Source organism: Amaranthus tricolor, chromosome 6, assembly GCF_026212465.1.
Source record: "Amaranthus tricolor cultivar Red isolate AtriRed21 chromosome 6, ASM2621246v1, whole genome shotgun sequence".
Classification (NCBI taxonomy): domain Eukaryota; kingdom Viridiplantae; phylum Streptophyta; class Magnoliopsida; order Caryophyllales; family Amaranthaceae; genus Amaranthus; species Amaranthus tricolor.
The window spans coordinates 12,298,282-12,359,620 of NC_080052.1; the positions used below are offsets into that span (position 1 = coordinate 12,298,282).

The following is a 61,339-nucleotide window of genomic DNA, read 5'->3' on the forward strand; positions in this document are numbered from 1 at the left end:
CATTCTTTTAGCATATAGACTTGGACCATAACCAATGCTATCAACAATCTTCCTCGGGATTGGCCTCATCAATATTTGGTACCTACATAAAATATATTGTTCAAGTGGATGAATCAATAAAAAGTATAAACATTTACATTTAGTTGATAAAATTTCTTAATCTATAACCTGCAACTTTAACCAATCTGGAAATTCCTCTAACTTCCATTTAATCACCAAATCATTAGTAACAGTAATTCTGTGATTCCCTTTGCTTCCGAGATAAGAATTCTCTGTGATTAAATAATACCTAAGTTAAGCACTTACCTTTCAAATGGTTGAAGTAACTCTTGAAATTGTGTTAGCACATAACGATGTATTTGCATCTTGCTCTTATGATTCAAATTAATCACTTTCACCTCCCCAACTGGTCGACCACAAGCATTGAACAAATAACTAGATCCATTTTCATTATCATCATCGTTGCGACGTGGTCGACGCCTTCTAAATATCTAGAGCAAAAGGTAATTGTTACCTCAAGAATATAACCCTCGGCAATAGAACCTTCTGGTTGAGCTCTATTTCTCAAAAATGTTTTGAGATGGGCTACGTGCCCATAAAAAAGAAAACATTGTTATTAATAAAAGTAATAAGTTCTAAAAAGAGGCAGGAGTGCAATGTCAAATTATGTATACCTTTCAATTCGATACATCCATCAATAATGAACAGGTCCTCCGAGCTTTACCTCCTTGACAAGGTGAATTAACAAATGATCCATGATAGTGAAAAAAGAAGGAAGGAATTCAATCTTTATTCGGCACAAGACATCTATTATCTTGGACTATAAAGCATCAAGATAATTAGGATCGATTTCCTTTTCACAAAGAGACTTAAAAAATGATGATAGATCATCAACAAGATCAATAACGATGGAGGCTTGAGATGATTTTAATGCTATTGGAAGGATATCTTGCATTAATATGTGGTTGTCATGACTCTTAAGATTCATAAGCTTCTTGTTTTTCAAGTTCACACATCTTGAAAGGTTTGAGCCATATCCATCAGGAAATTTAATACTTGCCAAAACATGTAGGAATGACTCTTTACCTACCCCAGTCATACAATATGGGGCGAGTGGCATAATGAATTCATTGTCACTATGACACTGTAGCCAAAAATGTGGCTTCACGTTTGTATTTTCAAAAAACATGCGATTAAATTCATCATCTTTACTTTTTCCATCCATGTTCATCAAAGTTCCAAGTAGATTAATGATTTATCCGGCCACTTGAACAAGCACTTAAGGTGAAAAAGGTGCAAGATGAGTGATAGCTTTGAAAAGGAAGTCCAACCTTCATAAAGAGGTTCATTGGAAGCTTTATAAAGCTTGCTAAATTTGACTTCTTCAAAAGAAGAGTTCACATCAGATTGTTGAGTAGGAAATTCATCAAATTCACATTGAAATTTAGGTTTCTCTATTGTCTCATTAGCTAACCCCTCATCATTATGTTCACTACCAAACTCATGGTCACCTAAAATATTTGACCCAAAAGCATCTTGAAGTAACCCCGATATATCATCTTAACCTAAGTTTTCTGATTCATTGGAAGCTATAAATGAAATCCCTTTTTGATTACACACATTCTCCACAACAGTCATAGGTCCATGAAATATCCAATTCTTGTATTCTTTATAAAACCCTTTAAACAAACTGTGTCTTTCAACCTCCTCTAGTGGTAAGATTTTTTTTCTATCAATTTGACACTTGCAACAAGGGTATCTAATGAAACCATTTTGTGTCCCTTTCTTTGCAAATTCCATAAAGTCACTAACCCCCTTCACATAAGCTTCTGTATTTCTTGGTTTATTTATCCAACTCTTATCAATATATTGAGACATCCTATGCATATTATATAATAGTAAGATTAAAAACTTCCATATGCATACAACTAACATATACTCCCTCCGTTCTTTTTTGATCTTCCACTTTGGGGTTTTCACACATATTAAGGAAGATAGAATCTTTGGGTTGTAGTGGGTATTATTTTAGTTAAATAGTAGTGTGAAGTAATGATTGTATTGGAAGTATGAGGTTGTAGTGGATATTATTTTAATTAAATAGTAGTGTGAAGTAATGATTGTATTGAAAGTATGAGAGAAAAAATAATTATAAATAAAAGAAAAGGGGTACATTAAAAGAAAAGGGGGGTTTTAAGGGATAAAAGTGGGATAAAAACTTTCTAAAAATAGCAAGTATTCTAAAGTGAAAGAACTTTTGAAACTACCCATTATAGTAATGTCGAAGATCAAAAAAACGAAGGGAGTAGATGATTAATCACTCTAACAAATCAATATCAATTAAATCATTGCATAATTGAGTGCAACCCATAAAGATATAGATTTTGAAGCACATAAACATGTAAAACCCCAAATACAATTATCATGAATAATTAAACTATAAATGCAAGCATAGACTACCACAATTTAACACATCACATGAATTTGAAGAAAGAACCTCAAAACCTATTATCATGAAGAATCAAACTATAAACATGTAGCTTTGGTGCAGGCCATATTCGGGCTGGTTTGGGTAATTTTTTCAACCATGAAAACTCCACAATTTAACCCATCACAATATCCAAACAAACTCCACTTAAAATTAAAAGCCCTAATACAAAAAAAAATCAATAATTTACAATAAATTTACGAGAAAAAAGAAAAAAAAATATACCAGTACAACAATTTACAAGAAAAATATACCAGTACAACAAATTACAAGAAAAAAACGAAAAAAAAATTAAGAACGTACCTGCAGCTACAGGACCGCTGGTTTCAATGGAGGGGATCGGAACTGCTACAGGAAATTTATAGTCAAAAATTTACAAGAAATATACCAGAAAAAAGTAAAGAAAAAACGCCCAAACACAACTTAACACATATAAAGGGCTGGTATAGAAATTTACAAGAAAAAAAGAAAAAAAAATCAGAAAACGTACCTGCTATGGCGCGCTGCTGCGGGTACGGAGGAGACTGCTACAGGCCGCCGGTTTTAATGGAATGGAACTGCTACAGGACCGCCGGTACAAGGGGGATAGATCTGCTCTGGGACGCCGGAGAAGGGAGTTGCTGTTAGGGATTAGACCAAGTTACTGTGTGCGTGAGAGGGAAAAGGAGAGGGAGAAGGGAGTTAGCTCTTAGGGTTAGAACATAGAAGCGGGTTTTTGAAATTTTTAGGAACTTGAAGAGGCGGTTTTTTTTTTTTTTTTTTTAATAATTTTTTGGACGCTTTTAATAATTTATGTCAACGTATTTAAATGTCGAAAATAAAGCGTCTAAAATCTCCGTTTTTGTTTAAACAGTTACTCAACTGTCTAAAATAATGTCTATAAATACTCCATCTTTTTAGTAGTGTATAAAAATATGTTAGAAATGTTGAAAATTTGTTCCTCAATTTGAGGAATTCAACATTATATTCTTTATTTATATTAATACTTACTTGCTAGTTGCAACAATCGATTTTTTCATAAAGATTAAAAAAATTTAATTACTCAAAGTACTAAAATTTGGTTGTTGCAATGTATTAGCATAAGTAAAGTTTACAATACTGGATTTTCTCATATTTGAGAAACATATATTCAACATTTCTTCTTTTTTATAATGCATAGTAAAGTATAAATAAGGGAAAAACTACTACTAATAAGTACTTATAATTATCACACAAAAAATGGTCGGACTGAAAAACTCATTAAATGTTTTTTAATAATTTATCGTTCATTTATCGATTGGTTTTCAGTCGGAAATTCAAAATTCAAAATTCAAAATGCCAATTGTGGTCAAAAAGCACTGTTAGTGAGTCAAAAGTAGTCAAAAAGCACTGTCAATTAGTACAATGCATACCGACTGTTTTGCGACTAAATTTCAGTCGCTAGTTATAGACAGCACGTCTGAATATCTTGTGTATAGTGATGCCTCGAAAAATGGGTTAGGGTGTGTGTTGATGCAAGATCGAAAGGTTATTGCTTATGCATCAAGACAACTTAAATCGCATGAAGTCAATTATCCGACTCATGACCTTGAACTAGTAGCCATTGTCTTTGCCCTGAAGATTTGGAGACATTACTTGTATGGAGTGAAGTGCAAAATTTATACTGACCATCAAAGCTTGCGATACTTGTATACACAACAAAATTTGAACATGAGATAACGAAGGTGGCTAGAGTTGATTAACGACTATAACGTGGAGTTTAATTACCATGAGGTAAGGCCAATGTGGTCGCTGATGCTTTGAGTAGAAAGACCAGTCATTCCTTAGCTTCCTTGACTGTTCCTAGAGAGTTGCAGAGAGACATGGAAGGATTGAATCTCAAGATTGTACAACATGGGGAGCTAGAGTCCCGGTTAGCAGCCTTATCCATCCGACCTTCAATTTTTGAGGAAATTTTAATAAAGCAAGTGACTGACTCCTTTATGGAGAAAACGAGAGAGCAAGTTAAAGAAAAGAAAGTTGAAGGATTCATGAAATTCGAGGATGGTAGCATTCGATATAAGGGTCGATGGTGTGTACCTTCTACTTGCACAGAGCTTAAGGAGAAGATATTGACAGAGGCTCATAGCTCAAAGTATTCTATTCATCCAGGAGGAGATAAGATGTATCAAGACTTGAAGTAGACATTTTGGTTTCCAAGTGTTTGACCTGTCAGAAGGTAAAGAGCGAGCATAAGAGGTCTGCAGGCTTACTCCAACCTTTGGATATTCCTGTATGGAAATGGGATGACATATCCATGGATTTTATTTTGGGTTTACCAAGGACTAAGTCAGGAAATGATACGTTATGGGTGATCGTGGATAGACTCACCAAGAGTGCTAAGTTCATTCCGATGAATAATCAGTGGGATATGGATCAGTTGGCTCGAGCTTACCTTAAGAACATTGTACGATACCACGGTGTCCCTAGATCTATAGTGTCTGATCGTGATACTAGATACGTGTCGAAATTTTGGGAAGCATTTCAGAAAGCTTTGGGTACAGAACTTCTTAGGAGCACATCTTTTCACCCGGCTACTGATGGGCAAACTGAACACACGAATAGGACACTTGAAGATATGTTGCGAACAGTAGCTTTGGATAGGCAAGGATCTTGGGATGAGTGCCTAGACATGGTGGAATTTTCATACAATAATAATTACCAGACAAGCATCCAGATGACACCTTTTGAAGCTTTGTACGGTCGTCGTTGTCGTAATCCAGTATGTTGGGACGATTTCAATGAATCTGTCACTCTAGGACCGACTATGTTAGAGGAGATGACTGATCAAGTAAAAATGATTCGAGAAAGACTTAAAGCGGCCCAGGATCGACAAAAGTCCTACGCAAACCTTAAGAGGAGACCTGATGAGTTCGCCGTAGGGGATTACGTGTTTATGAGAGTTTCACCGATGAAGGGAGTTATGAGGTTTAGCAAGAGGGGGAAGTTGAGCCTATAGTTTATAGGACCTTATGAGGTCACAGAGAAGGTAGGAAAGGTCGCTTACAGACTAGCATTACCTAATGAGTTGGGTAAGGCCCATGACGTGTTTCACATTTCGCAATTGAAGAGATATGTTCCCGATAAATCTCATATGCTAGATCCCGAGCCCTTAGACCTTGATGAGAATTTATCTCATGAAGAGAAGCCTATCAAGATCTTTGATTCTAAGGTGCGTAGTACGAGGAGAAAAGATATAAAGATGGTGAAAGTTCTATGGGCTAACCAGCGCAAACAGGAGGCAACGTGGGAAACTGAGGACTCCCATGCGTAAGAAATACCCACACCTTTTTCCTGAGGTTAGTAAGTTACGAGGCCGTAACTAAGTTTTTAAGGGGGGTAGAATGTGATAGAATTTTGTGCGTTTGCACGTACCTTCTCCTCTATGATACCGACCTATTACAAAATTGCTTGCTTTTGATTGATCGTGTCGAGTCAATTGTATGATTGATTGTGTTAAGTTAACTATGTGACATTTACATGCTTCGTTTGGGTGTTGAGTTAATTTAGATAATTATGAATGCTCGGAACGAAAAATGTATGAATATTTGGATAGAGTGAGTATAATAGTGTCAATAAGGTCACGATCTTTGAGTTAATTCCTTAGGCTTAAAATCGTTAAGACACCTTCTTGAGTTATTAGAAATATAAATTCTCACAATTAGTACTTTGGTTGCGCTAGTTTTGGGGACGAAACTCCTTTTAAGGGGGGTAGTCTGTAACACCCCGAGATTTTAATGACGTAATTATTTAATATTTTAATAGCTTTTAAAAATTTCACAATTATATTAATCTATTTCCGAATTAGTTTTAATAAATTTCTTTCACATACAGATTTAAATGTTAACTTATATATATATATATATATATATATATATATATATATATATATATATATATATATATATATATATATATATATATATATATATATATATATATATATATATATATATGTATATATATATATATATATACATATATATATATATATATATATATATATATATAATATATATATATATATATATATATATATATATAATATATATATATATATATATATATATATATATGTATACATATATATATATATATATATATATATATATATATACATATATATATATATATATATATATATATATATACATATATATATATATGTATATATATATATATATATATATATATATATATATATATATATATATATATATATACATATATATATATATATATATATATATATATATATATATATATATATATATATATATATATAATATATATATATATATATATATATATATGTATACATATATATATATATATATATATATATATATATATATATATATACATATATATATATATATATATATATATATACATATATATATATATGTATATATATATATATATATATATATATATATATATATATATATATATATATATATATATATATATACATATATATATATATATATATATATATATATATATATATATATATATACATATATATATGTATATATATATATATATATGTATACATATATATATATATATATATATATATATATATATATATATTTTATATATATATATATCTATATATATATATATATATATATATATATATATATATATATATATATATATATACATATACATATATATATATATATATATATATATATATATATATATATATATATATATATATATATATATATATACATATATATGTATACATATATATATATATATATATACATATATATGTATACATATATATATATATATATACATATATATATATATATATACATATATATATATATATATATATATATATATATATATATATATATATATATATATATATATATATATATATATATATATATATATATATATATATATATATATATATATATATATATATATATATATATATATATATATATATATATATATATATATATATATATATATATATATATATACTGACCAAGATGGTCAAGGTACGAATGTCCAAGATGCCCAAGTCCAATCCAATGCAAGGGAATTAATTTTGTCCAAGTCTTATTATGATCTTAGTATGCACGGTCCAAATAACTCATCAAGTGGTTGTACTTTGTTAAGTATAACTAAGTACTTTGTTGAAAGCATAAATTAAAGGGTGGCGGTTACAAGGCTTGATTGCAAGCCATTGAAGAGCATCAATTGGGCTGATTAATTAGCGTGTTTTAAGGAGATTTAAAGCTGATTTTTAATCTCATTTAAAGAGGCAGTTTTGGAATTCAAGGGGCAGCTTTGAATGACGGTATTGGACAGTTTTTGAGAGATTAATTGCTAAACATTTATCCTTGTTTTAAGCTTAGTTTTAAGTAGTCTTTTAATTATTGTTGAATGGGATTAAAGTGGACGGTTATGAGCCCTTTCATCATCTTTTGTTTTCAGCATTTTATTTTTGTTTTGTTGCTATTAATTAGGCAAGAGGTTGATGTAATTATTGGATGTAAGATGGCTATATATAGCAAGCTAAATGATGAATGAAATGATATCCAGAAATTTGCCAAAAAACGTGTGTTTTGTTTATTGAACTTGACTTGTGTTTAGTCAACTTTAATTGTCCAAATTTGAGTGTTCCAAATTTGAAGAGTTAGAGTTTTAGTGAGAGTTCCTAAAACTAAAGCTTGTAGTTGACGATTTGGTGAGAGTTCCCTAATCTAAGCTACACCCAAACAAGTGAGTGAGTGTTCCTCCTTGTTATATCCTCAAGTTTAGAGTGAGAGTTCCCCTTAACTATCTTGATTAACATTTTCTAAGTTAACCACACGCAAGACCCCTTAACTTTACACTTGTAGCAAGGTTTCCATCTTATTTACACATCATTTGGCGCGTCAGGTAGGGGGAGTTTTTCCATACACTTCCAAAGGGGTCGAATACCTACATATCATGGGAGAGAATCAAGATTTAAGGGTAGCTTTGGAAGCTCTAAATCGTTCCATTGCTAGTCAAGAAAGGTTGGCCGAAACTAATGCCAATCTACAAGGGAATCTTTCTGCCTTAATGGCAAGACTCCTGAACGAGCAAGATAGGAGAGATCAAGATGAAGAACCTCCACCTAGGAGGGAGGATAGGAGTCTAAAAGTAGACGTCCCTTCCTTTGATGGGTCACTTGATCCAGAGAAGTACTTGGAATGGGAGAAATCCTTGGAAAGGTACTTTGAATACAAAGATATTCAAGAAGAAGTGCAGAAATATTAGATAGCCAAGGTGAAATTGAAGGGCTATGGTGAAAGTTGGTTGCAAGGGGAACAAAGGGCACGTACCCTTAGGGGTAAAGCTCCCATATCAATTTGGAACAAGTTGAAGAAACGGATGAGAGACCGTTTCATTCCTCATAATTATACGCAAAGCCAATATGTGAAGTGGAGCACTTTACAACAAAATGGCGATTCAGTGGAAGACTACATCAAAGAGTTTGATAGGCTTGCCATTGTGTGTGAAGTAACTGAAAATGAAGAGCTCAAAATGGGGCGTTTTGTAGCTGGGTTGGATCAAGAGTTGCAAGACAAGCTTGAAGGTTACACTAAGCTTACTTTTGTGGAAGCTTGTAAACTTGTGACCAAGTTTGATGCAAAAAGGAAGAAGAAGAAACCAACTACCACTCCTCCAGTGGTACGTAAACCACCTTTCTCTTTGAAGGATGGTTCTTCCTTTAACAGGCCCAATGACCCACCTAAGAAGGACAAGAAGGATTTCAAGCTAAGTGACATTGTGTGTTACAAGTGTGGAGGAAGGGGACATTTTAAGAAGGATTGTCCTAACTCAAGAGCTTTAACCATGCAAGAGGTTAAGCTTATGGCCACGCAAAATATTAATTGGGAGGATTTTGAAACAGAAGAAGAGGAGACCGAGAATCCCAATGAAGAGGATGGGGAAGAAGATCATTGCTTTCCGGAGATGGAGGACAAAGCCAATCTGGTTGTTAGGAGGGCTTTGCAACCACGAGTAGAGGAGCCCTTGGTACCACAAAGGCAACACATTTTCATCACCAAATGTAAAGTTGGTGACGAGGTATGTGACTTAATTATTGATGGGGGTAGTGAGGCTAATACTGTGTCAAAGACTTTAGTGTCTAGACTTTGTCTTACCACCACTAACCATCCACGTCTTTACAAGTTGAGTTGGTTAGATTCAAATTCTAGTACGGGGGTTAAAAAGCAATGAATGGTTAGTTTTTCTATTGGTTCCTATCATGATAGTCAATTGTGTGATGTTGTGTCAATGGATGCTTGTCATATTCTGCTTGGTAGGCCGTGGCAAACTGATAGAAAATCACTTCATGATGTATACCATAATACATACACTATAAGTCACCAAGGGAAACAAAAAAAATTACACCCTTTACCACCCCCACGGTTTTCACAAAAACCATCCAAAGAAATTTCCTTGTTATCTTTTAAAGAATTTGAGAGGGAAGTTGTTGGTGAAGAAGAGTTGTTTTTGTTGTATTCAAAAGAAATTCATGAAAAATTTGTGAGTCAAAATCCCAAGTAGGCGCAATTGATTAAGGATTTTGAGGATGTCTTTCCAGATGAATTACCTATTGGGTTACCACCCTTGACAGGAATTGAGCATCGAATTGATCTCCTTCCAGGCACACCATTGCCAAATAAACCTGCCTATAGATGTAACCCTTTAGAAACTAAGGAGTTACAACGTCAAATAGAAGAGTTGATGGGTATGGGTTATGTGCGAGAGTCTATGAGTCCGTGTGTTGTTCCTGCTCTTTTGGTTCCAAAAAAGGATGGTACTTGGCGTATGTGCATTGATAGTAGAGCTGTTAACAATATTACTATCAAGTACAGGTTTCCAATTCCTAGACTTGATGACATGCTTGATGAGTTAAGTGGTTCGAAGGTGTTCTCAAAAGTTGATTTGAGAAGTGGTTACCATCAGATTCGAATGAGGGAAGGGGATGAATGGAAGACCGCCTTCAAAACAAAGCATGGGTTGTATGAATGGCTCGTGATGCCGTTTGGTCTTACAAATGCACCTAGCACTTTCATGAGATTGATGAACGAAGTGTTAAGGCCATTTCTTGGCAAGTTCGTGGTGGTGTACCTTGATGATATCCTTATTTACAGTCGAGATAAGGATGAACATTTGGAACATTTGTTTCAAGTTTTTACTGTTTTGAGAAAGCAAAAATTGTATGGAAAACTTGAAAAATGTGATTTTATGTTATATGAGGTCACTTTTCTTGGTTACATAGTTTCAGGTGATGGCGTGAAAGTTGATCCAAGCAAGGTTGAAGCAATTCAATCATGGCCTAGTCCTAAAACACTCACGGAGGTCCGTTCTTTCCATGGGCTAGATTCCTTTTACAGGAGGTTCATTCGAAATTTTAGTACTCTCATGGCTCCCATAACCGAGTGCACAAAGAAGGGTTTGTTTGAATGGACTCCTCAAGCTCAAAAGGCGTTTGAAGAAATCAAAGAAAAGATGTGCAACACACCTATCCTAGCACTTCTGGATTTTTCAAAGCCATTTGAAGTTGAGTGTGATGCAAGTGGGAAAGGAATTGGTGCCGTGTTGATTCAAGAGGGGCGTTCAATTGCTTACTTTAGTGAGAAGTTGAGTCAAGGCAAGCTGAATTATTCCACCTATGATAAAGAGTTCTATGCAATGGTAAGAGCTCTAGATCATTGGTCATATTATTTGAGGCCACAACCGTTCATACTTCATTTTGATCATGAGTCCTTGAGGTTTATTCATGGGCAAAAGAAGTTGAATTCAAGGCATGCAAAATGGGTAGAATTTCTTTAAACATTTAACTTTTCATCCAAATACAAGAGTGGAAAGGCAAATGTTGTTGTGGATGCCTTATCTAGAAGGCATAATTTACTTGGTGTTGTTGAAGCCAAGATTCTTGGGTTTGAGTTTATCAAAGAGTACTACAAAGAAGATGAAGATTTTAAGACCATTTTGAAGAAATGTGTCGATGGACTCTATGATTTATTTTCCTCACACGATGGTTTTCTTTTTAAGGGAAATAGATTATGCATTCCTAAGTGTCCGATTAGAAGTTTGTTGATCCATGAAACGCATGGGGGAGGTCTAGCTAGTCACGTTGGTGTTCAAAAGACATTGGAGCTTCTTCAAGCTCATTTCTATTGGCCTAAGATGTTATCTACGGTCCATCTTGTTATCACTCGTTGCTCTACTTGTCAAAGGGCAAAAATGGTGTTTCATAAAGGTCTTTACAAGCCACTTCCTGTTCCCGAGAGACCTTGGGAAGATGTTAGCATGGATTTTATTGTGGCTTTACCTAGAACTCAAAGGGGTAAAGACTCAATCATGGTGGTTGTTGATAGGTTCTCAAAGATGGCTCATTTCATTCCTTGTTATAAAACCCAGGATGCTATGAAAGTGGCTAAGTTGTACTTTGAAGAAGTGGTTCGTTTTCATGGGGTGCCACGCACCATTGTGTTCGATCGTGATACTAAGTTCCTAAGTCATTTTTGGAAGTCATTATGGCGTCTCATGGGAACTAAGTTGCTGTTTTCTACATCACATCATCCACAAATGGACGGTCAAACCGAAGTGGTGAATAGAGTTCTTGGTTCTTTACTTAGAACATTGGTTAGTAAGAGCACCAAGGATTGGGATGTTAAGCTTGCTCATGTCGAGTTTGCTTACAATAGGACTCCTAGTGCTACTACAAAGTATTCACCTTTTGAAGTAGTCTATGGTGTTAATCCCTATGTTCCTATTGATCTCATAGCCCTACCTCAAGATAAGTTTGTGCATGGAGGTGCTAAGGAACAAGCTGAGTTCATGGTCAAGATTCACAAGGAAGTGAGGAAGAATATTGAAAAGGCCAATGAGATTTACAAGAAGCAAGCCAACAAGAGGGTTAGAAACGTGAAGAATTTTGAAGTTGGTGACTTGGTATGGATTTACATGAGGAAAGAAAGGTTTCCTAGCCAAAGGAAAAACAAACTCATGCCACGAGCTGAAGGTCCCTTTGAAATTGTGGAAAAGATCAATGACAATGCCTATAAGGTTGATTTAGGAGGCCAATATGGGGTCTCAAGTACGTTCAATGTGGGTGATCTTGCACCATATTATGATGATGAAGAATTGAGGACAATTCCCTTTGAAGAAGAGGAGGATGACCAAGATGGTCAAGCTACGAATGTCCAAGATGCCCAAGTCCAATCCAATGCAAGGGAATTAATTTTGTCCAAGTCTTATTATGATCTTAGTATGCACGGTCCAAATAACTCATCAAGTGGTTGTACTTTGTTAAGTATAACTAAGTACTTTGTTGAAAGCATAAATTAAAGGGTGGCGGTTACAAGGCTTGATTGCAAGCCATTGAAGAGCATCAATTGGGCTTATTAATTAGCGTGTTTTAAGGAGATTTAAAGCTGATTTTTAATCTCATTTAAAGCGGCGGTTTTGGAATTCATGGGGCAGCTTTGAATGACGGTATTGGACAGTTTTTGAGAGATTAAAGTGGACGGTTATGAGCCCTTTCATCATCTTTTGTTTTCAGCATTTTATTTTTGTTTTGTTGCTATTAATTAGGCAAGAGGTTGATGTAATTATTGGATGTAAGAAGGCTATATATAGCAAGCTAAATGATGAATGAAATGATATCTAGAAATTTGCCAAAAAACGTGTGTTTTGTTTATTGAACTTGACTTGTGTTTAGTCAATTTTAATTGTCCACATTTGAGTGTTCCAAATTTGAAGAGTTACAGTTTTAGTGAGAGTTCCTAAAACTAAAGCTTGTAGTTGACGATTTGGTGAGAGTTCCCTAATCTAAGCTACACCCAAACAAGTGAGTGAGTGTTCCTCCTTGTTATATCCTCAAGTTTAGGGTGAGAGTTCCCCTTAACTATCTTGATTAACATTTTCTAAGTTAACCACACGCAAGACCCCTTAACTTTACACTTGTAGCAAGGTTTCCATCTTGTTTACACATCATATACATATACACACACACACATATATATATATATATATATATATATATATATATATATATATATATATATATATATATATATATATATATATGTATGTATGTATATATATATATATATATATATATATATATATATATATATATATATATATATATATATATATATATATATATATATATATATATATATTAAAAATATAGTTACAATTTCTTAAATAAAGAGGTTCGAATCAAAATGATTATTTTATTAAAATGTGTGAGCCCACGAAGGTGAGTCTCTTAGTTGGGGTCCCGCAAGAAAATGAATCGAGATAAAAATAAATAAATAAATAAACATAATAAACATAATAATAATAATAATAATAATAATAATAATAATAATAATAATAATAATATTAATAATAATAATAATAATAATAATAATAATAATAATAATAATAATAACAATAACAATAACAATAATAATAATAATAATAATAATAATAATAATAATAATAATAATAATAATAATAATAACGAGTATAAAACCCGTGAAAACTCTAAATGCTCAAAGGAGCCGTCATCCGTCCTTCTCTTCCTTCTCTTTCTTTCTCTCTTCTTCCCCTCGCGCCGCCATAGAGCAGTTGGCCACCACCAGCCGCTGCATAGCCCCACAGAAACACCACCAAGCAGCCCCGACCTTTCTTCCTCATTTCCCGCGTCCAATTACCTTCCCGCACCACCTGCCACCCTTTGTTCTCTTTTCTTTTGATGTAACACCCGAATTTCCTCCCTTCCTTCACGATTCTGGTTTCGTTTAAGGGGTTGGAAATTCAGGGGTGTTACAAGTTAGTCAGTAAATTTTTTTATTTTTTTGTTAAATATTTTTCGTATTTCATAAACTATTATTTCGCAAAATAATGGACTTACGTAGTGAAAAAAGTTTGATGTATAAGTGTAGTTGTAAAGGAGTTTATAATATTAGATATTTAGAAGGGGTTGAGGAATTTATACAAATTGCACAGAAAAAATCCAGAGCAGGTTAGATGTCCATGCAAACGATAATCGTAAAATATTTGCTCCAAAAGTCATAAGAGAACATTTGTTGAAAAAGGAGTTTTTTGAACATTACTACGATTGGTATATTCATAAAACTTCTGAAGGTGCACCAAGTAATGTGATGGTTCCAGAAGAGCAACAGCGTCACACAATGCAAGTGAAACGTTGGATTTGTGAGTCAATTTCCATCACCAAGGAAGACCTCCATCTGTACTTGGTGCACAATGCCAGGTAGTATTTCAAGACTAGAATGCTTGTGGGATAACATATGTAGATTATTGTCCAAAGATGTGCTATATAGACAAAAAAAACCTTATTACAAATCTCATGTAGTTTTATTATACGAGTAATTATGATTATTAGTTTCTTACAATTTGATCTTATAATCACTATATTCTATACAATTTATAAAAATTTAACCGGAAATATGTACTAGATTTGAATCTCACAGATCACCAATTAAGGAATTATGCCCTAAAGATATTGAGGAGATGCTTAACAATGGAAGTCCTTTAATGAATATATGTCCTAAAATTTGCCCAGGCGATATTATCATCAGAGATGGAAGTAATAAGCTAATCATGGAGGAGCTTAATTAGGACAAGGAATCTCTAAAAGTTTAGCTACATGCGTTGCCGTTGATGATTGAAGATCAGACCCTAATACACAATGAAATTACTACAACCATTGGAAGAGGACAAGGAGGTGTATTTTTTCTACATAGATAAGGTGGGACTAGAAAACATTTATGTGGAATATTATGTTCAAGTCTAAGATCAAAAGGTGAAATTGTTCCTCGTGTTGCATCAAGTGGCATAACCTCTTTATTATTTTGTAAAAGCAGGATTGCACACTTAAGATTCGGAATACCCTTTGAAGATCTATAGGAGATCGGGGGGGGGGGGGGGGGGGGGGGGGGGGGGGGAGGGGTGATAGAGAGTATGCCTGTTTAAAATTTTTCTCTGGAAGGTGAGCTTAAGAGCTTAGGAGACCTTTCAAAACAGTTTTCTGAAACTGTTAAGGTCAAATAATAAATCTAAGAACTAAATGTGAAAATGAACAAGGGAATTGTTAACGAGGTTCGGCTATCAATAGCCTACTCCACGCCAATGGGTTCTTTTCCAACCTTTAGGATTCAACGCCTTTTATTAATGAACCTTAGATGACTAAGAAGAACTCTTTATCTTCTCTCACCACGTTCTTCCCCTCGAAGAACGTTTTACAAGTTTCCTTAATAAAAGTTCTAATCCCAATCTCACAAAAGAGAAATCAAATGAATACTTTTAAAAGTATTCCAAGCTTTAAGGCATAAATGAAATTAAAGTTCTAACTCTCTTTTACTCTAACCTATTATAAATGAGAGAGTTAGATGAATTAAGTTTACAATACTTTTTTGAATGTAAGTAGAAAGCTAGGATATAAGTTGTGTTGCAATTCTCATAATTCTTGAATGAAGCATGTTATATATATGTTACGCCTCCAACATAGCCATTAAAACAATTGAAACTTCATTCCTTGATTTTCGCCAACTGCTTGTGCTGAACCAGTCTTCAAAATCTTAGACAACAAGTAAAACTGACACTCCACCTTGACGTGTTCAACATATACGGTTTTTGTTGCTATTTCTAGCTTTTCCAAATCTTTGATATGCTGTCACATTAGCACCCATGCCGCATTGAATATTGATTAATTATTCTTCCTATTTTTTACTTGAGCTAAAAACAACTCCATATTTATAGAAAAACCTATAATTAGTATAATCTTGTTTACCAAGTAAAATACTCATTTATTTTATCAAGTTATAAACCATGTCATTAAGCTATATGACAAAAACGTGTTATTGAACTTAGTAAATTACTTATTAAGACATAAGCTTTATTTAATCTTATCTTATAAAAACGTTAAACTTAAGTCAAGCTATTTCAAACTTATTTCAAAATATATTTGGACTTCAAATTATCTATCAATCAAACACTATAAATCTAATATGATTTTGGACCTATTTTAACAACTAAATATGATCACTCAATTTATTTGTTTAACATAATTTGCATTTTGAATATCATCACATAAAGAAATTGAGTCTTCACCCTTTAAGGTTATTGATGATTCAACGTGTAGAGGCATAGAACTTAATAGTCATTTAGTAGAACTCAATAAAAATAAACAAGCTTATCATTTGGGTTGAGGCTCCAATGACTCCAAGCATTGCTTTGAAACTTCAGACAAAAGTTTACGCGATGTAATTCATTTTCGAAATGGTAAACCATCTTAATTACGTTTTGGAGGCAAGGTTGTTGTCTTTGGTGGTGATTTTAGGCAAGTTTTATCGATAATTCCAAAGGTTACAAGACGAGACATTGTATTCGTAGCACTCAACTTTTCAAAGATTTGGAATGACTCTAAGGTGTTACGGCTTATAAAGAACATAAGCTTACGACTGGGATTAACCAATGCTAATGAGCTTTGAGAGTTTGCAGATTGAGTTCTCAAAGTTGGTGATGGAAAGATTGGAGGACCTAACGATGGAAAGGCTACTATCGATATACCTGAAGATTTTTTAATAAAAGAAGCATCTGATCCAATAGCTGCAATTGTTGATTCCATATATCCTAGAACTCGTAAGGGTTCAACTGGTAGTTCATACTTTAAAAAGAGGGAAATACTAGCACCAATAAATGAGATTGTTGATAAGATCAACTAAAATATATTGTCACTTTTTCCAAGAGAGGAAAGGACGTACTTGAGTTCGGATTCAATCGAAGATAAATCTGACGATAATTATAGTGGTAGTGACAATGCATTTTCAATTGAATTTCTTAACCCAATACGTGCATTTGGTGTTCCCAACCATAATTTGCTATTAAAAGTTGGTGCTCCAAGTATGATACTCAGAAATAGGATCATTCAGCAGGCTTATGCAATGATATACGTTTATTAGTTGATCATCTTGGTTATCAAATTATACAAACAGCTGTTACATCCAGATCAATTACAAGGTATTCACTCCAAGGATTACACTCACACTGACGGATAATTCTAAAATCCCAGTTGCTATACAAATAAGACAATTTCATGTGTCTTTGTGATTTGCGATGACGATTAATAAGAATCAAGGGCAATCACTATCCCATGATGGTTTGTTCTTACCTAAGGTAGTATTTAGTCATGGACAATTTTACATTGGAGATTTTAGAGTGACTAGCACAAAAGGTTTGAAATTCTCATATAATTATGTGATATAAGGATATTTGTTGAAGTATGAGGTGTTTTAAACCCTCTAAATGTTATTTATACTTTAGCTACAATTCACATATTTAATGTATTTTTATTTTATTATTAATTTTTCATGTAATATACTTCTATAGCTTTAATAATTTTTCATATTCAATTGCCTTATAATTTTAGTCATAAATTGATTATTACACTTTAAATTAAAAAATGAGCTTAATAACATTAATATATATTCGCTTATTGTTTCTAAAATCTTATTTTTTATAGATGTAACACACTAAATATTCGTGCATTGCACGAGTCCTATAATAGTAATGTATAAATGACTTAAAAGTCAATTATCAAGCCTATTTTTAATAAATGATTCTATCCTAAACGAGATTTGTATAGACTTGGTGTGTACTAAAATATTGTGCACCACTGTTAGATTTAGAGTATGACTAATTCAGTGTACCGTAGATCGAAGAGTGAAGGATCTACATCAGTAAAATGGTAGTCTCTTGAGAGACCGTCTCTCAAGCCTAGCCCATAAAGATTAATGCCTACTTACCGTATTCTTAATGCATACTTATATTATCTTTAATGCTTACTTACCGTATCCTTAATTTCTACTTTTAATATCTTAAATTTCTAATTACATTATTCTTAATACCTACTTATATTATTCTAAAAATTTAAATGAGCTGAACTAATTATAGATGGTCTTTCAAAGAGATTGTGTCTCACAAGAATTTGTGATCAGTAAAAGGAAAATTAAAAAGTGATGTAGAATAGATACTAGGAAATTATCAATAGTTCCCCTCTGTTATTGTACTTTATCTTTGGTATCCCTATGTTTTTTCGATTATCAATGGTACCCCCAACATATCATGCTAATTACAACCGTGACATTATTAAAGTTTTTGTCGTTATCTTGTCGTTATTTTAAAAACCAACCATTGTCGGTTTGTTATTTATTTCCTTTGGCTCTTCCTTTTCCCTCCTCACTCATACTTTCTTTCTATGTCTTCATCATCAAGCTCCTGGGTTGAGTAAACCATTGTTGAAGCTCCTATAAAGCTTTCTCTTCATCATTATTGCTTTTCTTCCCATTAGTAAGTTCCCTAATCCTTCCTCTGTGTTTTTCTGTACATGCAACTTGTTATGTTGTTTGAGTTCTTGCCCTAAATTTCGTGATTGATGGTGCAATTGTTTTGATTTTTCGCCTTAAATTTTGCGATCATTAGGGTTTTGTTCGTGATTTATGTGTTCTTAAAGTGTTCCGAATCGTAATTTGTAATCCTAAACCCTAAAAATTAGGGCTTTTTTGAAATTTAATTGTTTTGTGTAATGGACTATTGTGTTGTGTGTTGAACTTGAGTTATATGATTAATAATCAAATGGATGGTTGATTTTGTACTTTTTTTTGTGTTTCTGTTAATAGATTCTAAATGGATGATAGTGTGGTGTTGAAATTTTTGTACAAGGGCAAAGGGAGTGACATTTTTGTTGATGATGTAGACTTAGATAATTTGCTTGATATGATCATTGATTACTGGGATACAACTGAGAGGAAGGAACATTTGATGCTGAACATCCTAGTTTTAGTTATTTATACAAAAAGTGAGATGTTCAAATAGGTGATGATAAAGTATTGTTGGAGATGTTTAATAGGCATAAGGGTAAGGACACCGTTTACATTCATGTATGGGACATAAAACCTAATGCCTTAATAGATGATGCAAGGAGGCTTAGGGAAACATTAAAGCAGAATGCACATAAAGATGTGAACCCTAATTTAACCCCTGCATAAATTGATGATCATGATGATGTTGTTGTTGTGATGTTCATTCTAGGCCCTAGTGTACCTTGTGAGAGACAGCCTGTGTTGAATGTTGATGATGATGTGAACACCATTCTAACCCCTGTAATACGTTGTGAGAAACAACAACCTATTACGAATGATAATGATGTGGATGTTGATGTACCTTGTCAGGAACAACCTGTTTTGAAAGAAGATGATCTTGATGTTGAAGTAGATCCCATCCCAACCCCATTGCAAATTGTGAAGCCTAAGGGCTGGAAACCATCACAGAGGGAGTTTAGGCCCAAACTTCCTATTCTTAGAAAGCAAACCAAACATGTTGAGACTGAAATGGAGCCCCCACCATCCCTTAGTAACATCAATTATGTGATCCTTGAAAATGCATAGTTTTGGAATTTGATAAACCAATAGGATAAAGGTAATGATGAAGCTAATGAGCGTATCCAAAATGAAGCTAATGATGAAGATAATGTGGAGAAGACAACACCAAAGAGAACACCAAAGAAAACTATTAAGAGAAAGTCTAATTTGACAAAAAAAATATACCAAAGACCACTTTGAGGAGAAAAGGTATTAAGAAGACAGTTAAGAGAAAGTCTCTAAGACAGGTGCAATAAAATGATGAAATGGAGGATGGTGCTGCATCTGGAACAAGATCAGTGCTTAGTGAGAGTAAGGATGAATCTTACTGTCCAAGCATGTCAGTTCATAGTAATGACAGTTATAGTGTTTCTTTGGTGGATAGTGAGGAAGAGTCTGAGGTAGAGGATTGCATTAGGGTGGATGATGTTGATGTAGTTATAGACCACTTTGATGCATTTGATGGACCAATTGGGGATGATCAATGTAATAATTTTGATAATTATTTGGCCAAGTTGTATAGGAATGGGGAATTATACATTGATAAAGGATTTGGGAACGTTATGATTAAAGAGTGGCAACTATTACAGACAAGCAACATTTGATGGATGTCATTAGAGATTACTGCATACAAACTACATTTTCTTTGGTTGTTGATAAAACATGTAAGCTTAGGTACACAGTTAGGTGCAGTGATGCAAATTGTGAGTGGAGAATGGATGCTTCTAGGCTGGTTGATGATTTTACTTGGGCAATCAAAAAAAAATTCAAAATTCAGAATACACATGCTAAGGGTTAGAAACCAAAAACCCTATAGTCATAGTGGAGTGGGCATGCAGTGTGTTAATGGAGGACATAAGGGCTAATAATGACATCCCAGGTAAGGCTTTTAATGAGCGTTTGTGGACAAGGTATGGTGTTGAAATACACATGGAGGCTTATATAGGGTGAGGAACATGGCCTTGAGTATTATTAATGGGGGGGCATGATACATCATACAGTGCATTGCCAGCTTACTGTGATGTCATCAAATCAACAAACGATGGTTCACATGCAAGCTGTGCTTGGTATCCCCCTACACATCTAGATAGACCCCTAGTATTTATGAGCATTTTCATATCATTCAAAGCTTTACTAGATTGCCTTTTTGTTGACTGTAAAAGTTTTATTGGAGTAGATGGGGCTCATTTAAAAGGTAATTATGGTGGGGTATTGTTATCTGCAATTACCCTTGATGGCAACAATGAGATGTTTCCAATGGCATGGGCCATTGTTTCATGTGAAGATGAAGAGAGTTAGAAGTTCTTCATTTGGCATCTTAAACATGTGTTTGAACCAAGTCAAAGGGGAGACAATTGGTGTATTATATCTAACAGGCAAAAGGTATGTACACTTGTTAATTAGCATTATATTAATGATACATGATCTTCTAAACCTAATCTTAATATGTTGTTTTCAAATACAGGGAATTGACAAGGCTCTCAATGATTTGTGGCCTAAGATTCAAAGAAGGTACTGTTGCAAACACCTTAGTGCCAATTGGAAGAAGCCTTTTGCTGGACCTAAGTTATGGCAATTGTTTTAGCTAGCATGTGAGGCATTCTCAACCTTCACTTTTGCAAAGGCCATGAATGAGATCGAGAAAAATAAGCTTGAGGCTAGAATATGGCTTGCTAACTTAGGGCTACAGGTGAAATAGACTACATTTAATAAAGTTTAATTATAAGTTTATTAAGTTGATTGGGGTTATTAACTAAGTTAATTCAAGTAATAATATTATTATTTTGATAATATTGACTCAAGTATTTGATTTGTTAACATTTTCAAGAAAGAGGTATATTTTATTTAATGTATAAAATTCGTATAAAGAATACTTCGATAAAAGTGTATTTTGATTATATTTTATTAATTGATTTCTATCTTATCTTTATAAAAATTAATTTAACTAAAGTATTGAAAAATAAATTCGTAAATGCAATCCTTATTCATACTACCAATTACTTATTTCATAAATCGCCTATTATACCCTTATAGCATGTCTTATATAAGACTGTCTTACGACGAGACGACTTTAATAGAATTTAACGGGTCAAAGCTAAAAATAAACCCATTTTACCATCTATAAACCGACATACCTCTTCCCTCACATTGAAATTCAATCGACACACTCCTTGCTGTCACATTCAAAACCAACACGCCTCACTTCCTCACCCTCCTCCCCACGGCTGTTTCTCCCTCCTCCACAGCCCTTGCTCATTTTCTCCTCCACCAGCAGCTGCCTCCTCCTCCACAAGTAGCAACCGACACCTCCCTGTCCTCCACAAGTAGCAAGCGGCAGCAACTAGCCGTGATCCACCCACCTAGCAGCAACAACTGTTGGTTTGTGCCTCTAAACAGCAACAAGCTGCTGTGATGCTAGCCCCACGCAGCCTTCCTTCACCATCACACACGGTGGGACGCACCACCATACCAACTCCTTCCTCTTCCTTCAATGGTGATTGAGGTAATCCACAAACTATTCTATTTAAAGTATTAATTTAATGTTTTAAGGTAGTTTGGTATTTGTGGATTCAATTTGGGTTTTTGATTTAAATTTAGGTATCAACTTGAATTTAATTAGATTATATGAGTTTAATTAGTAATTGGGTTCTTGCTAGTGTTGATTAGAATTGGTTATTTGGGTTATTTGAGTTCTAGTATCAAATTGAGTATTTGGGATTCTGAAATTTCAGTTCATAAACTGAACTTTCTGTTTTGGCCATTTTGGGGATGGTTCTGATTGTTTTTGGGTTCTTATGTCTGCTTGAGATTTGTAGAACTTTGAGTCGCGGTCGTGTGGGCACTTGAATCACCCCGAGATGAGTTCGTATGAGGAAGTTATGTCCAAAATACTAGAAGACTGTCATAAAGATCGACAATGAGGTTCCGTTTTATGCTGTACGAATTTGTGTTGCTGTTTTTGAAATAGTTAGAGTCGTTTTGGGATTTTGGTGTCTTCATGAGATTTGTAAAGCTTCGAGTCGCGATCACGTGGACACTTGAATCGCTCCAAAATGAGTTTATATGAGAGAGTTATGTTCAAAATAGTGAAATACTAGCAGGCTGTTTTGGAAATCCATAACAAACCTTCTGTTTTGGCTATTTTGGAACCGTTCTAATTGTTTCTGGGTTTTAGTGTCTTAATAAGAATAGTAGAGCTCTGAGTAGTGGTCGCGTAGCCACTTAAATAGTCTCATTTGGTTTCTTTATGAGTGAGTTATGCCTGTTTTAGTAAGAGGTGTCCTAAAACCATTACGGGATTCCTAATTTGGGATCTAGAGATATGAAAATTAATTGAATAATTAAATATTTTTGGATGAAGTATTAGATTCTGTTAAGACTTTTGATTCTAGGAAGAACAAGGACCTTTGTGTTTAATCAAATACATGCTAATAGATTAAGGGTCTTGGTATAACCTTAAATCCTTGTGAATCTTGATATGTAAATATGGGATGGATGGACATTGAATTTACGAAATTGGTGGAACGTGGTTGTTTATAAGAAAGTGTTGAAATACACGAAGATGGTCGAATGCAACAAGAGGGGGAGTGAATTGTTGTGTATCTAGCTTTACTTCGTTTTTCTTCTATTTTGCGGAATTTTGACAAACAAAATAAAACTTTAAACTTAAAAGGCAAAAGATAAAAAGGAGACAAAGATTTTACGTGGAAACCTTCTTGGCCTAATAAGAAGGAAAACCACGACCCCCTGGGATTTCAAAATTCTCACTATGTTTTAGGCGATCAAATACAATTACATAAAACAGTTTGCTTTACTTGAAGCTACTCTACTCTAGGCCTAATTCTCTTTCTCTTCTCTTTCTCCTTCTCTTTCTCTTCTCACGTTTCACTTCTCTATTCCCTTAGACTTCTCATGAGTCTAATTACAACAAATCACTCAATAACCCTTACAAGGCCAATTCTCAAGAGGATAAAAATTAAAATAATTACTTAAGAAAAATATAATAAATTAATTGGCATTTAAAAACAGAAAATATTTTTCTTAATTGATCTCCCTTTAATGGACACTCTTGGATTGTCATTCGGTTTGAGCATAGTCCCTCCTATTTATAGTGGGAACAGCCAGCATTTACCTTAGACACACCTCCCACTATCATCCACGTTCTCAAAACAAAAGATAGTGGAATTGCCAAAAAATAAATGACCGGCTGTCATTTGCTCAGAGAGAAAATCAGTTTCCTTAAGGTAAAAATAGCATAGGAGTTAAAAACATAAGATCCTAAAAAATAGGAGATCTTAATCTTTAAGAAGAAAAAGTCTTAGGCTATTTTTAGATAACCTAAAAATAGTTTAGCCAATTAACTTACTAATTAATTTAAGCAATTAATTTAAGATTTAACCATTTACATCAACTAAAACCAGAATAATAAAATAACTGAAATTTTCCAGTCGATGTTTTTCTCCAGACCTGCTACGTAGGAACATCGTACTGTCTCCAGCTTCAACTTCTGTTAGATTGTTCATTTTAGGAACAGTAGACCGTTTGTCAACTTTTAACTTCCTAAGCACTTATTTAACTTCTTGAATATTTTAAGACACGTAAAACTTCCACGAACCAAGTCATAGGCTTCATAAACGATTTCAACAAAATCGGATATTCACCTACAAAACAATCTCTAAAATATGTTTGTTTAATTAAAAGTGAAGTCATCATCAAAACCTTAAGAGCCAACAGAAAGTATTGGGTAATTGATATTCTTGAATCGACTGTGAGATTTTAAAGGTTAGAATGCTAGCATAGCTCTTGGTTAAGCTGCGGTCTTAGGAGGAGATGCAATGAGTTATACGAACCTAGTTTGTAGTATCGAACGCTTTGTTGTGATGTTATGTTTGTTATGCTTCAGGAGGCGACGTCATCGAGGAACCATTCTAGCTGTTAGCCGCGAATCGATCACGGCTCTTTGAAGCGTCTTGTTGGTGAGTAGTAACAGTCCCTTAAAAAGGGGTCTGGCCAGGCTACTATTTGTAAAATGTTTATTTAAAGTTTGTGAAATTTATATGAATGTGATAAATGTTTATGAATGATTATGCTGAGATTGATATGGTCAATGGATCGGGCTTGCGAGCTGGTTATTGATGAAGTTGAGGAACATGGTTCCCTACTCCCTGTTTTTGAAGCGAATTGTCATTGAGATATTGACTAGCTTCACCCGAGAGCGACATAGCCTAAGAGCTATGGGGCACCTCTCAAACTAGACTCCCTGTGCACACATAGATCTAGGGAACTGATGTTGCTTTTAAACCTATGATATGAATTACTGTGTTTTGTTGTTTTGGATTGTTACTTCTCACTCAGTTTAATCTGACCCTCTGTTGTTTCCATCTTTTAGTTTGATTACAGATCGGAACTGGTCGGGAACAATGGGTTAACGGTTATCGAATAGCGTTTCAAGGTTGAATTTTGAGCTGAGCACGTGGGAACTTGTAGTTTTGTATTAGGTTTTTGGATAAATGTATATTAGACTTGGTTGTGTTGGTTATATTAGACTTGTAGGGAATTGTATGATTATCTTGTGTTTTAGTTAGATATTGATTTTGGGATTTAGCTGAGTTAGTCACGTTGAAGAGCTTGTGACCCCTTTGCTTGAGTTTTGGAAGTGTGATTTCAGTTTCTTGGGAAACGAACCCAGTAATGACCCTGTTTACCCAGTCAACGGTAAGTCGGGTTGTTACAGTTAGTATCAGAGCCAACCCGCGATTGTGGCTAATGCTTAGGGTTAGTTTATCTAGCGGGCATACAATCTTGGGAGTAAGGAAAAACGTGACTTGAGGATTTAGACTTTTAAGATAAGAGATAGGAACAGAAGTGAATATGATTGTGGTGTTAACCTAGGTGTTTGAGTTAGTCTTGTTTTCTTAGAAATGTAGGATGTGAGGTGTGAGGATTACGGGGTAAAACGAGAAAATGCTCTTAACGATTGATCGTGACGGCAAGAAGATTCAGTTCGAAGATGCAATGTTAGAATTTGATTTCTGATGATGCCAATGTCTTGTTGCTTATCATAGTTTCTTGTCGATTATCGTTTTAGTAACTAGAATAGTATGTCCTAAGATTGCGAAGCAATTTATCTTGTTGCTAGCCCTTTTCTATCAGCTTTTATTTGTTGATCCATGATTGTGATTATAGGTTGGTGCATAAAAGCAAGGTCATCGGGTTGTGAAGTGTGTATCGTTAGTGTTTTGTTGTAAGTAAGTTGAACTTTGAAAATGATTGTGACATAGTGGGAGAGTTAGTGAAGACAAAGTACTGCACATCATTGATAGAAAAGCTTAAGTTAAGAGCAATTGATATTGATTTTTAAGCCTAGTGATTGAGTTGCATATAGTGTTTATATTTTGACGTAAGCGATGAACTTTTAGTGTTATTGGATCTTGTCATACGTTGTAATCTATTTGAATATTAGAGCCTATAGATTTAGTAGAGTTATTAGAAAATTGTGTGATTATCATTAAGAATGTACCAAGTTTCTTTTGTTGGTTAGAAGTGCAAATATAACTTAAGGATGGAATGTCACTGGCAAAATTGAGGTTTTGTTAAGAACAAGGTTGTATCAACATCAAGAATAGAAGTAGGTTTTCAACAAAAGTTGTTATAAAGGATCTTGAGTCATAGACTTAAGTTATCAAAATAATATGGTTTATAGTCTAGAGATTTGGATGAAGAATGCAAATAAATGTTTAATTAAGGTTATAATAAACTATACTTTGGTTTCAGTACGGGTCAAGTTACTTATGAATTTATTAGGTTTTGATTAGCAAGTGGTGCATGATATCAACCTAGGTGAGGTAGTTTATCGTCTTGCGTTACCAGCATCTTTTGACCGAGTGCATGATGTGTTTCGCGTATCCCAGCTAAGACAATACATCATAGATGACTCACACGTTCTTCGGCCGAACAGTTGACCCTGGATGATACCTTGCAGTACGAGGAGACCCCCGTTCAGATCCTAGATAGGAAGGCGCGTGATACACGTTGAGGTAGTATAGCGCTTGTGAAGGTGCTATGGTTTAATCACGTTACCGAAGAAGTCACGTGGGAGGCAGTAGATGCCATGAGACGCGATTATCCCTGGTTGTTTGCTTAGGCATTTCTATGTTTATCGCTTTATAGCTATTGCATCTCCTTAGTCTTTGTGAGTTAAGTTCGAGAACGAATTTCATTCTAAGTTGGGTGACATAGCTTTACGATATGTATGTTAGCTAGATATTGGAATATATGCTTGAGACTTAGTTTAACTTCGAGGACGAAGTTTATTTCCAGTTGGGTAGAATGTAATATTCGGGAAAATTAATATTTTAAGACGAGTAAGTTTAAGAGAATTATCAGTGCGAGAATGATCCTAAATACACATGATAAAAAAAAAGAAGTTGTTTTTAAAAGATCTCAAAATTTCTACTTGACATATATATATACTAGAGTCAAGTATTCTTGAAATTGTTTTACAAAAGATATTTTATATACTCGGATAACTGGCAAAAGGAGTTGAGGACCAAACTTATCAAGAATTGCGATGATGTTGTGCAAGAATGATTCGATGCAAAGAGTTTAAAAGAAACATTTTGGGAATATTGAAAGTTATGCGTTAATTGTGTGTTAAGATTGAAAATCTATAAAGGAATAAAGAATGTAGAAAAAGTATTTGTGACATGTTCATTTTAATCATACTTTGATGAGAAATGTTAATTAAGGAAAGTTTCGAAAGGAAACAAATATTAATACAATTAATAGTAACTTAAAGTTATGTTGTAGTAAGTTTGATTGAATGGCCTATACGTGTTGAGGATAATGTAAAATTATGATTGAGAAAGCTTTCAACGGTTTTTTTTAATGAATGAATGATAACTTTGGGACTCTACAAAGGTTTTATTGATGGTAAAATGTGAATTAAGAAAAAAGGGATCAATTGGAAGTTTAAAGAATACTTAAATTGTGAGAGGTTTGACTTTGTAAGTGAAGAAATGTTTGGTTATTAAAGGTTATAAAAAAAAAAGGGGGATTGTATGGAACTATTAATGGTAAAACATGAGTATAATAGAATAATGGTTTAGAAAAAAAAAACGAATTTGAATGTCTAAAGGTTATTGAAGTTATTTCGGATGAATTTGTTATGGAATTTGAAGTTTTAAGCGTTAAATGAAGATTAGGGTTATAAATGTTATAATTTGAAGTAAGTTGACAATGATTGAGTTTGAGTTATCAAAAGTTGATAGAAAAATGATTGTGGATATCTTTAATGAATATGAGATTCAATAAATGACTTAAGGTATTCATCTCAAAGTATCTCGGGAGTTATAAAAGTTTTAATTAAAAATTTAATTGTAATTGGGAAACAAGTAAGGATATAATATCTCAAACAACAAGTAAGTTGATGATTTAATATCTCAAACTAAGGATATAAAAAGGTTGAAATGACCAAATATGTAATTAAAGGTATAAAAGATTTTGAAGTAATGTGGTTGATTTAAAGTACATGTGAACGGTTCACGTAAAGTAAATTGAGGTTGAAGTTTCAAATTTAAAGGTTGGGAGTAATTCAATTGAGGTTAGTTGTGTTACCAATAAGTAATTCATCTTATGTGATTGAAAATTTATAGATATAGTATGTCTTGAATTAAAGTTGGTGAGTAATTAAAGTTTATTTGGTTCTCATTTCACGAAATTCGAGTTATATGTTATGAAGGATGATCAGAAGTGTAGGTATAATTTCAGGGACGAAATTATTTTAAGTTGGGGAGAATGAAATATACTACATTTAATAAAGTTTAATTATAAGTTTATTAAGCTGATTGAGGTTATTAAGTAAGTTAATTCGAGTAATAATATTATTATTTTGATAATACTGACTCAAGTATTTGATTTGTTAACATTTTCAAGAAAGAGGTATATTTTATTTAATGTATAAAATTCGTATAAAGAATACTTCGATAAAAGTGTATTTTGATTATATTTTATTAATTGATTTCTATCTTATCTTTATAAAAATGAATTTAACTAAAGTATTGAAAAATAAATTCGTAAATGCAATCCTTATTCATACTACCAATTACTTATTTCATAAATCGCCTATTATACCCTTATAGCATGTCTTATATAAGACTATGTTACGACGAGACGACTTTAATAGAATTTAATGGGTCAAAGCTAAAAATAAACCTTTTTTACCATCTATAAACCGACATACCTCTTCCCTCACATTGAAATTCAATCGACACACTCCTTGCTGTCACATTCAAAACCAACACGCCTCACTTCCTCACCCTCTTCCCCACGGCTGTTTCTCCCTCCACAACAGCCCTTGCTCATTTTCTCCTCCACCAGCAGCTGCCTCCTCCTCCACAAGCAGCAACCGACACCTCCATGTCCTCCACAAGTAGCAGGCGGCAGCAACTAGCCGTGATATACCCACCTAGCAGCAACAACTGCTGGTTTGTGCCTCCAAACAGCAACAAGCTGCTGTGATGCTAGCCCCACGCAGCCTTCCTTCACCATCACACACGGTGGGACGCACCACCATACCAACTCCTTCCTCTTCCTTCAATGGTGATTGAGGTAATCCACAAACTATTCTATTTAAAGTATTAATTTAATGTTTTAAGGTAGTTTGGTATTTGTGGATTCAATTTGGGTTTTTGATTTAAATTTAGGTATCAACTTGAATTTAATTAGAGTATATGAGTTTAATTAGTAATTGGGTTCTTGCTAGTGTTGATTAGAATTGGTTATTTGGGTTATTTGAGTTCTAGTATCAAATTGAGTATTTGGGAATCTGAAATTTCAGTTCATAAACTGAACTTTCTGTTTTGGCCATTTTGGGGATGGTTCTGATTGTTTTTCGGTTCTTATGTCTGCTTGAGATTTGTAGAACTTTGAGTCGCGGTCTTGTGGGCACTTGAATCACCCCGAGATGAGTTCGTATGAGGAAGTTATATCCAAAATACTAGAAGACTGTCATAAAGATCGACAATCAGTTTCCGTTTTATGTTGTACGAATTTGTGTTGCTATTTTTGAAATAGTTAGAGTCGTTTTGGGATTTTGGTGTCTTCATGAGATTTGTAGAGCTTCGAGTCGCGATCACGTGGACACTTGAATCGCTCCAAAATGAATTTATATGAGAGAGTTATGTTCAAAATAGTGAAATACTAGCAGGCTGTTTTGGAAATCCATAACAAACCTTCTGTTTTGGCTATTTTGGGACCGTTTTAATTGTTTCTGGGTTTTAGTGTTTTAATAAGAATAGTAGAGCTCTGAGTAGTGGTCGCGTAGCCACTTAAATCGTCTCATTTGGTTTCTGTATGAGTGAGTTATGCCTGTTTTAGTAAGAGGTGTCCTAAAACCATTACGGGATTCCTAATTTGGGATCTAGAGATATGAAAATTAATTGGATAATTAAATATTTTTGGATGAAGTATTAGATTCTATTGAGACTTTTGATTGTAGGAAGAACAAGGACCTTTGTGTTTAATCAAATACATTCTAATAGATTAAGGGTCTTGGTATAACCTTAAATCCTTGTGAATCTTGATATGTAAATATGGGATGGATGGACATTGAATTTACGAAATTGGTGGAACATGGTTGTTTATAAGAAAGTATTGGGTAATTGATATTCTTGAATCGACTGTGAGATTTTAAAGGTTAGAATGCTAGCATAGCTCTTGGTTAAGCTGCGGTCTTAGGAGGAGATGCAATGAGTTATATGAACCTAGTTTGTAGTATCGAACGCTTTGTTGTGATGTTATGTTTGTTATGCTTCAGGAGGCGACGTCATCGAGGAACCATTCTAGCTGTTAGCCGCGAATCGATCACGGCTCTTTGAAGCGTCTTGTTGGTGAGTAGTAACAGTCCCTTAAAAAGGGGTCTGGCCAGGCTACCATTTGTAAAATGTTTATTTAAAGTTTGTGAAATTTATATGAATGTGATAAATGTTTATGAATGATTATGCTGAGATTGATATGGTCAATGGATCGGGCTTGCGAGCTGGTCATTGACGGAGTTGAGGAACATGGTTCCCTACTCCCTGTTTTTGAAGCGAATTGTCATTGAGATATTGACTAGCTTCACCCGAGAGCGACATAGCCTTAGAGCTATGGGGAACCTCTCAAACTAGACTCCCTGTGCGCACATAGATCTAGGGAACTGATGTTGCTTTTAAACCTATGATATGAATTACTATGTTTTGTTGTTTTGGATTGTTACTTCTCACTCAGTTTAATCTGACCCTCTATTGTTTCCATATTTTAGTTTGATTACAGATCGGAACCGGTTGGGAACGATGGGTTAACGGTGATTGAATAGCGTTCCAAGGTTGAATTTTGAGCTGAGCACGTGGGAACTTGTAGTTTTGTATTAAGTTTTTGGATAAATGTATATTAGACTTGGTTGTGTTGGTTATATTGGACTTGTAGGGAATTGTATGATTATCTTGTGTTTTAGTTAGATATTGATTTTGGGATTTAGCTGAGTTAGTCACGTTGAAGAGCTTGTGACCCCTTTGCTTGAGTTTTGGAAGTGTGATTTCAGTTTCTTGGGAAACGAACCCAGTAATGACCCTATTTACCCAGTCAACGGAAAGTCGGGTTGTTACAACAGGAGAGATCGATCAAGTTCGATCCTGAACTGAAATGTGACATTAATAAGACAATTTTTTTGGAAAGCTTCAATGCAACCCTAGGATTAGAGAGGTGCAAGCCAATGTTAATTTTGCCAGAGGGATTTAGAAGAGTCAATATGGTTAGGTTTGCTACACAGAGGCAGAAATGTGAGAATTGGGAGAGGTTATGTCCTAATATTGTGAATAGAGTTCAAGTATTGTGTAATGAGAGTAGGTCTTGCAGAGCATTCATGTCTAGTCCAGGGGATTATGAGGTTATAGAAGGTAAATCAACACTTCCAGTGAGTTTGAACCAATACACATGCCTTTTCTATGTGTGGCAACTCACCGGGATACCATGTAGGCATGGAATGAGAGTGATTCTTCATGAAGGTCTTGATCCACAGTCGATTTGTTTATGAATGGTATTTAGTGCAGAAGTATAAGTTGGCTTATAGTCACAACATAAATCAATCCCTGACCAAGATAAGTGGCTAGCTACTGAAACCCTACTATACTACCTCTTGTGATTAAAAAAGGTGTTGGTAGGCCTTGTAGGAACATAAAGAGAAGTGACAATGAAGAAAGGAAAGGAAAGAGGAGCAAGACTGTAAAATGTGGGAAGTGTGGAGAATTTGGACACAACAAGGCCACTTGCAAGGGAGGGGCAACAAAAAAGCAGCAGAAGGGAACAAGAAAGAGCAATGAAGCATCAACCTCCAAGAGCAAGGGAAAGTTAGTCCTAAAGCAGAAGGCATAAAAAAAGGGAAAGGGCAAGGCAAAGTAAATATTAATGTTGTTATGTGATTGTAATTACTAACTTTTTATTGAATAACTGTAATTAGGCATGGCCACGGTCCGGGTTGGTCCGGTTCCGTTCCAGTTCCACCCGGTTCTGGTTCCATTTGGAACCTGTCGCGACCGGTTCTGGGCGGTTCCAAACGGTTCCTTCGCGGTTCATGAGGCGGTTCCGGCGGTTCCAACTCACGAGACGGGCGGGTCGGACCATCGGTTCCATTTTTATTTTTTCTTTAAATATTTATATAATAAAAAAATATTATAATATTGCGGACGTACCTTTGATGATTACTTGATTATTAGCGAAATTCATTGCTTGTCAAGTTGTCATCGTTATTAAAATATATACTAAAAAGAATGAAAAAAATAAATTAATAAAAAACGAATGAATGATAATGTCGATAAAGATGATTAATAAAAAAAGAGGGAGAAAATGGACTTGAACCTAGTACCCAAAGCAATACTAAGCTGCCTACGTATCCCGAAGGAATCAAAGCCCACGTAGTTCTTTGTCATACCTTTTATTTATAGTTGTTGAATGTTGATTTATCGTTGTCCGATTGATCCTATTCGTCTTCGACATCATCATCTGGTTGGTTAGATGCTTCCGCGGACTCTCCTCCTGACGATGATGCAGATGTATCCATCATCATCCATGGATCATCATCGTCATCTTGATCATCATCATTCCTTAGTCCTTGTGTTCGAATCTCCGCTTGATCTCAATATTTCTTGCAAACACATATTTGAATACTATGTGGAGCAAGACGAGATCTCTTTTCGTCCAAAGCTCTTGTACCTGCACTAAAAGCAGACTCCGACGCAATTGTTGACGCGGGAATTGCAAGGATATCCTTTGCAATTCTCGATAAAATGGCAAATTTTACAGATTTTTCTTTCCACCACTCTAAAATGTTATAGCTACCTTGGTCTATTTCAAAGTGGTGTTTAAGATAACTATCTAATTCTAAATATGAGGTGGAGAAAGAAGAAGATGATCCTACAAAACTATCATCTTGACTCATTATATTAGCTATTACCAAATTATAATAAGAGGGACGTGCCGAAACCCTAGCACGCCTAGACGTATCGCGTTTTGGGTTATATACACTAGCGTAATAATCATAGAGTTCTGCTAAATATTTTTTACATGTTCCTACATAATTATGTACATCAGTAGGCGGGCGATCTAATAATTGGTAGTAAAATCCTATTACTTTAGTAAGGACCTCAGTTTTAAAACATGAGTCTAAAATGGTTGCAATTCCATAAATATAAGGAAAATCGGTAAAATATGCCTTCCATTTTTCCATCATATCTGCAAGAATCGGCTTCAAATATGGGTTAGTATCATCATGCGTATGTTTAAGGAGATGATAAAAAATAGTAATACACTCACTTATTACTAAGTGAACGTTCGGTTCATAAACATATGAAGAAATCTTAGTTGCGTGGTCATACGCTTCTAATATATTATGTACACCTATAGCTAATTCCCAAGTGTCATCAGCTATATAGCTATCTGTACACTCACTGTACAGTTGTGTTATAACTAGACTATAAGCAATCGCCTTTCTTAATAAATCGTTGGTTGAGCCCCAACGTGTAGGAGTATCTAATGACCAATACACTTTTTTAAGTTGATATTGGTCACATAATTGTTTATATCGTCTCTTTATCTTTTCAATCCTAAGCCACTTCACTATATCTCTAATTGGTTCTAATAAATTGCTTAATTCTTTTATACCTGCTTGGCAAGATAAGTTAACTATATGCGCACAACAACGTATGTGTAATAAGCTACCCCCAAGGATAAAACTAAAAGCAGGTTCGTTATACAAAAGTTCTATACATTTAATGTTCGCGGTTGCATTATCAGTTGAACAACAAAATATCTTATCTAATAAGTTCCATTCTCTACATATCTCTACTAATCTATATTTTATGTTTTCACCGGTATGTCTTTCTGGCATTGTCTCAAAAGCAATTATTCTTTTTTGAATAATCCAATTTTGATCTATCCAATGTGCTGTTACACACATATAAGATTCTAAATGTGGGGGAGCAGACCAAATGTCAGTTGTTATGCTAACCCTACCATTAAAAGATTTAAACATTTCAACTAATTCATAGCGCATTGATTCATATAATTTAATTGTGCGTCTTTTAAGAGTGCTCCTAGGGATTGCTCTATATTGTGGTTGCAAAGTTTTTCTAGCGAAACGCTCGTGTGCCCTACTTTCACCGTGGTTAAAAGGCAATTCATCACAAATTACATACCTAGAAAATTCATCAATCATATCATTACGATTATATCTAAAAGGCATACCTGTGCTGGGAATGTCCCACTGTGTCTGTCAGCTTCCACTTGTGGTCCCGCTGCCGCTTGCTGCATGAGTTTCTTTTGTGATTCCATGCTTCTTTGCCAAATGTTTGTTAAAAGATCCCGTACCACCACCTAACACGTATTCACAAAACACAATAAATAAATTTTTATAAAATATGAATATATAATGTATGTATAAAAAACTTAAAAAGTATTTACCTCTGGTGAAACTGTATGAAACTAAGGGCTTTACTCCTTGACTTTCACAAATTTGACAAGTGCATAAGAAAATATCTGGATTCTCGGTTGGTTCTTTTGTGAAATACGACCATACATGTGAAACAGCTCTACCACTAGGAGGTGGCATTGCCGGAAAAGGTTGTCTTACTGGTTCATCTTCATCTAAATAAATAATTTAAAATTATAAAACTATAATTAAATAAATAAATAATTTAAAATTTAATTAATTTGAAGAATAAAATTATAAAACTAATCGATAGTTTGGAAATTGACTCGTTTACCACGAGCTTGTCTTTGTTGTTGTTGTTCTCCTTGTTCTTCATGTGATCTTGTTGATGACTGTCGAGATATATGTATCCCAATAGGGGTCGTTGGTTCCTCTTCTTGTTCTTCTTCTTGTATTTCTCTTTCCACTTCTTCTGCATAATTTTGTTATTCTGGGTCGTAACCTTCTGGATAATTTGGTTCATAATTATAATTACTAATGGAAGGTGTTGTTGATACCGACGGAGTAGAAGTGGCCTTTCTTTTGGAGGAGCTGGAACCTCCCAATGATTTTGCCACTTTAGTAACTTTTTTTGAGGCTTTTTTCAAAAATGAAGACATGATTGATAATATTGAAATAATAATAGAATTAAGAAATAAATAAATAATTAATAGACTAATTATGTAATTAACTAAATTAAGAAATAATTAAAACAATAATTATGTAATTAAGAGAATAATTGCGTAATTAAAGAATTAAGTAGAGAGAGTAAGTAGAGAGAGTAGGAGAAGAGATGAGTTGTGAATGAAAATGATTGAAAGTGGTGGGTATTTATAGAAAAATTCCAACGGCTATAAACGGCTAGTTTCCAACGGATCTTTTCACGGTTCCATGGAACCGTTGGGCCGGTTCACCCGGACCGGTCCCGGTTCCGGTTCCATGGAACCGCTGGATCGATTCAACCGGACCGGTCCCGGTTCCGGTTCCGTGGAACCGTTCGACCGGTTCCGATTCCAAACCGCGGTTTTTAAGTCCGGTTCATGAAGTTTTTTTCCGACAGTTTCACGGTTCCGGCAACTTTTTTTCCGGCGGTTTCACGGTTTCGCGGTTCGGGGCGGTTCGGAACCTGTCGCAAACGGTTCCGGTTCCGGTTTCGATTCCAAGCGGTTCGGGACCGGTTCGGTTCTGCCTAACTGTAATGAACAACTTTTGTGATTGTAATTACTAAGCTCCAATAGCATTTTGTATGAACTTGGATCTTAATCCTCTTTTGTAATGAACCATGTTGGTATGCATTTAGATTCGAATTATTTTGTAATGAATAGCTTTTAAAATGAATGATAAAGTACAAAGCACAATTTGGAATAGATATTACCTAAGTTTACATTGCAAATTACATATTACCTAAGCTTACATAGATACCATTTCATTGCTTATAATCTTACTTTACAATGGCAAGAACCAACAACACTAGGTAAAACATTATAACAAATTTCATAAAACAACAACCTTGAGTAAGCTATCAATCTTCTTTGACAACCCTAGAACAGTAGCTTTAAGTTCAGCAAATTGTTCCCCATTCATCATTACAGGAGTAGCCACTTGAACCTCTGGATCTGCAGCTTCATCAAGGTTTTCCTTCAAATACGCATCATAACCCCATTCAAATGCTTGGCACGACATACATTTGTAATAGATTATTTCCAGATTGTTTATAGAACCCGAAACCCTAACATCATAGAACTTTGTTGAATCACAGTAGCATTTCATCAACCTTATCCAGCTATCATCAACTTCAATAGAATTAACATTAGGGCTTCCAGGTGGTCTTCTAGAAGTGTCGGGGTAAACCTTACCGCAAAATGAAGAGTATCTTGAAGAAGCATGAATGGATAGAGAGAATGAAGAGGAAAGGAAAAAGGGAAGAAGAAGAAACGTGTGTTTTGAAATCTGATGAGCCTGAATGTATAAGCAACCATAAACTAACCACGATTAGGTCAAATTCAAAAATAAACGATAAGATAACGGTAAAAACTTATATAATGTCATGGTTGTAATTAGCATGATATGCTGGGGGTACCATTAATAATCGAAAAATAAAATGATACTAAAAATAAAGTGCAATAACACAAGGGTATGCGGGTATATTGATGATAATTTCCTTAAATATTACTGCTATGCGTTTAAGTATATAGTATTATGCTTAACATGAATTTTATCTTAAACTATAATGGTGTTAACGGCTTGTTCAAAACAGAGTTGCCTCACCCGTTAACTAAGTGATCATGACTCATGAGGCCCATGATCACCACTTTATCTTCAAGAGCTCTGTTTTTCTGCACTGCATGGCTTATCTAACAACAATCAGCCCAACATCTAACCTTCTTAATCCCCTTAATTTTAAACCCAGAAATTCCTTAATTACTCCCAAATTAAATCCAACCCATGTTTCAGAGAAGCAACAGGACAAAAAATCTTGCTTCTTAGAGTTATCTTCTTTGTCTAGGAATGGAAGACTTAAAGAAGCAGTAAATCTTCTTTCTCAGATGCACTACAATTGTGTCCAAATTGGCCCTGAATTTTATGTTGAATTACTACAGGGGTGTGTTTGTGATCAATCTTATTTTCTGGGTCAGCAAATTCATGGGTTAATCATTAAAAAAGGTGAAATCTTTATTAAAAATGAGTACATTGAAACCAAATTGGTTATCTTTTATGCAAAATGTGATGAATTAGATAGTGCTAGAAGGTTGTTTACAAGATTGTGTATCAAAAATGTGTTTTCATGGGCAGCTATAATTGGGTTAAATTCTAGGATAGGGTTAAATGAACAAGCTTTATTCGGTTATTGTGAAATGCTTGAAAATGGAATTTTTCCTGACAATTTTGTGATTCCTAATGCATTAAAGGCTTGTGGTGCATCTCAATGTATTGTATTTGGAAGGGGAATCCATGGGTTTATGATTAAGGTGGGTTTTGAAGAATGTATGTATGTTGCAAGTAGTTTGGTTGATATGTACGGAAAATGTGGAATTCTTGAGGATGCAAAGAAGGTGTTTGATGAAATGTCTGTGAAAAATTCTGTGGTGTGGAATTCAATGATTGTAGGATATGTACAAAATGGAATGAATGAGGAAGCAATTCAGTTGTTTTATGACATGATGTTTGAAGAGATTGAACCAACTCGGGTTACCATGTCAAGTTTACTATCAGCATCTGCGAATTTAGGAGCTGCGGAAGAAGGTAGACAAGGGCATGCACTTGCAGTTTTGTATGGTTTAGAATTGGATAGTATTTTAGGAAGTTCATTGATTAACTTTTACTCTAAGATTGGTTGGGTTGAAGATGCTGAACTAATATTCACTAGAATGGTGGAGAAAGATGCAGTTACTTGGAACTTGCTAATCTCTTGTTATGTACAGCAAGGTTTGCCTGAAACAGCTATAAATATGTGTCGTGTTATGACATCGAAAGGGTTAAGATTCGATTGTGTTACTATGGCTTCTTTCTTTTCCGCGTGTGCTTATACAGGTGATACCGAACTTGGTAAGCAGGGCCATTGCTACTGCATAAGAAATCTCCTCGACTCTGATGTTGCTGTTGCATCTAGCTTGATTAGCATGTATTCCAAATTCAAGGAAACAGGTTATGCAGTACGAGTATTTGACTCTTCGTTAGAGAAAGATCTTGTCCTATGGAATGCGTTATTAGCTGCGTGTGCAGAACGAGGGTTGGGTGGTAAAGCCTTGGAGTTGTTTTATCAGATGCAGCTGCAGGGCTTTCGACCAAATCTGATATCTTGGAATTCTTTACTTTGTGCACTCTTACGGAGTCACCAAGTGAATGAGGCAAAAAGTATGTTCTTACAAATGCATTTACTTGGTTTTGAACCAAATGTGATAACCTGGACTACTTTTTTAACAGGTTTAGCTCAAAATGGGCTTGCTGTTGACGCGATACTGCACTTTCAGAAAATGCAAGAATCGGGATTACAGCCAAATACTAGAACTATAACTGGCTTGCTCTCAGCTTGCATAGATATGACATCCTTACTTCTCGGAAAATCGATTCATGGCTACGTCATAAGGCAAGGCCATCAATTCTCTGTAGAACTTTCAACTTCTTTGGTTGATATGTATGCCAAATGTGGAAATATAACTCATGCAAGGAAGATTTTTAACATGATGTCAGACAAAAGTTTAGCATTATACAATGCCATGATATCCGGTTATGGATTGCATAGTAAGGTTTCAGACGCTCTTGCATTGTACGAGTATATGCAGGAGGAGGGCTTAGAACCCGATGATGTAACCTTCACGAGCATTCTTTCAGCTTGCAGTCATGGAGGGCTGGTGAATAAGGGGTTTGATCTATTCGCTGATATGGTGTCGAAATACAACATATCTCCAAGAATGGAACATTACGGCTGTTTGGTTACACTTCTTTCTCGATGTGGTAATCTGGACGAGGCTATTATGGTGATTATGAGTACGCCGCTTGAGCCCGATGCAGAAATGTTAGGATCACTGCTAATTGCGTGCAGGGAATGGAATCAGATAGAACTTGCTGAATACATATCAACGTACTTACTTGAACTGGAACCTAATAATTCGGGAAACTATGTTACACTTTCAAATATAAGTGCATCAGCTGGAAGGTGGGCCGAAGCATCAGAGTGGAGGAATTTGATGAAAAGTCGGGGTCTGAACAAGAAACCTGGATGCAGTTGGGTTCAAATCGGGTCAGAATCTCACGTATTTGTTTCGAGTGATAGATCGCATCCTCAAAGGGATGAGATCAACATGATTCTTGCACTGTTAGAAACAGAGATGAGATCAAATATTTTGTCTTTTAATTTGGAAATTTGTTTCTCTTAGCAGTGGTGTAAATTGATATAAAAGCCTAGTTCATTCCTGAGATTTGATCAAAATGCTCGATATTTAATCACGACTCATGAAAACCCCAGATATCTTATCCATACAGGGTTCAAACATGAAAAAATTTACTCCAGAACAGGACTAGAAAACTGGTTCTTGGAAGGTTTTCATCATTGCTCAATAAATTGAGGACTTCAGAATGTTTGAAAAAACAATTGATATTCTGATGAAGGCATCATGATCATGGCAAGTATATTTCGGAAATCTTGGTATTGATCTGTTGATAATAATAGTATGGAAAGTAGTTTTAGGATAGATGCATGATTTGCTAATTTCTATATTAATTAGGTATATGAGCAAGTTGATAATATCCATGGTTCTTTTACAGTTATGATTATCTCCAAGCAAGATTGTTCAGCACATGGGAGGAACTGATACGCATTTTAAGGACCTAAACAGAATTTCCTTTCTTATTCTTTTATGTTTCTTTATTTTCCCTTCTTGGTTAAGTAAATATTGCCTCCTGAATCACGTGCCAATTTCTTGAACTTGAATTATCCACTAATCCTGGTTCCTGAATTATTAACTAATATTTTGTCTATGAATTGGTATTCCTGATCCAGACACATACAGATTTACATAAGACTAATTTGGATCTATACTTTAAAATTTCTTTCGTTTTTTCTTTTCTAATGTAAATTAAACTTTTCTTTTCAAAAAGTTGAACTAAAAATATGTTTATTATTTGATAAGAAAGTCTTATTTAGCATTCTCTTCTCCTCAATTTTACTTATAAATTATCAAAGAAGCAGTTCATTTTCGTCTGTGTGTGTTGAACTCATAACGTAGGTGGGGCTATAAGTGGGCAAAGCCAACCACTGCCTACCCTAAAAATTTTTTGGCCCTCTCTCCTTTTGGTTCTCACTTTATTTGAAAAACTACCTTTCTTTGTCTCATTTTAATTTAAACGCTTTGACTTTTACACAATTTATAAATTTTACTTCGACTTTTTTAGATAGTTGATGTGCTCATTTATGAGTACGTTTACGACTCCTTTTTAGTGTCCGGTCTACCATTTATTAATTGACATTACGTACATCATGTGTGATTTTACCTTGTTCGTGTCTTCGGGTTGTTTTGTGGTTATTTAAGGTGTTTCAGAGACAACAAAGTCAAATTCCATGTGTTTGGGACTTTGGCACGCAAACCGAGACTTTTCTGAAGGCCCGTTAAAGTTCTGAAGCTCCATGGTGCCTTAAAGAAACATTGATGCTAAGAACTCACTACATTTGGTTGAGCAACCTCCCATTCAGTTGAATGGGAGTTTCTACATTTCCCTAAACCAATTCTGTTATGGTCGAATGATGAATAACTTTAAGCAAAGCTAGATTTATTCGGTCGTATGGACCTTTGGGTTTGGCCAAATGATGTTGGTGTGCTATATGCTTTTATGCGTTAGAAAGGGCGAATTGAGAAAGGATTCGGGCGAATTGCCTCCATTCGACCGAATGGGCAATTTGATTCGATTGAATGGTTATTGTTGGTTGTACATGAAGTTTGCACTAGCTCGAGATTCGATCGAATAGCCTTCCTTTTGGGCAAATGAGAATTGTTTTCCGCGGGATTGTTTTTCTTCTCAAGCCCATCTTATGAGCTTCTAATGGCATTTTGGACCCCTTGTTTTTAAGCTATAAATACTCCAATTTTCTAATGGATGCACTCATGCCTATTGTTATCCAAACCATAGGAAATAACCTCTTTATTGCTTTTATTTAGTTTATACCCTAGTATAGATTTAAGCTTTCTTTAATGCTTTCATTTATTTGTTTCCTCTACACTTCAATTTCTTTCGTTTTTAAGCATTTAGTTACAAGTTTTGTATTGGATTGAAGCTTTCAATTCAAGCTTTTCATTTTATTGTAAGTTTTCATTTTCGTAAGTTATTTATTGCTTTGGTTATTGCATGCATTACTTTGTCTTGCTTTCGTTATGGTTATTGCTTTCTGTATTGCTTGGATATAATAGTTACTTTCATTCCTTATTGCTTCATTTATTCCTTTCTTGTTGGTTTCATTCAAGTTAATCATACTTCCATTCATTGCTTTGTTTATTGTTTTTGTCTTAGTTATTTCTAATATGAGTAAGTAGTTTCTTTACGAGTTTGATTAGTGAAGCCCTAGAAATGGTCTTGTCTTTAATTGTATAATATTAGAGTTTGAGGTTAATGATGCTTATTTATTGACACTCGATACAAATTCTTTCTTGCCACTCCTAGTGAGATATATGGCGATTATAGGTCGTTCGTGTGGTTTGTGGGATCACCAACTTCCTCTCAGTATCTTGAGAGTCATTGTAACACCCATAATTTTTAGGAAAAATTACCCTAAATAATACGAACTTTCACTGGTTTCCCAACAATAATAAGAACTTTCAATTAATTATAAATAATACGAACTTTGACATGTGTTTTCCGCTGGTATACTAATTTACCTGTAACCGGTAAATGTGCTGATCTCTTTTTCAAATTTTTTTTCTGATAAAATTAAGGAAAAGAAAGAGCTGCTTCTCCCTCACGCAACTGGTATATGCATCTTCCTCACGCAGCTGCTTCTCCCTCTTCACAAACATTCACTGATTTCCATTGATTCTCTCTCGTTCTCACGCATCAACTACAAAGATATCATCTCATTCGTGGTTAGTTTATTCTTCTCAATTGCAATATATATCTCTAAATTTTGTTTTAATCCCAAAAGGTTTGTATCCATTTAGTCGAAAATGGATGAAATTATGTGTCCATTTACTCGAAAATGGATGGAATTTTGTTTCCATTTTGTCAATCCATACATGATTATTGTTTGATGTTAATTAAAAACATTTGTGCACTCGAAAATGGATGTAATTTAGTGTTTTTTATCCATTTAGTCGATAATGGATGAAATTGTGTGTCCATTTACTCGAAAATGGATGGAATTTTATTTCCATTTTCTCAATCCATACATGATTATTGTTTGATGTTAATTAAAAACGTTTGTGCACTCGAAAATGGATGTAATTTAGTGTTTTTTATCCATTTAGTCAAAAATGGATGAAATTTTGTGTCCATTTACTCAAAAATGGATGGAATTTTGTTTCCATTTTCTCAATCCATACATGATTATTGTTTGATGTTAATTAAAAACATTTGTGCACTCGAAAATGGATGTAATTTAATGTTTTTTGCTTGTTTTTAGGCTAATTTGAATGATTCAATTACTTTGAAGTTTGGTATGATGGGGTATTAAAAAAAGAAGTTGTGGGGTTTGATTATATGAATGGGATATGTAAAACCATCTCCATAGACCTAGATAAGATGTCATTTTTTGAGTTAGAAGAAATTGTAAGGGAGGATCTTGGGGTAAAACATGAGTTTTGTCTTTGGTATCATTTACCTAATGCTGTTAGCTTTTTGGACGGGTTAAAGAGAGTTACCGATGATATTTGTGTTGGGAAAATGTCTGAAATAACAGTTGAAAATAGAGCATTATCTGTTTATGTAGTTAATGATAAGGATAATGAGATGTTGGTTCTAGAAATATCAAAAAGTGGTACTAAACATAGTGAAGTTTGGTCCACTGTTGGGAATAGGAAAAAGTTGACCCCTAAGAGAGCATCTAAGGCGAAAGAATCCCTTAGTGAAAGTTGCATACCTCTTGAATATTATTTTTCTGAAGATGAGCAACATTTTGGTAATAGTGCTAAGGTACGTGATGAAGATGCATCTGAGGAGGATGATTCACAAGATCTTGATTATGAGCTATCGTATGAGGAGGAAGATGAAGATGAAATTTCGGAGGAGCTTGTGCAAAGTCAAGATTTATCATTGTCATTCGAAAAAGTAGAGCAAGTGGGTGATTCTGTTTTGAAATTGGGTGAGTGTAGTAACACACAGAGTTTATCTGAGTATGAAAATAGTATGATGAAGATGATGATGCTACTACCGATTTTAGGAAGTTTAAATGGATTGTTGGGCAAGTTTTTAGCACCCCATCAGTTGAATTTAAGGAGGCGGTAAGGAAATATGAAATTCATCAGGGAAGAAATGTAAAATTTCATTTGAGTGACAAGTCTAAATTGAATAAGCTTGGTGTAAGGTGTATTGATGGTTGTCCTTTTAAGCTCTACGCTAGTTGGGATAAAACACGAGCTTCCTTTATTGTCAAGAAAGTTAATGGTGATCAGTGATCACACTTGTCAAAGAAACATGGATTCTAATCGTCAATTCAAAGCTTCTTGTTGTGCAGATCAGTTACTTGATTTATTCAAGTCAAGGCCACACATTCCTTCTGCAGAACTAGTTGATATTGTTAGGAAACAATTTCGAATTATCATTAGTAGGGGCTTTGTGTACAAGATTAAGTATGCTGCACATAGGAGGTTACATGGATCTATGAAACAATATTATCAGAAGCTCATGAGCTATGTTGGGGTTTTAGAACGAAGTAACCCTAATAGCCACTTCGTTGTTGTTACTGATCCAAGCACAAATCCATCCACATTTTTTTAGAGGTTTTTTGTTTGCTTTGAAGGGGTTAAAGATGGTCGGGTTGGTGGGTGCAAGAAAATATAGTGCATTGATGGTTGTTTTCTAAAAACATTCTTGGGGGGAATGCTATTAAGTGCAGTTGGGAGAGACCCTAACGAGCAAATGTATTCATTGGCTTGGGTTGTTGTTGAGGGTGAAAACAATGAATCATGGAAATGGTTCATTTTTGAATTGAAGAAGTGTGTGCCTCATGATAATGGTAAAGACTGGATAGTAATATCAGATGAACACCAGGTATACACCCTTCCCTACTGCTGTATTACTCCTATTGATGCTGCTGTGCATTTAATATACATCCATTTAGCCTCAAAATAGCTACTGATTTAGCTACTGTGCATTTAGCTGTTGTGTGCATTTAGCTGCTATGTGTATTTACCTGTGTGTATTAAGCTACTGTGCTGCATTTAGCAGGAAATGAAATGATAAATCAAAAGGATGTGTAAAGAACATAAGTACAGCCTCACAACAATTAGGATGTGTAAAGAACATTAAAATTCAATCAATAGGTATGTACAAAAAGGAGAATTTCAATTGTTTTAAGTAAGGTGGAAAAGATGCAAAGCCCCAAATTCAAAAGCTAAAAACCACACTTCACAAAGTATGTTAACTAATCATATCACAACTAATCACCCACTGGCTTCTAGAAAACAATGCACAGCAATGATAAGTAAGATTTAGAAATCTAAAACCAATTATTTTAAGGAAGTTCAAAAGCAAACTCTCAATTCAAGTTCTTCTGATAAAAGAAGTGGTATTCTTTTGCAAAAATATAAATTAAATTTAACTTCCAACCTTTCTTTATCCAGCTTGTAACAACCCCAACTTTCACATATAGGTAGAGATTATTTCAATAATTTGATCCAACATTATTTGATTTTCCATGCTCTTAACTTTATTTTTTGTGGGTCCCAAAGATTGATGTTGTGCATTTAGTATACATCCATTTAGCCTCAAAATAGCTACTGACTTCAATATACTGATGCTACTGATTTAGTATACAGAATGTTATTCCTAATCCAGCTTAACACACTTATCTATTGTACAGAGCATTTTGAGGGCAGTCCAGCTGGAGCTTTCAAAAGCAGAACATAGGCATTGTGCTAGGCACATCTACACAAATTGGAACAAGTCATTCAAAGGAGAAGAGATGAAATTATTGTTTTAGAGATGTGTCAAAGCATACAACTTGGCTAATTTTAAGGAAGCAATTAGTGAAATGGAGGACGTTAATCCGGTTGCTGTTGATGCCTTTAGGAAATGTGGTCCACACTTGTTTTGTAGATCTTTTGTAAAACTAGAAGGAAAGTGTAATGTTATTTTGAGCAATATGGTAGAAACTTTTAACAATTAAATTATGAATGCTAAATCCCATCACTTAATAGATATGCTTGAAGAAATTAGATCAATGCTAATGAGGAGGATGGCTCATAAAAAGGAAGAGGCATTGAAGAAGTGGAAGGGTTTGTTATGTCCAAAGGTACAAAAAACGTTAGATTCAGAGAAGCAAGAAGTAACTAAGTGCACTGTCATTCCTTCAACATCAACTGGTTTCCAAGTAGCCTATTGTATGGATGTTTTAAAGGTTGATATTGAAAATAGAACTTGTACTTGCAGGAAATGAGATTTAAGAGGGATTCCATGTTGTTATGGAGTTGCATCTATTTTTTTACTTACATAAGGAGGTTGAGTCATACGTTGATCAGTGCTACACTAGAGAGGCTTATTTGAGAGCCTATGAAGGAAACATCAATCCTTGTATTGGCGAGAGGCATTGGCCTAAAATTGACAAACTGATCGGTCCTCCTCCAAATTAAGATTGGCCCTTGTAGACCACGAAAGAAAAGAATCAAGGATTCGTATGAAGATCCTAAAAAACCAGGAAAGCTCTCAAGACACGGCGTTCAAATGACATGTGGCATTTGCAATAAGGTTGAACATAACAAAAGGAAGTGTCCGGAAAATGGTAAAGCGATTGAGCAACCACATCCATTGAAGAGAAGTAGAGGAAGACTGAAAAAGATTGTTGATGTTGCAACCAACACACCAGAGTTATCCCATCATAACATGTCTGCACAACCTAGTTCTTTAGGTAAAGGCAACAGGACAATTAGAACAGGTGAAGGGAGTAGAGGGGGTAGGACTGGTAGTGCAAGCGGAAGGAGTGGTGTCAGTACTGCTAAAAGGGGAAAGCCTAAGAAGAACCCTACTGAAATAATATCAACCCAAGCATCGACAACAAAGAATTGATATTGCAAGACTAAGTGTCATATTGCTGCTCTTTTGGAAAACATAACTTTTTTCTATGTATTAAGTTACCATTATGGTATAATCTATGGCTTAGAACATTGTTCAAATATTGCATTTTGGAAAAATTTTAGCACTTTTGTATGTAAGGAATGCTTATGTATGTAAAGGTAATTCTTGAAAATATTGCTACAAGATGTATGGATTGAGGCTATAATTCTTGAATCGAAGAAACTTTGTTACACTTTTTCATTACATTGGATTTTCAATACATAAAATTCCATTACATGATCAAATTCTTATACTTAGCTTAACATAAATAAGAACAATACAAATAAAACCCATGATGCAACAAGTACAAAACTTAACACTTTTTGTGCATTTACATATTCAACAACTTTGAATTTCAACATAGCTTCAACTTTGCATTCTTAGCCTTTAATTTCCTTTTTTTTGTCCATCAAAATAGCTTTCTCTTCTTCCAAACAAGAAGAAATTTCACTTGAATACTCTACATCTTTTTCCCACTTAAAAAATTTGCAATCTTGTGCCTACATTTTAAACATAAACATGAAACCCTAATTGATAAAGAAATTAAAAATTAACAAAACAAAATAAAGCTATTGAAAAAAAAATAAACTTACTAGCCAAAATGCATATCCATAAAACCTCTCACCAACCCTTGTTCCTTTTTTTGACTATTTATAATTTAGCATGAACACCATATTTACATAAAGGAATTCCTTTTGCAATTGATGTTCTAGATTGAGATGATGACGAAGGAGAATACATGTTAAATATCAAATTATTTTGGAGGTTAAAATGAAAATGGAAAAAAAAAATTGAGATGTTGGAAGAAGTAATTAAAATGGAAGAGCAAAGTGAGGAAATGAGGAAGATGAAGGCTGCTGTCTAGTATCTGATGAAGGAAATGAGGAAGTGACCTTTTCTCCCGGTTATAAACCGGTTAGGTATACCAGCGGAAAACACATGTCAAAGTTCGTATTATTCATGGTTAATTGAAAGTTCGTATTATTGTAGAGAAATCAGTGAAAGTTCGTATTATTCAGGGTAATTTTTCCTAATTTTTATATATATAAAATATTACATAGAATAAGACATAAATAGTATCTCATAGTAGCGGAAAGTAAAAATAAGATGTCCCCCACACTCAAATATAAGGTGTCAAAACAAACAATTAAACTAATATAGTTTAAGGATTATAAATATCCTAACACTAATTTATTAAAATGCACTCATGACGTATGATCTACGCCGCCCAACACTCATGCATTAAACATTAAAGAACTTGACATTACTATGGAAAACAAAAACATAAAATATGAGCCTTTAATTTTTTTTTTTAATTAGTCCTCTAAATTGAGCTTTTGATTTTTCTTGCATGCTCGAGCCCGAGCCTGCAATGACAATCACCGAGAATTAGGGCTGCCCTTCATCTCCACTCTTGAGCTTCAACAATTTAATGGTTCAATTTATATTATAGATTTCAAAAATTGGTACTACATGAAGAAAATGTTGCTAATTCTTTATAATTGGCTTGTAATTTGTAGGTTATTGTTTCTTTGATTAATTTGTAAAATGAGTTTCTGAGGGTCTCTCATAACTCTTGAATTATGATTCTTAATTTTGAGGTTCAAATTTGATGATTTAGTATAATTTTGAGGTTCAATTTGATGATTTAGATATTTCTATTTTTGTGATTTTTCATGAGTTTCAATTTATGAGTGTCAAATCAAGTTCAATTGCAATCATTATTAACGCAGAAATCAAAAGCTTTCTCTTTAAAAAATTCTCTCCGATCCACCATCCCAAAAGCCACTCAAAATAAATGTGGGATGGATAAATAATTACGGTTCAATAGTTAATTTGTATACAGAAATGTATATCCTTGATAATAGATTCGGTCCGATAGATTAGTATCAATGCTCAATTCATGAAACAGACTGATGTCGTTTGCGACTAATTCATTAACTCATTGTTTGATTTACATTTAGGGTTTGTTGGCGCAATCTTTAACTACTGTTTTGAAGGAAGCAACTCAGTTTGCAGTGATGATAGAAAACAGATCGAGAAGGAAATTAATCGTCTATAAAAGAAACATAACTTCTTAAAAATATAAATGACAGATCGACAAGAAAAAGAAAGTTGCATTTCTATGAATAAGAAAAATTGAGTGTAAAGACTGTCATTAAATTTCTTGCATAGTTGCACGTAGAAGTAGAACTGTGTTCTGTGGAGCAAAAGAAAGTTAGACTGTCTAGCTGGTGTATTTTTTGGACATGAGTTAATTAGAAATAAGATTAGAACATCTACTAATGGTTTGGATATATCCAAAGTCAATATCAATAAGTCTTACGTCACGGATAGACGGTAGAGTAAGTAGCAAGGAATTTGTGATGATAGAGAATATCAAATATATTTTTGAATTTAGCTATAAATTATTTGGGCGAAAGAGGTTAAAATGATATGCAAGCACCACAATGCTTGGGTGAGAGTAGAGTTGAATTTATTTGAGAAAGTAAGGAGATGACTTTATGGTTTAGATAATGGGTGTTATTAAATATTGCCATCCTTTTAATTTTATCGCCACCCTCTAATGAAATTACGAATTTGTCCCTAGAGTTTAAAAAATTACGAATTTATCACTGGACTTAAAACTTGCTTAACAAATGTAAATGACACTTAATAACACTATTATCACTTTAATCCCGAATATTTAACCCTATATATATTGAATTTTCAGACGCGTTCTTGTGTGATGTACGAATTCAAACATGGTACTATCTCTCTAAAAACTCTCTAAAAACATTCTTTGATATTAAACTAGCTGTTAGTTGTAATCGATTAACTATGGCTAATGAAAGCGACTATAAATTGGATCTGGTACGTAAATTTTTCGATTTGAATCGATGAAATTTTTTTTAAAAAAAAAAAGTCGCAAAAACTGGGCAACTAGACCGTGATTCAGTCGTACAAAACTGGGCGACTGGATCATGGTCCAATCACACGTTTTGTGCGACTGAACCATGGTCCACTCGCCCAATTTTTGCGATTTGTTTTTTTTTTAAATTTATATATATATATATATATATATATATATATATATATATATATATATATATATATATATATATATATATATATATATATATATATATATATATATATATATATATAATTTTGTTTTTTTAATTTATTTTTTACCTACGTTATTATTTTTTATTTGTTACTATTATTATTAATATTATTATTTGTGTTATTATTATTATTATTATTATTATTATTATTATTATTATTATTATTATTATTATTATTATTACTATTATTATTACTATTATTATTATTATTATTATTATTATTATTATTATTATTATTATTATTATTATTATTATTATTATTATTACTATTACTGTTATTATTATTATTATTATTATTATTATTATTATTATTATTATTACTATTATTATTATTATTATTATTATTATTATTATTATTATTATTATTATTATTATTATTATTTTTAGTATTATTATTATTATTGTTATTAGTACGGAGTAGGTACCTTGTGCCGGTCGCACGGCCTTAGCTGCTCTCATAGAAGGGGGGGAGGGGGGGGGGGGGGGGGGGGGTGGGAATAGCCTGCACAAAGCCGACTTGTCGCACTGTCCGCTCCGGCAAATACACCTCGACGATATCAAAGCAAGTGATACCCCCGATGAAGGTGGTCCGTGGGTGCTCATTCAGCAAGGCCCTTGGAGCAGTCATGTACGGAGTCCATTCCACCTGCATACAGGCCAAGTTAACATATACAAATAATTTTAAAATAAAATAACATGCATAAGAAAGTGTGATGTGATGTACAATACCTGAGTTTCCGTCATGGAGTCAAGTATACTACGGTAGTCCCTCAGACTATTGACCTCACAACCTGGCTTCGGCGTGGACCACATCTCCGCCCTAGTCTTATTAGGCACGTCTGCTCGGGGAGGATGAGGGCGGAAAGCGGAAAAGTACTCATAGATCCATGTCTGGAGCAATGTTAGGCAAGCCGCAATGGTCTTGCACCCAGCCCTAGATGCCATTCCCAACTGCCGATACATGAAGGCCAAGGTCACCGCACCCAGGCGATCTCATCTTGTTCGACGTTCACGGCAAGTATCGGGTGAGGTCGCATGCCAGTTCTGGTCTTATCAGCTAGCAGGGTGGAGTCGACAATAGCCATGTAGTAGGCTGTCCACTGCGTATCCATGGCCTGGGTCCTATGACACAGCAGCATCAGTTCAGCAACGTTCACGCAGCCACTGGTGAATACACCTCTCCGCCGTAGCTCAGACATTGGCTCCCCGAACAGATTGGTGATACCGACCTGCCACTCCACCTCAGAAGGCTCAGCCGGCAAAGAACCTTCAATAGCAATGCTCAGTATGCGTTGCACGTTGTGCAACATAATCGTCATTTCCCCCATGGCATGTGGAAGGTGTTCGTATCCGGCTGCCACCTCTCCACGAATGCCGATATCAAAGCACAGTCGATGTGCTAGTGCATAATGTACGGTAGTCGGCCGAGGGGAGTAGTAGGTAGAACATCGTACAGCGCATCGGTCATATCCCTCAGTCCGATGATGGCCTCCAACGGCCTCTTCCTATTACGGCATTCCAGAACCGGAGGCGTACGCTCGGAGCCGTCAAAAATAAGTTTAGCAATGTGCCCACCATAGCTACGTATCAGTCGCGTATCTGTTGGCCCCCCGAACTGGGACGATGTGGCTAACCAGTCCGTGCCAGCGGACTGTGAGCGCCTGCTACCCCGTGGCGGTTCATTATCGACGAGACTACGTCCGGCGCGCTCAGATGCGCCTGAAGAACTACGGCCGGCATGTGCAAATCTCCCGTCCGACCCCCGGAAAACAGTGAGGTCCACTAGGCGAACAACGTCGCCTACGTACTCAACATTATCAGCATCATCATCATCACTAGAAACCCCCCAACTACTCTGGAGGCTGCTAGCCTGGTCATCTAAAGGGGTTCGCACTAGGCCCAGCGCACTCGACCTTTGGTCCACACTGTGTCTGGCAGCCTCTTCCTGCCTAGCCCTCCTAACAGAACCCGTTACCGCCCTCTCATGAGGATCACCTTTGAGCAGGGTAAGCCTAAAACTATTACCCCTCAACAAGTGTCTAAAAAACCCCTTTCCTTTTCCTTGATTACCAGTCATTTAATAACATTAACAATAACAAGAACAACAACAACGTTAGTAACAATAATAATAATAATAATAATAATAATAATAATAATAATAATAATAATAATAATAACAAAAGTAATATAAATAAAAATAATAATTATTATTCAACAAAAAAAAAACGAAAAAAAATAATTAAAATCGCCACCTACAACAATAATAGAAATAATATTCAAGACAATATTAATAACAACAATAATAATAATAATAAAAAGAATAAGACAAATAAAAATAATAATAATTATTCACCAAAAAAACGAAAAAAATAAATAAATAAATTTGCCACCAACAACAATAATAAAAATAATATTCAAGAAAATATTAATCATAATAATAACAATAATAATATAAATGATAATAATAATAATTATTATTATTATTCACCAAAAAAAAGGAAAAAAAAAAGAAAAAAAAAAGAAAAAAACAGTCTCCACCAACAACAATAATAAAATTAATATTCAACACAATATAACAAAATCAAATAATAATAATAATAATAATAATAATAATAATAATAATAATAATAATAATAATAATTATTATTATTATTATTACAATAAACATATTTAAAATAATAAATTAATAATTAAAACTAAATTAAAAATTTAATAATAATAATAATAACAATCACAATAATAATAATAATAATAATAATAATAATAATAATAATAATAATAATAATAATAATAATAATAATAATAATAATAATAATAATAATAATGATACTAATAAAAATAATAATAACAGTAATAGTAATAATAACAATAATAATATAAACAAAATTAATAATAATTAATCATAAGAAAACGGAAAAAAAAAATAATAATCAGTCGCACAAAAATGGCGACCCAGCAGCGGTTCAGTCGCACAAAATCCGCGGTTGGACCACGGTGTTTGTGCGACTGAAACGCTGCTGGGTTGCGTTTTTTTGTGCGACTTCATCCCTTTTTTTTTTTGATTAAAAATTTACAATAATACGATTCGAAAATAAATTACTTTGATTAATTGTTTGCGGATTGAATTTCTTAGTTTTTGCTCTAAAAATTTGTTGTTGTAAGTTCGTTTTTTGATTTTTTTAGTGTGATAAGAGAAGTTTTTAGTGAGATTGGGGTATATATAGGAAATTTTAAGTTCAATGGCAAAATTGTAATTTTTTAAAATTTAGGGGCATATTCGTAATTTTAATAGGGGGTGGCGATAAAATGAAAAGTGTGGCAAAGTTTAAAGATTGGGTAGTTAATTAATCTTGTGGTGTCTGCTGAAATGTTTTTGACTGATAAGCTACATTCAGGTTGGAGTCACAAGGAAAGAGTTGATAGATGTTGCAATTGGTATTGGAGGGAACTTTTTAGGACCTCTGTTTGTGCACACGGCTATTCAAACAGGTTGGAATATGTAGGCTCATTATGTTTACTTTTTTTATATGTTTTAAATGAGGCTTTGTCGTAGCTTCCGTTACATATCTCACTTCTCTGAATACTTTGATATGATGCACACATAGAACCTGAAGTTGCTAAATGTGCACAAGCACATTAGCTACGTTTGTAAGTATTAGAGCAAGAGCGCAATCTACCAAATATAATGGTGTTGTGCAACACAAAAGAACCTTCAATGTGTCATGATGATGGTGCTATAAAGAACATGAGTGTGAAGCACCAAAGGAGCATTGGAATTTGCCTTGAACGAGTCAAGGCTCAAAGGGAGGGCTTGCTCGAGTGAGGCAGCAGCTAAACAAGAAGATCAGAAGCAGCGGAAGACCCGCTCGACTGGTCGAGCAGGCTGGCTCGGTCGAGCAGTGTACAGGCCCCGATCTGCGACATTCTGTTTTGTGGGCTGTTTTCTTTAGGGCTTTAAGGGTTTGGTCCTAGGGCTTCTAATATTTACTAGGCTATACAAGGGAGTCTTAGAACATCACTAGACGCATGAGAAGAGGCAAATACATTAGAAAAATTAGGGCATTAGCCATTAGAGTGTTTTCTTTGTATTAATGCCATTTGTGGAGTTTCACCATTAAAGGTGAAACCTTTATGATCAAGAGTAAGCTTTTGACTATTGTAAGTTGAGTCATTAGTGTAATTGAGATTATATTAATGATAAGATACTTTATTTGAGGGGGAGATATCCATTGATACCTCATAAACACATTATGTTAATTGTTTATGGTTCTTATGTTTATGCTCTGTTTTTCACTCATCTTCTACGTCCTATTCTAACATTGTTGGGTACGAGCCATTCTCTTTCAGTAAGTTAGACCTTTATGGTCATTACATCTACTGGCTTAAGAATCAATCATTTACTTCACGCATTTTAATAGGATTCACCAATGAGTATGATGATCATTTTTTCGTCTTTTAATTTTACTGAATTTTGTTGTTCTTTGGCTTTCAGAGAAGGAGCAATTGTGTCTATATAGACAGCCAAATGAACACATGGGAAGTTGGTCTACCCGTTGAACAGGTACCTGTGGATCATCCTGAGCCCACACTAGGAATTAACTTTGCTAGGGATGACATGGTGGAAAAAGATTGGCTATCATTGATTGCACTTCACTGTGATTTGTGCCTAATTTCTATAGCATTTAACTTTGGTGCTCGTTTTAGGATTAACAAAATTGACAGTTAATTTCCTAAATGGTCTGAAATGTAAGGTATTGAGCTTTTAACTTCTAACAATTCATCATCAAAAACTACAGAAAATACTCTGCATTTAGAGAAAGAATAAAAAACAGTACCAAAAATAGAAATGGAAGCTTCTGCTTTCTATCTAGGCATTTTGTATGTTCATGGTTTGTTTCTTAATTGGTGAATATGTTGATTCTAGGGTTAGTTTGTTGAAAATACTTCAGTTTCGAAATTTTTGGTAGGTCATTTGTTGAAATTCCAAGGGTTCATTTTCTAGGGTTAATTTTTTTAAGAATAATGGAATTTATGGTTTAAATTTTTTGCTGTTTTTGCAAAATTATTTTACATTTTTTATGTGATGTTTATTGGGTTATTCTTGGAACGATTGAAATTTGTTGTTTAAGAAATTGAATTTAAGGCTTTTTTGTGTGTAATTTACTATTGAGTGATTTTGTTGAAAAAATTATGAGTTTGGTAGATTTTCTTTGGATTACACCATCATCGCTGCACTCTAATTACTCAAAAATATGCCGAGTCTTTTTGTTTCATTATAGTATACTCTAATCAAATTGTCCGTAAATTTTTGACACTGATTAAAATGAAGGACATGGGCGACTTTCTGAATGAGGTGGTCACCACGATGAACGAACACTTTTGGATGAAGAAGAAGCAGAAACAGCCAGCAACTCGTGCTTACATGAAATAATTCCTCCAACACTTTATTTTTCTAGGTATTTTATTAGGTTTGCAGTTTAAATTGGTTTTACTTGTTTGAATCAGAGTAACGGATACAACACAAGTTGCTTGACAATTTTTACAATTTAACGTCATATATGATTTATTGGTTTTTTTAGAACATGCTCTTACATATAATTAGGTGGGACTATTTTGTAAATTATATTTTTAGTTCTTGTTGTAATTTGGCTTGATTAATGTTACTAAGTTTTGATTATCTTGTAGCTTTGAGTTATTTTAGATTATTGTTAATATTTATATTTGACTTTATGAAAAATTATTTCTTCATTCAGGAAAATGGATATAGAAAGACCATACCTTATTGGCTTTCAAAATGTGATGTGTTGAATATATCAAATACTCACTATCAGTATATGCAGCATAATAGTTCATAAAATGACATTTATCAGCAAGAGTGCAAGGGGAAGAAGCAGCAGCTGGATCAAGAAGAAGCAAAATATGATAAGCAAGTCACGTGTGCAGGCATTTCCAGATCAGCATCTAATAAGGCTATGTATTATTTAGCTGAGTTAGTTATTAGGGAACTATTAAGATAGGTTCTTTGGTGGTTATGGGTTTGTTATAACTGCTTCTTTTATTTTTGTTTGATTTTTTTTTTTTTTTTAGCTTCTTTGCTCTCTTATAAAGAGACCTGTAATCCTCTCATTTGTACTTCTTCTGATTTTGTGATCAATAAGATTTTCTTCTTTTTCGTTTGGCTACAATTTCTAACATGGTACCAGAGCCAATCAGCTTTTGAATCATTCGATCCATCTTGAGATTAAAGAAAGGAGAACAGAAGAACAATTCAATTCTATATCGTTCATTTGTGCACATATTCTGTTCTTCTGTGCACATCTTCCCTTCTGTTTTCTTCATTGTTTGCACAATGATCAAGGATCAATAATCATTAAAGAATGAACGATGAAGAACGAACAACGATCAATGATCAAAGAAGAATGAACGATGAAGAATGAACAAGAATCAATGAACAATGAAGAATGAACGATGAAGAATGACCAAGAATCAATAATGGTCAATGAACAATAAACGATGAACAATGAACAAGGATTAATGATCAATGAAGAATGAACAAGGATCAATGACGAATGAAAAATGAACGATGAAGAATGAACAAGGATCAATGATAAATAATGAATAAATGATTAAGCATGAACAAGGATCAATGATCAATGAAGAATGAACTATGACGAATGAACCAGGATCAATGATCAATTAAGAATAAACGATAAAGAATGAACAAGGATCAATGATCAATGAAGAATGAACGATGAAGAATGAACAACGATCAATGATCAATGAACAATAAACGATGAACAATGAACAAGGATTATTGATCAATGAACAATGAACGATGAAGAATGAACAAGGATCAATGATCAATAATGAAAGAGCGATGAAGAATGAACAAGGGTCAACGATCAATGAAGAATGAACGATGAAGAATGAACAAGGATCAATGATCAATGAAGAATGAACGATGAAGAATTAACAAGGATCAATCATCAATGAACAATAAATGATGAACAATGATCAAAGATTAATGATCAATGAAGAATGAAAGATGAAAAATGGACAAGGATCAATGATAAATGAAGAATGAACAAGAATCAATGATCAATGAAAAAACAACGATGAAGAATTAACATGGATCAATGATCAATGAAGAATGAAAAATGAAAAATGAACAAAGATCAACGATCATTAAACAATGAACGATGAACAATGAACAAGGATCAATGATCGATGAAGAATGAACGATGAAGAATGAATAAGGATCAATGATCAATGAAAAATGAACGAATAAGAATGAAAAAGCATCAATGATCAAGAAAGAATGAACGATGAAGAATGAACAAAGATCAATGATCAATGAACAATGAACGATGAAAAATGAACAAGGATTAGTGATCTATGATTAATAAACGATGAACAATGAACAAGGATCAATGATCATTGAAGAATGAACGATGAAGAATAAACAAAGATTAATGATCAATGAATAATGAACGATAAAGATTGAACAATGAAGAATGAACAAGGATCAATGATCAATAATGAATGAACGATGAAGAATGAACATGGATCAATGATCAATGAAGAATGAAAGATGAAGAATGAACAAGGATCAATGATGAATGAACAATGAACGATGAAGAATGAACATGGATCAATGATCAATAAAGAATGAACGATGAAAAATGAACAAGGATCAATGATGAATGAACAATAAATGATAAACAATGAACATGGATTAATGATTAAAGAACGATGAAGAATGAACGATGACCAAGGATCAATGATCATTGAAGAATGAATGATGAAGAATAAACAAGGATCAATGACCAATGAACAATGAACGATGAACAATGAACAAGGATCAATGATCATTAAAGAATGAATGATGAGGAATGAACAAGGATCAATGATCAATAAAGAATGAACGAAGAAGAATGAACGAGGATTAATGATCAATGAAGAATGAATGATGAAGTATGAACAACGATAATTGTTAAATGAAGAATGAACGATGAACAATGAACAAGGATTAATGATCAATGAATAATGAACGATGAAGAATGAACAAGGATTAATGATCATTTAACAATGAATAATGAAGAATGAACAAGGAGTAATGATCAATGAACAATAAACGATGAAGAATGAACAAGGATCAATGATCATTGAAGAATAAACGATGAAGAATGAACAAGGATCAATAAAGAATGAACGATGAAGAATGAACGATGAACAATCATCAATGATCATTGAAGAATGAATGATGAAGAATGAACAAGGATCAATGATCAACTAACAATGAATGATGAACAATGAAAAAGGATCAATGATCAATGAAGAATGAATGATGAAGAATGAACAAGGATTAATGATCAATGAAGAATGAATGATGAAGAATGAACAAGGATCAATAATGAATAAACGATGAAGAATGACAAGGATCAATGATCAATGAACAATAAATGATGAACAATGAACAAGGATTAATGATAAATGAAGAGTGAACGATGAACAAGGATCAATGATCATTGAAGAATGAACGATGAAGAATGAACAAGGATCAATGATCAATGAACAATAAATATTGAACAATGAACAAGGTTCAATGATCAATGAAGTGTGAAGGATGAAGAATGAACAAGGATCAATGATCAATGAACAATGAACGATGAAGAATGAACATGGATCAATGATCAATAAAGAATGAACGATTAAGAATGAACAAGGATCAATGTTCAATGAACAATAAATGATTAACAATGAACAAAGATTAATGATAAATTAACAATCACGAATGAATGATGAACAAGGATCAATCATTGATGAATGAACAATGAAAAATGAACAAGGATCAATGATCAATGAACAATTAACGATGCACAATGAACAAGGGTTAATGATAAATGAAGAATGAAATATGAAGCATGAACAAGGATTAATGCTCAATGAAGAATGAACGATGAAGAATGAACAAGGTAATGCTCAATTAATAATGAACAAGGATCAATGATCAATGAAGAATTAACGAAGAAGAATGAACAAGGATCAATGATAATTAAACAATAATCGATGAACAATGAACAAGGATTTATGTTCAATGAACAAGGAACGATGAAGAATAAACAAGGATTAAGGATTAATGAACAATGAAGAATAAAGAATGAACGATGAACAATCATCAATGATTATTGAAGAATGAACGATGAAGAATGAACAAGGATCAATGATCAACTAACAATGAATGACAAACAATGAAAAAGGATTTATGATCAATGAAGAATGAATGATGAATAATGAACAAGGATCAATGATCAATGAAGAATGAACGATGAAGAATGAACAAGGATTAATAATCATTGAAGAATGAACAAGGATCAATGATCAATGAAGAATGATCGATGAAGATTGAACAAGTATCAATAATCAATGAAAAATGAACAAGGATCAATGATCAATGAAGAATGAACGATGAAGAATGAACAAGAATCAATGATCAGTGAAAAATGAACGATGAAGAATGAACAAGGATCAATGATCAACGAAGAAAGGACGATGAGAAATGAACAAGGATCAATGATAAAGGAAGAATGAACGATCAAGAATGAATAAGGATTAATGATCAATGAACAATAAACAATGAACAATGAACAAGGATTAATGATCAATGAACAATGAACCATGAAGAATGAACAAGGATCAATGATCATTGAAGAATGAACGATGAAGAATGAATAAGCATCAATGGTCAATGAACAATAAACGATGAACAATGAACAAGGATTAATGATCAATGAAGAATGAACAAGGATCAATTATCAATGAAGAATGAATGATGAAGGATGAACAAGGATCAATGATCAATGAACAATGAACGATAAACCATGAACAAGGATCAATGATCATAGAAGAATGAATGATTAAGAATGAACAAGTTTCAATGATCAATAAAGAATGAACGAAGAAGAATGAACGAGGATCAATGATCAATGAAGAATGAATGATGAAGAATAAACAATGATAAATGATAAATGAAGAATGAACGATGAAGAATGAAAAGGGCTTAATTGAAACAGTCGTATTATTAGAAGATTTTATTAGTCGTTTTTAGCGCCTAATTTTCTTATATATTTGTTCGTTACTAATTATAATTTAATTAGTGATGGTTGTAATTTGAAAAATCTCTACAATGATTAGAAACTTGTTAATTTGTATTGTGGTTTTGTATCGTAACAAGTAACGTAAACTTTGGAGGTAAAACTTAAAGTTGAGCAACTACTCATAACGGTTCGAGAAAATTTTAATTATTACCCAAACATATTATGTAACTATGATGGGAGTAAATTAAATATTTCACACATATACAAGTGATTTTTAAACATGAAGTACAAGTTACATATCTTGTTACATGTACAACAATTTTTACCCAAACCTTAAACTATCTTAGATAAACCTTTCCTACACTATAATAGATCAAATGATGGACAAAAATCACCAAAAAAACAACCCCAATCAGCCATGCTAAAGTTGTTCTACTCCCCCTTTATAGCCCTTTGTATATATACTTACATACACAAGCTAAAAACTCTACCCAAGAACCCCTTTTGTTTTACCCAAAGGTTGTGCAGCATTACAAGTATGCAAGAGGCAAATATTTCAAGCAAAAACCACCAAGTATAAAGTAAGTTATGTTCATTTCTTTATTCCACTAGTTTTTGTTAAAACTTTTTCATGTAAAACATTTTTTTTACATGAATCTTTCTATTAACTAAGATCATTATAAAATGAGTATTTTATCTCTAAACTAAGAAAATCATCACTTATAAATCTATAAAAAAATCGGCCATAATAGAAAATAAGAAGATGTATTTCCACAAATATATAAATTTTGTTACTTGAAGGATTCAAATAAAATTATGGGACTTAACTAAGTATGTTGTTCAACTTAATAAGTATACTCCAAATATGTTAAAATCATCACAAGTATTAGTCTAACAACTCTAACTAGGAAAAGTTAAGTGCATGTTAGAAATTCAAAATTATTATTGATTTTTTGATGAATGCAATATGTTTAGTTGAAGAGTTGGAGATGAGACTTGAAGGGCAAGGACCCGAAGTTAGAACCACTTCTAAGAACGCGTAGGAGCTTATGGAATAATTATATAGGGTTGGAGTCGAGGTATGTCACATGGAGTGATTTTTAAAGGATTTAAGAACAAGTTGGGAAAGTTTGTGTATAAACTTGTTTTTTAAAACAAAAATAAAATTCCCTAAGAGAAGTTCTTAAATCTTGAAAACTGATGTCAAAATGATAAATTTGAGTATGAAATAATTTATTACATGTATTATTATTGTGGGCATTATGCATGTTGATTTTATAAATTATTGTATGTTTAAAGGCATGTTTAACACTACTTTGTGAAAGTTATTGTGATGGAAATGATTATATGAATTTAAAAATATTTGAAATTCATTTTAAAATAAACTTCCAGTAGTTATATGTTAAGAAAATTTCTTGGAT

General features: G+C 33.8%; 1 protein-coding gene and 1 long non-coding RNA gene across 3 annotated transcripts in view; one reads left to right on the forward strand and one right to left on the reverse strand.

Moving 5' to 3' along the window:
• LOC130815402 (uncharacterized) overlaps positions 1-3,266 on the reverse strand; it is a 5,399-nt gene extending 2,133 nt beyond the window's left edge. Inside the window, exons 1-2 of the long non-coding RNA XR_009042595.1 lie at positions 2,976-3,266; positions 2,789-2,830 (exon numbers count right to left, since the gene is read on the reverse strand). This is a non-coding gene — a long non-coding RNA (uncharacterized LOC130815402). The remainder of the gene's footprint in view (positions 1-2,788; positions 2,831-2,975) is intronic.
• Positions 3,267-37,196: 33,930 nt separating this feature from the next.
• LOC130814966 (pentatricopeptide repeat-containing protein At5g55740, chloroplastic-like) lies at positions 37,197-39,879 on the forward strand. Of its 2 annotated transcripts, XM_057681270.1 has the most exons (2): positions 37,197-38,815; positions 38,885-39,879. In XM_057681270.1, exons 1-2 carry the CDS (start codon positions 37,246-37,248, stop codon positions 39,835-39,837), a joined length of 2,523 nt encoding a protein of 840 aa, XP_057537253.1. In that variant the 5' UTR covers positions 37,197-37,245; the 3' UTR covers positions 39,838-39,879. The 2 variants fall into 2 exon arrangements, with proteins under 2 accessions (XP_057537253.1, XP_057537252.1); XM_057681269.1 differs by having other exon boundaries at positions 37,197-39,879.
• Positions 39,880-61,339: the final 21,460 nt, after the last annotated feature.

Excerpts from the sequence above, each read along its gene's own strand:
- LOC130814966 (XM_057681269.1), top strand. The coding sequence starts at position 37,246 with ATGACTCATGAGGCCCATGATCACCACTTTATCTTCAAGAGCTCTGTT.